This window comes from Lycium barbarum, chromosome 9, assembly GCF_019175385.1.
Source record: "Lycium barbarum isolate Lr01 chromosome 9, ASM1917538v2, whole genome shotgun sequence".
Classification (NCBI taxonomy): domain Eukaryota; kingdom Viridiplantae; phylum Streptophyta; class Magnoliopsida; order Solanales; family Solanaceae; genus Lycium; species Lycium barbarum.
The window spans coordinates 25,030,564-25,102,652 of NC_083345.1; the positions used below are offsets into that span (position 1 = coordinate 25,030,564).

At 36.3% G+C, this 72,089-nt stretch overlaps 6 protein-coding genes and 1 pseudogene across 6 annotated transcripts in view; 3 read left to right on the forward strand and 4 right to left on the reverse strand.

Annotated features, from left to right (window-relative positions):
• LOC132610544 (TOM1-like protein 2) overlaps positions 1-6,771 on the forward strand; it is a 7,970-nt gene extending 1,199 nt beyond the window's left edge. Inside the window, exons 2-3 of the mRNA XM_060324862.1 lie at positions 3,572-3,796; positions 6,149-6,771. Of these exons, the coding sequence (XP_060180845.1) occupies positions 3,572-3,796; positions 6,149-6,580 (657 nt within the window). The 3' untranslated portion in view covers positions 6,581-6,771. The remainder of the gene's footprint in view (positions 1-3,571; positions 3,797-6,148) is intronic.
• Positions 6,772-8,428: 1,657 nt separating this feature from the next.
• LOC132610546 (patellin-4-like) lies at positions 8,429-11,525 on the forward strand. Its single transcript, XM_060324865.1, has 4 exons — positions 8,429-9,431; positions 10,064-10,188; positions 10,276-10,417; positions 11,108-11,525. The coding sequence occupies exons 1-4, from the start codon at positions 8,613-8,615 to the stop codon at positions 11,369-11,371; spliced, it is 1,350 nt and encodes a 449-aa protein (XP_060180848.1). The 5' UTR covers positions 8,429-8,612; the 3' UTR covers positions 11,372-11,525.
• A 1,332-nt stretch (positions 11,526-12,857) lies between these two features.
• On the forward strand, positions 12,858-14,830 carry LOC132610545 (11S globulin seed storage protein 2-like). The gene is made up of 3 exons (XM_060324863.1): positions 12,858-13,521; positions 13,742-14,209; positions 14,315-14,830. The coding sequence occupies exons 1-3, from the start codon at positions 12,913-12,915 to the stop codon at positions 14,693-14,695; spliced, it is 1,458 nt and encodes a 485-aa protein (XP_060180846.1). The 5' UTR covers positions 12,858-12,912; the 3' UTR covers positions 14,696-14,830.
• A 17,261-nt stretch (positions 14,831-32,091) lies between these two features.
• On the reverse strand, positions 32,092-34,874 carry LOC132610548 (11S globulin seed storage protein Jug r 4-like). Its single transcript, XM_060324866.1, has 4 exons — positions 34,508-34,874; positions 33,773-34,032; positions 33,012-33,482; positions 32,092-32,680 (listed from the first exon to the last, which is right to left on the reverse strand). Exons 1-4 carry the CDS (start codon positions 34,794-34,796, stop codon positions 32,279-32,281), a joined length of 1,422 nt encoding a protein of 473 aa, XP_060180849.1. The 5' UTR covers positions 34,797-34,874; the 3' UTR covers positions 32,092-32,278.
• A 3,888-nt stretch (positions 34,875-38,762) lies between these two features.
• LOC132610550 (11S globulin seed storage protein Jug r 4-like) lies at positions 38,763-41,689 on the reverse strand. The gene is made up of 4 exons (XM_060324868.1): positions 41,314-41,689; positions 40,564-40,823; positions 39,800-40,270; positions 38,763-39,355 (listed from the first exon to the last, which is right to left on the reverse strand). Exons 1-4 carry the CDS (start codon positions 41,600-41,602, stop codon positions 38,954-38,956), a joined length of 1,422 nt encoding a protein of 473 aa, XP_060180851.1. The 5' UTR covers positions 41,603-41,689; the 3' UTR covers positions 38,763-38,953.
• A 4,921-nt stretch (positions 41,690-46,610) lies between these two features.
• LOC132610551 (11S globulin seed storage protein 2-like) lies at positions 46,611-49,348 on the reverse strand. Its single transcript, XM_060324869.1, has 3 exons — positions 48,700-49,348; positions 47,476-47,940; positions 46,611-47,125 (listed from the first exon to the last, which is right to left on the reverse strand). Exons 1-3 carry the CDS (start codon positions 49,297-49,299, stop codon positions 46,745-46,747), a joined length of 1,446 nt encoding a protein of 481 aa, XP_060180852.1. The 5' UTR covers positions 49,300-49,348; the 3' UTR covers positions 46,611-46,744.
• Positions 49,349-69,637: 20,289 nt separating this feature from the next.
• LOC132610556 (pre-mRNA-splicing factor SLU7-like) overlaps positions 69,638-72,089 on the reverse strand; it is a 24,829-nt pseudogene continuing 22,377 nt past the window's right edge.

The following is a 72,089-nucleotide window of genomic DNA, read 5'->3' on the forward strand; positions in this document are numbered from 1 at the left end:
GGTTGATTAATGTGTGCTATTAATATAATTTGTGACTCATAAAGGTTAAATTACTTGGATAAGTTTTATCTTTCTTTCTTTTGTGTACCTTTGTGTATGTACCCTATCGTTTTCATGCCAGTGGAAAGGGCAAGTATTATTTGTGGATCATGGTTTTTTCCCTCTTATTTTATGATGCTTGTTTAGTATGTTTGAAATATCTTGTAGCAGCACTTGTGAACATTCAAATAAATCAATTGAGCATCAGTTCCAACAAAGTTAGAGTTGGCTATATGATTTCTTTGTAACATTTCTCCCTGTTTGGGTCCAAATCATTTCAATACTAGTTTGCTATAATTAATCCCCTTTAAGGCAAATTAGGGATTTTTTAAAACTAGAGGTACAGGTATGTGCTTTTTTTGATCAGGTAAGTATTTTATTAACAAATGGGGAAGTCCCCATATACAAGCCGTATACGAAAAGAAGAGAATCTACACCAAAATATGATTCTCAACAAAAGATATCCAATCCTTGATACAAATAGGGACCTCATAAGTACACCAAAAGGAAACTACACACTTCTTTGCAACTTTACAAAATCTTGCTCCACCCATTCAAATGCCCTCCTATTTCTCTCTTTCCAAATGACCCACATGATTGCTTAATGGGTGACACTCTATGCTCTTCTCTGCCCCCTTCTCTGATTCCATCTATGCATAGCCTCTTTCACTGTGCCCGGCATCACCCATTGCGTCCTAAACAAATTTAGGTCCTCTCTCCACGAATGACTAGCCACCTTGCAATGTAATAAAAAATTATCAACATTTTCGGCTGTACTCTTACCCATAAAGCACCAACTGACATGAGTAATCCTCCTCTTCCTCAGATTTTCCGCTGTCAAAATCGCACCTCTAGCTACCAACCATACGAAGAAGCACACCTTCCTCGGTGCTCTAGGGATCCAAATAGAGTCATGGGGGAAATACACTCCTCTCTCACTAGTAACCTCTTATAGTACGAACTAACTGAAAATAATCCATCTCCACTCTCCTGCCATTTCCGCACGTCCGAAGGAATGTTAGGCGAGGCTAGCCCATATTGTGATATTACAAAAGCTCAATTAGATTGTGATATTACAAAAGCTCAATTAGATTGTGATATTCTCTCATCTCCCAATCTTGCAGGTTCCTTCTAATCTTAAATCCCAGTAAATATTCCCCTCATGAGACCCGCACATTTGTTGGACTGTCATCTCTCTTTGACTGGAGACCCAATATATGTTAGGGAAGACTCCCCTCAACTCGTTCTCCCCACACCACTTATGTGCCCAAAAACTGATCCTGCTTCCGTAGCCAACCTTAAAGGAAATATTTCCACAAAAATCTTCCCATCCCTTCATCACGCTCCTCCACAAACCACACCCAAACGGAGTTGTAATATTTCTAGTCCTCCATCCCCCTTCCATAACCCCATACTTATCAGCTACCACCCCCCTCCAAAAAGCATTCTCCTCCACCCCAAATCTCCATATCCATTTCCCTAACAGATCTTTGTTGAACACCTTGAGGTCTTTCACACCAAGTCCTCCCCATTCCTTTGGAGAAGTGACAACTTTCCGATTCACAAGATGATGCTTCCTCATGCCTTCTGCTGAGTCCCATAAAAAATTACGCTGAAGACTTCCCAATTTTACTGTCACTTTGCCAGGGGCCTGCAAGAGGGACATGAAATATGTAGAATACGTAGGCATGTTTTAAACATTTGCTTAATATGTTTATATCGGCCTTACATAGGGGGGTTCATTTGGGCTGAGTTTAGCACCAGATGCAAAAGAGATAGTGGTGAAATTTATATGGCAGGACTGTGCAAATATTAATGAACTAGAACATGGGCATCTGAAGGCAATATTTCAAGCTGGCTTTTTGCTTGTGCAACTAAAGAATTCTGTTATTGTTTCATTTATTTACCTTGGTTAAATTTTTTTCTGAGGTGGGAAAGGGGAAGACGCGGGACAGAAGGTGTTGTTTAGGGATAAAAATATCAAGTCCTTGGAAATGTTTTGTCGGACTCCAGCAAGATGGTGAATCTGGAGTATTCTCTCTCTTCCATTAATCTTTATTATTGTGGATGGGGTGAGGTTGATAATGATCGAAAGGGTGAAAAGTCTGTTTCCTCTATTTCATGTAGATGTCAGGGACTAGACGACATGTTAGTTAACAGTGGAGAACGTATGGTCGTAACGACGTCTCCGCAAAGGCTAAGGAGCATGAATGTTGTGATTGTTGATTATGCTCATTGTAGATGCTATCAAAATTCTCGTATCACATTGTCTTGTTTATTGCTTGATTCTTTTGAATGGTGGAAGGGGTGCTTACATATCTTTATATGCATGTTCTTGGATTTATCTTTCTGATTGACTAATCATGCTAAAGGGAATAACTTATCCAAAACAAAGAAAGAAAGCTAAATGGAGTTTGTCAGAAAATATTCAGTTTTTGAGATTTGCCTTTTTCTTTGACTTGTTTGCATTGAGGCCTACTCATTTCCCTTTTACTGTTCACCTGATGAAAGCAGTCCTGTGTGGTGGAATGGATTGGACCTTTGGAGGAGGGGGCCCCAATGATAGGATTCCTAAAGGGGAAACTCTAGGGGATCACAAACATAAGTAGAAACGCGGAATTAAAGATAGAAGAAATTGGGGATGAGAAGAGAAGATAAAAGCAAGACCCAAATTAGAATGAACAGAAAGACAAACTTGGAAATAAGTTTCCAAATCCTCCTTTCCAACTCTAACAATTTGAACCTATACTAATTGAAATCAAGGCAAGAGAAATTTAATTGACATCCACAAATGAACAACTCTTCATGAATTTCAAGGACAAGGGTTCATTAACAACAATGTAATTACACTCCATCAACTAAGTCTAAAACTAGGGCTAGTAAGCCAAACAAACTATGATAATCATATCAACTCTCAATTCATCATAAACTAAGTAATAAAAATGACCAAGTATGGTATTTATACTAACAAGCTGAAGAAGACTAAACTAGTTATTACAAAAATATCCTTAATGAAGTAAGGGCCTTGTTTGGTCTTCTTCATGGATGATGGCTTGGCTTTAAAGAATAGCCTCTTGTCATAAATAGCCGCCTTCCGGCCTTTAACTAGCCAAGCTTGCAATTGTAGCCACACGCAAGCTTTGGGCCTTGGGCTCTTGATCTCTTCTTCCATAGCTTGAAGGCTCTCCAATGGCTATCTTCAAGTGCTTCCATTGCTTCATTCTCCGTGACCATGGCTTCTAAAGCTTGAAAGTCCTTGTCTCGGCTTCTAGTACGATTCCTTGGAGAAGTTTGAGCAATTGACCCCCCTTGATATCGTATCAGTGGGGCTGCACATGGTAGACCATTTAGGTGCGTCTTATGTCAATGTATGCTAACTTCTAACACCAGACTAGATGGACTTTGATGCTTGATGGTAAACTAGCAAGTGATCTACGAATGGATCATGCTTTAATTTATATTTTGCATATTGCATGCTTTGTTTATTTAAAGGATAAAGGCGCTTAACTTTCTTTCATTTTGATTTTGATAGAACTTGAAGAGGCAATATCCCCTGGACTCGCATATGAATGAGCAGCTACTCTCACCACCTGAAAGCTACCCTATTCCTGATACAGGGTCACGGAATCATCAGCATACCACTTACATTGGTGATGAACCCATTGAAGGGAAGAAGGAATATCTTGTAGTAACACGGAACAGTCTCGAGATCCTTTCCAGCATATTGAATTCTGAAGTTGAACCAAAGCCCATCAAGGTTACTCTCTTATCTCCTTCATTTTGGTGGCAATACTTCACTAAGTTGTAGATTCAGTTCAGTGTCATCCTCTGCCCTTTGTTTATTCCGCTTCTTCTATTTCAGTTATTCTGACACTATTAGTTTTATTACAATAATCTTGCTTTATTTACCGCTGTTAAAATTTTCAATCATCTTTTATCTTTTACTATATAGTAGGAGGAGTTAGGTCTCTTAGGTTTTAGCTCGTCCACCTATGAAATTCCTGCCGACCAAGTTGAAAATTGAAGAAACTCTTGTCATAGTAACTTAACATGAGGGCTACATCTACTTGTCAAAAATAAAATAAAATAGGGCCACATCTTAACCTTCTGAACTACCATGTTCTTGAATTTGCTGCATGATATTCTAAAACAATTGAAGTTACAACTTTTTTTTATTTTTATTTTTGACAATGATGACATTATTGAAGTTACAACTTTAAATCAAGTTAGCTTCCTATGAGCAAGAAGTTTGTTCAATGCTGGTTTAATAAAGAACCAATGGTTTTTTTTTCTTGATAAAGTCAACAAATTTTCAATAATAAACAATAAAAAAGTATGTAGTAGATATGTATATGACTCTTTTTGAATTTACTGCGTGAATTTTGAATAAAATGAAGTTACAACTCTAAAGCAAGTTTAACTTCCAATTAGCAACACCTTTATTCATTGCTGGTTCGGTGGTTCCTATAGGAACCAATGGGGTATCTTTTTCCTTTTTGGGTGAGAAGTTAACAGATTTCATTATTGAAAACCAAGTCAGTGTAGAAAAGTAGTACAAGATGTGTATATGGTCTACTTGATTCTAATCAACATCACTACTGAGTCGTGTTGCCCTCAAATGCACATGCAAGTATACGCGATCAACAAGTAATAAAGGAGGAATTAAGTGTCGTTTCTATGATGACTTTTAATTAACTTTTTACTAAATTTAACTAATTCTTATTATCTAATCAAGAAAATTAGAATGTAATTTGTTGATTGTTTCAAAACTAAGAATTTTAAATAATGATGAATTAAATAAATGAATACTTGAAGGTTGATAACTATAATGAATGAATGCTTCTAGTTATGGTATTCACTTGCCAATCCTGCTAAAGTCTTCAAATTAATCTTTAATGTTTCTGGGTTATTAGCCTACAAGATTAATTTTACTCATAGGGTGTGTTTGGTTATCAAGGAAAATGTTTTCCTCCATACTAAACTCACCCATAGAAGTCTTCCGTTTTCTACTATGTCTTTTCAAGTTATTCCAAATCCTATATTTCTATGGGGTAGAGAAAAAAATAATGCATCAATTATCTTGCGTAACAAATGGACGAGCGAGGTAAATAGGTATATTCTATCCTTATTTTCAGATCACTTCCCTAATGCCTAGGGCTATGAACTTGTCATATTGAATCTGTATGCAATCAAAAATCTCTTTTTCAAGTTCAAATTAAGATTCTTAGATAGAGTTGGTGATCAAGCTATCAGACAATTACGCTAAAGATTGAAGAAAACCCGAATAGATTAACTAATTCATCAAAACAATATCAACTTCAGTGTTTATGCCAAGATACCATAACCGTAGAAATAAGGAAATTAGTCAAGCATGGCCATAATGGTCTCACAAATCATCCAAAACAACATAGAAATCAAGAGATGAAAGGAAATAGAGAGGATTCTATAACCGATTCCAAGCTCCAACTTGTCTCCTTGCTTCTTCTCCTCCCTACGTTTTGGCGTTCCTCCAAGGGTAGAAGCTCATTAAAAACGGGTTAGGAAGCTTTTATGTTGGGTAAAATTTCCGTTTGGATCAAAATACTCCTCAGAATTTCTGCCCAAAATTTAACCTTTGTGCTATATTCTGTGCTTTTCTGCTGAAATGTGCTCTTGCATTTCTCTTCCAGGCTCAGGAAAGTTACACACTCCACTATTCTTGTATAGCACAGCTTCTTGGTTTTCCAATTTTTGCTTCTTTTCAGTGATGCTCCTATTCAGTTCTTTAGCTTTCTAAACAAACAAAAATAAATACTTAGGCTTAGTCGGGCATATTACTACTAAGAACACCCAAAGGACGATAAAAGTAAGGGCCAATTGATACTAAACCAATAGGATATATATGCTCAACATCAAGTTGATCAAGTCATGTTGCTAAATTTTCACAGAAGTTCTGTTGTTAAAACTTTCATTTTGCGTGTGATTTGACATAGTTTATGTTTTATTGAAGAAATTGAAATTCCTCTGCTCCCCCTCTCTGTATTGTCTTTATCAAAAATTTTTGGGGGCCTTCTGAGGGGCGGGTGACCTTTCGAGACATGAATGAGCTGATAAATTTGTGTTACTGAAGGATGATCTGGCAATGAGCATGTTAGAGAACTGCAAGAAGTCTTTGTTAGTTATACAAAGTATTGTGGAATCAACCTCAGGGGATGAGGGGTTGATGTTTGAAGCTTTAAATCTTCATGATGAGCTTCAACAAGTCATTTCCCGGTACGAGGAGATGGAAGCAGCTCTAGATTTGGGAGAGAGGCTGCCTAAAACACCTGAAAATGTAAGTGGTCTGCCCAATACAGCTCTAGAGTCGGGAGAAAGACTGCCTAAAACACCTGAAAATGGAAGTGGCCTGCCTAATGCTGCTGATGCGAGCAAAGTCAATTTAGAGAAGCTGTCTTTAAATGCAAGTGAAAGTCACGCTGTATCTCCTACAAAAGGAGAAAGTGATCATTCACACCACGAGGTTGTAAAGCCGGGTATCTCAGGGGAAGAGAGGCTTGATTAGAATATGCAGACCAGGTGTGGTACTGTTTCTTGTTTTCCCCTTCTAATATATGTAAGTTAATGTACTTTTGCAGTTTGTTTTAGTAGCGAGTACATGCTTTTGTGTATATGATTACTGGGGCATACTTTCAAACATCAGCTTGTAATAACTACTAGTTCATGGCATTTCAAGTTTTCATTCCTGAAGTGGTATTTTGTTGATCACTTCTATAAATTATATCTTATTCCTATTTTTCTTAATGAGTTGCACCCTAGTCCGCAAAAAAATTAAAATACTCCTTAAATTATACATGAGGACAAGAAATGCTACGTTACATGTTGGGCAGGAAACAACATTTGGAGTCTCGGAGACTAACATATACAGTAAATCAAGACATCTAGAGGTCCCATAATTCTTGGGCTGCATTTGTTTCATAGATTGATGCTTAATGATTTTTTTTTCGAATAAAAAGACATACAGTATTAAATACCCAGCAAGCTAATGCAATTCAACTTTGAAGAGGAAACAACATTTACTGTAACAATACGAATGTTCTCTATTCTGCTTTTTTTTTTTTGCTCCCCCCCCCCCCCCCCCCCCCTCCCCCCACTACTTATTATGCACATTCTGCTGAATTGGTGTTTGTTAATGTAACATTCCTTTGCACAGCATGGAACCCTTTTGAGCTATAGCAACCGCACCTTGCAGAGAAACAATTTTAACACTTACATTATTCAATTGCATAGGGGTTTATCAATTTACACAAGTTCATAAAAATATGGGCATTGAAGTAGAAAATACAGCAATTGCAAAGGGGGTTCTCTTCAATTGCAAATTTTCAAAATATATTTATAACTCCTCCAATTTCCAGAATGTTACTAATCACTCCGTTACAATTTATGTGACACAGTTTGGATTTTGAGATTCAAACCTGGTTAGTTTGACCGTAAATTCAGACATAGAATCTTTTAAGTTTTTAAAAATAAAATTTACATATTTGGAAACGATGTAAAAAGTAACAAGTCACAATAATTGTCAATTTAAAATATTTAAACGATATATAAAAAAATTACGGTAAGAAAAATTTGTTTCAATTTCAAAATCCGAAAGGTACCATATAAATTGGGACGGAGGGAGTATTTGCTAATTTGATATTGAAGCGAAACATAAGGGATTTTTAAAAAAATATATGATATGACCTTTCCCAATCGTTTAATTTCTATTCTATACTAAGTTCATTAATAATTCTAAATAGCATATTACTTTACGTGCTTGCACACGTATATAGTGACTAGTCTTTAGAAAGACACGTACACTCATAAAAACTAATAAAAATCCAAACTCCCCCCACCCCCCCCCAAAAAAAAATAATAATAATAAGATGGTCCTCAAACATTTAACGAAAAAGGCTTAAATATACTATCAAATTGTTGGAAATGACTCATTTATGCCATTTGTTATCACCGTTATCAAAATGACTCATTCATGCCACTTTTCATTAATACCGATTTTATAATAACAAATATGACACTTGACCTCCAATTATAGGTCCACGCAGATTAATTAAACCAACACAAATTTATGGGTCGAGTTTTAATTTAATGTAGGATTTAATTTGTGCTGGTTTAATTAAACGGCGTGGACCTCTAATTGACGAGGTCACGTGTCATATCTGGTATTGTAAAACCCGCGTTAATGAAAAATGGTATGAATGAACCATTTTGGTAACGAGAATGTCATAAATAAACAGTTTGACGAGTGACATAAATGAGTCATTTCCGATAGTTTGATGATATATTTGAGCCTTTTCGGAACATTTAATATGTGGATGGATGGTGCTCTCAGCCCCAATAATACCAACGGTTTAAATAATATTATTTCAGATAACCCTTTTGAACACGACAATTAACATAATCACATCCTCTGGTTTTGATTTCCATAAACCAGAGGAACAAAAAGATTTTTTTGTTTTTGTTTTTTGGTTATGGCATGATCTTTTTGTTCCTTAGGTATATCAAAATCCAAAATACTAATAAATAAAGAATCCTGAAGAATGCGGGAGGAAGCAGTTGTCCCTGTATCTGAAGATATAATTGATGACATTATGAGTAGTGATAATGATTCAGATGATCATCTTGATCATGATGAAAATGAACAAAATATTTCTGATGATCATCAACCTGGCCAATTATTAGCTTTTCCTCTTGACATTCTTGACCTGAAATCTTCAAGAAAAAATGCTTTGCTTAGATTACGTTGTAGGGTGGAAGATGCAATTCTTGGTGGATACATTTATGGTAAAAATAAAAACAAGTTGTTATCTGTTAAGAGTATTACTGAGGATTTGACAGGTATTTCATTATGGGGTGTTCCTTTATTGCCTATTAAAGGGAATGGGAACACGAACACGGATATTGTTTTGATGAATTTCTTGAAAGCTAAGGATTATGGTGTGTATGATTCGTTTAAAATGTTGCGAAAAACGTTGAGATGGAGGAGGGAATTTAGAGTTAATGAGATTGTTGATGAGAAATTTAGTCCTGAGCTTGATAATTTGTGGTATACAGATAATGGTAAGGATAAGGAAGGAAGGATATTGTGTTATAATGTATTTAGGAATATCAAGAACAAAGAATTGGAAGAGGAAATCTGGGGTAGGCATAATCATCATCATGAGTGTCTTAGGTGGAGAGTACATATTATTGAGAAGGCAATTCAACAACTTGAATTTAAACAAGGTGGGGTTAATTCTGTTTTGATGATTACAGATTTGGGAAATTCACCAGGAAATTCTTGGAGAGAGGTTCGTTGGATTAATAGAAAGATGATGAGCTTGGTTCATGATCATTATCCTGGAATCATCTACAAGAATGTAAGTGAAATTCTCTTCATCTTCTTTATTTCTTTGAATCAATTGAATTAAATTAAATTTGGCAGAATACTAAAGAGACCGCTCTAAATTTGGCGCGTTTTATTTAGATCCCCTTAAACCATACTTGATCCTAATTACCTCCTGTACTTGACTTTTTTATAATCGTTACCCCCGTAAACAATAACTGGTCCTGATTACCTCTCTGTACTTGGCTTTTCTATAATCGTTACCCCCTCAAAAGAAAAATGAGAAAAGAAGGAAAAATTGGTAGCTGTATTTTAACAGAGGAATGGAGAAGATATATGGAAGGAGATAATGAAATACTCGTTGGAATGGCTTAATATAAAAGTAAATGGTATTTTAGATTTCTTTACACATAGATTAATATGACGTGACTGTTATTTTACACTCTCACGTGCCAAACGTCATTTGAGATCACTTAGTTATTTTTTGAGGGGGTAGCGATTACAAAAAAAAAAAAAAAAAAAAACCAAGTACATGGGGGTAATTAGGACCAAATATAGTTTAAGGGGATCTGAATAAAACACGCCTAGTTTAGGGGGTTCTTTAGGTATTCTGCCTTTATATTTTTGAAACAATGTCAATCTGGATGTTTTATGATGATATTGCAGATATTGATTAATGTTCCTGTTTGGTTTTCGACGGTCCATGCACTTAACCTGCGAATGATCACGCAAAAAAGCAAGAACACCTTCATATTTGTTAAGCCATCGAAAGTTACAGAGACTCTTCTCAAGTAATTAGTGAAATTTCTTTTAATTTGCACCAAGATTTGTGTTTTCATACACTGCCTTGGATTAATTTTCTTGTATCATAAATGTAGGTACATTAGCCCAGAAAACTTATTGGCTGAATATGGTGGACTCAAAAAAGAGAAGGATGTTGAGTTTTCAACTGATGATAAAGTTCTAGATATAAGCATCAAACCATGTTCAGTTGGCCTCATTAAAATGCCTGTCAAAGAGGTAGTATTTGCTCCAGTGCCTAGTTTTCATTATGTGATTCCATTTCATTTCAAGTGCATGTCAAGTAGAGGCAGATGGTTCCAACTTAACTTAATAATGGAGCATGGAATACACATATATTAGTAAATTTCAACAAAATGCTGAATTTTGAAATCTATAATTTCAAAAATACAATGAATTGAGTGCTAAGAATCTTAGAGGTCATCTGGTTTATGGTTTAGTTATGGTGGATTATGGTGCAGAAATTGTCTATTCAGTAATAATAATGCAGGAATCATTAAACATGAACGGTTATGTAAGGATTGTTTAATTAAGACATTTTTGTCTTTAGATACTCTTATTCACGCATAAGTTATACCAGAGTTAGTAAGCTTACGTTTGATCTTCGGTATTAAACTCTGCATAAGTTAATGTCTGGTTTCAACGATGTATTAGTTATATGAGATTGTATTAGTTATGAAGGATGCTATACGTGAAACTAGGTGTTGTATAAGTAATTCAGAATTTTATACGGAGATTAAATTTCTTATATTTCAAACCAAATGACAGCCCTTAAAGGATCCTCTGTCTCAAAAACTGAAGAGTGATATCAACCAGTCCATGAATTGTTAAATCTTCCATAGAAGCTAGACTAAGCAATAGCGTACCTTATTTGTTCTCTGTTCCCATTATGTCTTATGATTATTGTAGGTTGAGGTGACCATAACTTGGGATTTGATAGTGGTGGGCAATGAAGTGACTTACAAAGAAGAATTTATACCAGATGATGATTGCTCATACAGAGTGTTGCTTCAAGAAGATAAGAAAATGGTGGAGAGTGTAAGGAATTCCTTTCATATTAGAGAAGAAGGGAAAATTGTGATCACTATTGATAATCCTACTTACAAGAAGAAAACTGCCTTCTACAGATACAAGACTAAGCCTAGTGTACCTATGTATATGTACCTAAAGTAACTTTACTCTTTTCCTATACTTCTTTCTTCTCATTTTCCTTGTTTTAACTTTTGTATACTACGACGATTTTCTTATGTTAATATGGATTTCAATCAATTTGTCAAGAGAGTGAAAGAAAAAAAATCTCTAAGCAAAGTAAAAACTTGTTTACATATATCTAATCTTGTACAGTGTTTTTTTTCTCCAGTGTCTTGTGTACTAGTCAATGCAGTACTAATAGTTTTTTCTCCTTTTTGGGTATGTTAAAACACATTTTAGTTTGGTAATAATATGTTTGGGCATTTTGCTATGTGGATATTTCAGTTGTTTCTCACATATGAAGTAAATGCAGTTTTCTACATGAACAGTAGTAATACAAGCTTACCAAGTGTAAAGTTCAAAATCTTAAGACAATTGAGTGCAGTAGATTAGGATCTAAATAAACTTTTGATTGCTTATGCATATCCAATATAGTGGAACAATGTATAACTATAGAGACATTTCACAACTATTAAAAGGCGTTTCACAATCCTAATATCCTAAAACAACCATGTAGTGAGCACAAAGTAACTGCTATTTGCTAAAGATTGCAGTGTGCTGTTACAATCATTCAGAGAAATTTGTCAGATGCTTTCAAAATAGAAAGATCAAGTAGAGCTTGAATTAACATAAGATGAAAATCCTTTGTCATTAGCCGGTAAACTGACCTAGGTAAATACATGAAAATCCTTTATGCTCATAAGTTCTCAATTTTTCTTTCACATGTTATTGTACACATCAGAGAGTTGGATACCATACCTTGTTATTGTGGAGCAGTATATTCTTGAACAATTAGCCATTAGGTCTTCAATCTTTATAGTTGCAAAAATAGGCCCCTTAGAAGTAACAATAATGCACAGTTAGAGATCATAACTGACGCCTTTAAATTGAATTTGAACAGAAATATAGCACCTTTAATGGATCTTTGTTGTAATATTTTTTTTTTTGGAGTTTGAACACTATTAGGTTAAATTAACCTACAACAACATGTAATTCTCATAGAAAATTTGATATAATAATAAAATAAAAATAAAAATTTAACTTGCTATAACGAGTTATATTAAAATAAATGGTATTATAAAAATTCAACTGGGTATGTTGTTGTTGTATAAAAATTCATATACTTTATGTTTAGTATAATTTAAATAAATTTTCAGTCCAATAACAAACAGACAAACAGACAAGAGAAAAGTTTCACAATTGTACTACTAGTAAGCAATTGAAATCGGGAAGGATCATGTCTTCCTTATCTGTCTTTTTCCTCAGGAAGGCAAATTGAAGCATTTAAAAACAGGTTAATTGCCACTCGGCCATTTGCATGGAGTGACTGTCTTTTCGAACAACCATTACAAGGTGTCCTTCACTAGCTGAAATGAAGATAACTTCACCATGCAAAAGAAAACAATGTTAATTGCCACACGGCCATCCTACTTCTTCCACTCCAACACTATAAGAATGATGCTTCTCTCTCTCCATATCTCATCCCATCTTCGTATTTTAATTAACACTAAAAATCCTTAGCCATGGTGGTCACTACTAGGCTCTTGCTAGCTATACTCTTCTCTGCTTTTCTCTTATCTGCAGCAAATGCAGTTAGAGATTATCAGGGTCAGAAAGGTCAGTACGGTCAGCGAGGCACTCGTTTGACTCAAGCTCAACAATGCCGTTTACAAAGGCTCACTGCTAGCCATCCCACCGACCGCATAGAGTCAGAGGGCGGCGTCACTGAGTTGTGGGACGAGAACGAGGAGCAATTCCAGTGCGCTGGAGTTGCTCCTATGAGGCTTGTTGTTCGCTGTAATTCTCTTTCTCTGCCTAACTTTCATCCCATGCCACGCTTGGTTTACGTCGAGCGTGGCCAGGGAATACTTGGTATTACCCACCCGGGCTGTGCTGAGACTTTCCAGTCTCAGCCACAGACCTTCCAGGCTGGCAGAGAGCCAAGGGGAGAGAGGGGCCAAGGCCGCAGAGGCGACCAGCACCAGAAAGTCCACCGCATTCGCCAAGGTGATATCGTGGCAATTCCAGCTGGCGCTGCTCATTGGGCCTTTAACGATGGTGAGGAAGAGTTTGTCGCCATCATGGTTAACGACCTCAACCATCGGTCCAACCAGCTCGACCAGAACATGAGGGTAAAATTCATCCCTCTTATTTCTACAATTAGACGATTTTTTTTGTTCATGGAACTTCATAATGAGTTTAACTTATATACGCGCTACACTATCAAGTCACCTTTATTGATTGCAACAATCTCACTTCTTATGAAAGATTACCTTATTACTAGCATATATGATAAGTTAAGCACTTCCATAATTTGTGTATATTTTGGTTTGGCTGTGTTTTGGACTATAGGCATTTTACTTGGCTGGTGGAGTACCAGAAAGTGGGAGGCAAAGAACTCAAGCTGGTCTAAGACGACAGCAAAGCACGCAGAGGTTCCAGAACATTTTCCGTGCTTTTGATACAGAATTGATGGCTGAGGCCTTCAACATTCCACAAGAGCTTGTGAGGAGGATGCAAGAACAGAGCGAACGTGGATTAATTGTCAATGTCAGGGAAGGAATGAGCATGATTAGGTCCGATGAAGAAGAAGAAGAATTTGAAGAGCGTCCACGACGAGGACAACAGTGGTGGGAGGAAGTAAGTGGAAATGGATTGGAAGAAAACATTTGCACAATGAAAATCCACACCAACATTGAAACCCAAAGACAAGCTGACGGCTACTCAAGGCAAGCCGGGAAAGTTAACCATGTCGGTCGCATAAAACTTCCCGTCCTTAAGTACATAGACATGAGTGCTTCAAAAGTGAACCTATATCCGGTAATTAAATCAATAAATAGTTCTTCCCATGTTCATTAAAAACAAAAAATTCTGCTAGTACTACGACTAAAATATATTAAAATTATACTCAATTGGATGATGCAGAATGCACTGTTTAGCCCACATTGGACACTGACCGGCCACAGCGTGCTATACGTGCAAAGAGGAGATGCGCAAGTGCAAGTAGTAGATCACAGCGGGCAACAAGTGATGAACGACAGAGTGAATCAAGGAGAGATGTTTGTAGTTCCTCAGTACTTCCCCGCAACTCTGAGAGCCGGGCAGAATGGATTTGAATTTGTGGTGTTTAGGACAAGCAGTCAACCAATGAACAACCAACTTGCAGGTTACACATCAGTGATTAGAGCAATGCCTGTTGAGGTCCTTACACACGCCTACCAGATTTCTCCGAATCAAGCTCAGCGTTTGAAGACGAACCGGGGTGGAGAGAGTTTGCTGCTATCTCCCCAGAGAAGGTTCTCTTAAAATTGGCTTCAATGTCTATATGTCTATTAGTACCAAGTGTTTCTTGTTTCTGTTTCTAAGCAAGGAAAATCCTGAGCAACTTGTACGAGAGCTTTGATAAGAGCAAATAATAATAAAATTAATAAAGTTCCTGCATGCCTATTTGTTACTGAGGTCCAAGACTTCTCTAATCTGTGTGCAAAATGTCCGATCAAAGTTTACATAGCATGAAATAATCAATCAACTCATGTGGGAAGTGAGAAGAAATGGCAAACTGATGGTATTCGTGGTTTTTTCCATTTAATAAAGGACTTCAAAATAAATTTGCTCTATTCACTTGCAAATATCTGAAAAGCTCTCACATAGTTTTCCTGAGAAAACTTCTTTATAAGGGAGGCCTTAACAATGGTGTACAGAGTACCACCTAAATGGTAGGAGTAGTTATATATGCAACATTTTAAAACTTTCAGGGTGTTATGAACTATGTTACAAGATATTTGGATGTATTATTAAGTGTAAATTATACCACTTGCACATTAAGTGATAAAATACAACTTGCACTTGCAAGACGTATCTTAGTTGTAGCAAGTTATATCTTAGTTGTACTTTTTAGTTATAGATTAGTTATAGCTTAGTTGAAGCAAATTGTAAATCAATTTGCACAAGTTGTATGTTGAAGATTGAGGGGCAAAACTCTTCTATAAATAGAGACCTTTGCCCTCTCATTTAGGACACCATCAACAAGTGATAATACAATATCTCCTTTCTCTCTACAAAGTTATTTTAGTTTGCTTCTTTTGTTTATTTCCAATTATATAGTTTTATAACACGTTATCAGCATGAGACTCTGCCGCCTCAAGAATTTTTTTGAAAGCCAAGGTATTATTTTTATTCTCTCTATTTATGGCTAACCTTACAAAACTTGAGTTTGTTGCCCTTGATATTTCGGGCAAGAATTATCTATCATGGGTGCTAGATGCTGAAATCCATCTGGATGCTATGGTCTTCCAGACACCATTAAAGAAAAAAATAAAGCATCCAACCAAGAAAATGCCAAGGCTATGATATTCTTGCGTCATCACCTTGATGAGGACCTAAAGATTGAATATCTTACTATTAAGGATCCACTCATTTTATGGAAAAACTTGAAAGAAAGGTATGACCATCTGAAGATGGTCTTCCTCCCAAAAGCACGACATGAATAGATCAATCTAAGGCTACAAGATTTCAAATCAGTTATGAAGTATAACTCTGAGATGTTCAGAATTACTTCTATATTGACACTATGTGGAGAAACGATTAGTGATTCTGATAAGCTGGAAAAGACGTTCTCCACTTTTCATGCCTCGAATGTGCTCCTGCAGCAGCAATATCGAGAGAAAGGTTTCACAAAGCATTGTAATTTGATTGCTCATTTTCTTGTGGCTGAACAAAATAATGATTTGCTGATGAAAATCACGAGAATCGACCTACTGGCGCTGCACCATTCCCTGAAGTGAATGAGGTGTATGCCCACTACTCTAGGCGTGGAAAAGGTCGTGGCCCCGGTCGTGGTCATGGTCATGGTCGTGGTCGTGGTCGTAGTCGTGATAATGGTCAAGGAAGAAATAATTTCCCTGGCGTTAATCATTCTTCGAAGAAAAATTACTACCAAAAGGGGAAAAAGAAGGATGAGGGGCATGGAGTGCCAGAAGCACGTGACTCAGAAAATAAATGCTATCGTTGTGGTGGAAGTGGACATTGGTCATGTACATGTAGGACGCCAAAGCACTTGGTTGAGCTTTATCAAGCATCAATGAAAAGGAAAGAGAAAAATCCTGAAGCTAATTTTATCTCTAAAGATCAAGTTGATATTACTCACTTGGATGTTGCCGATTTTTTCGAGCACCCTGAAGGAAAAATAGATCACTTGATTGGTGATGGATCTATTGTTAAGAATGATTGATTTGCTTAATTTTGGTTTTTGCTAATTCGTAGTAGTAAGCAAACAAAGATCATGTAATCGTAGTACTAGTCTATTTCCATTTTCATGCTTATTTCTGATTTTATCATAGTAGTAATAGATCATGTAATCGAAGTACTAGTCTATTCCCGTTTTTATATGTTAAACATTTTGGTTTTTAAATGATAGTAGTAATATTTACTATTACTTTTATTTATGTATGTCATTTGAAGATATGGATATCTCTCAAAATGAGTTTGAATTAAAATTCAATTGTGAAGGCATTTGTTTGATTGATTCTGCTACAACGCACACGATATTCAAAGACAAGAAATATTTTTCTCATTTACTCATGGGCAAGATAAATGTTACTACGATTTCTGGTAGTACTAATTTGATTGAAGGCTCCGGAAGAGCCATCGTAAATTTGCCTAAGGGAACAAAACTCATTATAAACGATGCCATGTTCTCTCCTAAGTCTCAAAGGAATTTATTGAGTTTTAAAGATATCCGCCAAAATGGATATCATATTAAGACAATGGATGGGATGAATCTTGAATATCTTGGTATCACCAAGAATGTCTCGGGCCAGAAATATGTTATAGAAAAGTTCCCTGCTTTATCTTCTGGCTTATATTGGACAAAAATGTTATATCCCATATTTTCATACATTGGGACGTTTTAAAATAAACGCGACAAGTTAGAGACAAACTATCTTAAGATACGAAGTAGAAATTTTAACTTTTGGTTTCGTTTCGAATCACAAGTTGTCTACAATTTTCGTTTGGCATGGAAGTTTTAATGGAAATTTGGGATTAAACTAATCACACTTGGATTAATAAGTGGGATTGGGAAGACAAAAAAAAAAAAAAAAAAAAAAAACAGCCCACTTTTAGGCCATGTTTGGCCGTGCATTACAATGCTTTGGTCAAGGAATCTTGACCCAAAATTAGTGTGATCCACATGTCCAAATCAAGGAGGGGAACATATAGACACAAAAATCTGCTCACTCCACATTTTCACAAAGTCATTTCAACATTCAAAGTTAGAGAAAGTAGAGTGTAGAGAGAGGAGCTCTCGGCTAAGAGCTAGCCGAGAGTGAGGTTCAAGAATTTCTTCAAAAATTTCAGTTTTCTCCACCAATTTAACTCCTCATCTAGTGTATAAGGATGTGTAGTAGTTGTTGAAAAGAAACAAGGAAGTGTAGCACCTCAATAGAGTTGAAGTTTCGGCCAAGGTGAAGAACAAGATTGAAAGGTAAGAATGCTTATTGTTCTTGTGTTGTATGATGATTTGAATGTATAGTTCATGAATGTTGTTGTTGGATTGTTGTTGTAGTTGAAGTAGAGAGTGATCCGTGAGTGAGGTGAATTCATGATTGATTTCATTTTGTATGTATTGTTGATGAATTGAATATGTATCAACATAGGTAAATGAACAAAGATTGTAGAAGTTTGGTCGTGATGTTGCATGTTGGATATTGGACTGTTTTTCTTGAAATGAAAATGAGCCGTGTGTTGAAGGTTCTAATGAAGTCATGCTTTATCTTCTTGAACATGTATTGGAAATGGATTGAATGTGTTGTAGTTGGATAAACGGATAAAAATCATGAAATTTTGGGAAGGGTGTTGTAGCCGTGAAAAAGGGACTGTTTTAGGGGAGATTTAGGGACTGTTTTGTGTCACATTTGGATTGTTATTGTTATGGACATTATGGTGTATTGTATGCATGTTGAATATGTGAATTGAGGTGTTAAAGAAATGAATTATGATGAAGTGTATAGGCAGTCCAAAACCATGGACAGTTTTGATGTTAGAAGTGAATTTGTGTGTGTTGAATGTTGATTCTTGTTGCAAACGTTTAGTGAAAGTAAAGTGCATTGATTCAAGTTGAAATTGAGATGAATTGTGGGATGTTGTAAGAATGGAAATGATGCTAAAACAGTTCCAAAAATCATGAAATTAATGTCATTAAACATGTTGTTGTCGTTGTGAGGTTTTAGTGTCGACAATGTAGCTATTTGCGTACGAATTTGGTGATATATTTATCGTGTGACTGCTGGTCGTATTTTACTGAAATTATATGTGGTTTGCTTGGTATGTTCGTAATCGTTTGCAAGAATTCCGGGCACCTTTATGTTGTTGGTTAGGGACTGTTTTGGGCGTGTTGATTGGTTAGGGACTGTTTTGGGCGTGTTGTTGTTAGGAACTGTTTTGGACATGTTGTTTTCTTTAAATTGGAAAGACTAATGATAGTTAAGAATATATATTGCATTTACGTTGTTTGGGTTGTTGTAAAGTTGTTACACGAAAACGTTAAGGCTACGGATTATTAGGAGTAACTTGAGAATGTAGTAGCCGTATGTGAATCGTTATGGAATGTTGTGAATGTGGGATATTTGGAATGTTATGTGGGCTGTCCGGATTGGTATTGAACATATGATTATTGATGTTGGATTGGTTGTATGTAGTTGGTTTGAATGCGAACGAAACGTCGTTTAAACGTTAGAAAGGGATTGTGAGCGTCAAAATACGTATTAAATTCCTTTGTAGACTAATTGTAGCTCTTGATATCTTGATATAGGATAAGTGTTATTGGGCAGAAAGTACAAGTATAATACGACTAAACGCTAAAGGTATGTAAAGCCTATTCCTTCTTTCTTTTGGCATGTCCTAGACGTAAGTATGAAACGATATGAACCTTGGGGTAAATTCTACTCTCTAGTTCCATGCATGACTTATGATTCTATATTTCCTTAATGCTATTGTCACAAGCCTACTATATGATTGACTAATGAATGATGTATAGAAGTTTCTACTCTTAAAGAATTGCACAAATAGAGGCATACTTGACTTTCAAAAGCTACACCATGTTAAGTTGATACATGTACACGAAATCTGAAACGTTTCTTGTTATAGTTTGTTATGAGACTTAAAAAGAATTGAATATGAATATTATTTTGACACTTTAGAGCTGGTTAGTGCTTGTCCATTGAGTCTCAAAAGATGAATTGCATATATGTGGTTGCTATTTATTCTACTCGTGCTTACCGCTATATCCTTCACTGAGTCCCGGGCCAGGACACGTTCTCGTGCGCATATTTACTATATTAATCACCGAGTCCCTCACTAGAGGGCCGGGACACGTTATATATATATATATATATATATATATATATATATATGATATGATGATATGATGATATGATGATGTGATGATATGATGACATGATGATATGGAGATGGTGGCCAGGAGAGCATATTCCCTATTACTGAGTCCCTTATTAAAGGGTCGGGACACGTCTATGTTTATGTTTATGATGCTATGATTTTAATTACCGAGTCCCTTATTAAAGGGCCGGGACACGTTATATATGTTATATACAGAATGATTATGCAGCTTTGATTACAAAACTCTATAACGATATTGATATGAGATTTATACAGATGAAATATGTCCAAAGGCAAGTTTTATGAATTTCTGATTGTTGCATTGGGTCCTACATACTTTGTCTCCTTATGAGTCTATTACTACATTTCATGCTTTACATGCTCAGTACATATTCCGTACTGACCCCCTTTCTTCGGGGGGCTGCGTTCATGCCCGCAGGTACAGATGCTTATGTTGGTAACCCGCCAGCTTAGGAGTCCTATCCAACTATCTTGGAGTGCTCCCTTGTCCTGGAGCCTAGCTTTTTGGTACAGATTCACCTGTGGTATATATGTGGCTATTCAGGGGTACGGCGGGGCCCTGTCCCGTCATATGATACTGTTGTTATTCTTAGAGGTCTGTAGACATATGTGTGGGTTGTGTATCAATGTTGTTCAGTTGTGTCTATATTATGACTTATGTTTGGGGCGTACCCATTCGTGATGGCAGCCTTGTCGGCTTGCATATATATGTATGTTTGGTATGTTGCATATCGTGGCAGCCTTGTCGGCTTGCGTAGAAATATATATGTTGTTGTTTAAAAATTGTAACTCCTCAGGAGACAGGTGCCTACGACATACAAAATTTTGACAACTTTAAAACAACACCCTACCTTTTTATACAAATAAGTTCATGACATGCTAGTTATAAATGATTACAGTTAACAGGCAATATGAGTGTCCAACTCGGGCACTAGTCACGGCCTACGGGGTTGGGTCGTGACAAAAAATTAGTGCAATTGAGGCACATTCTATTGTAAACCAGAAGTTTACTAATTCCAATACTTTCGTACTTTGGCATGATCGACTAGGACATCCCGGATCTATAACGATGAGGCGAATTATAGAAAATTCAAATGGGTATCCATTAAAGAACCTGAAGATTCTTTCAAATGATGAATTTTCTTGTACTGCTTGCTATCAAGGCAAGTTGATTATTAGGCCATCACAAACAAAAGTTGGGATTGAGTCCCTAGCATTTTTGGAACGTATACATGGGGATATTTGTGGACCTATTCACCCACCTAGTGGGTCGTTTAGATATTTTATGGTCTTAATAGATGCTTCTTCTAGATGGTCTCATGTGTGCCTACTGTCATCTCGCAACCTGGTGTTTGCAAAATTATTGGCACAAATAATTCGATTACGGGCACAGTTTCCTGATAATCAGATCAAGTCTATTCGCCTTGACAATGCTGCTGAGTTTTCATCCCAAGAATTTAATGATTATTGTTTATCAATTGAGATAAAAGTTGAACATCCTGTAGCTCATGTTCACACTCAAAATGGTCTTGCAGAATCATTAATTAAACGTCTGCAGTTGATAGCAAGACCATTACTTATGAAAACAAGGTTGCCCACTTCTGTTTGGGGTCATGCAATTTTGCATGCAGCAACACTTGTTCGTCTCAGACCGACAAATTATCATAAATTCTCACCATTGCAATTAGTTTTGGGTCAAGAACCTAATATATCCCATCTAAGAATTTTTGGATGCGCTGTATATGTGCTTGTAGCACCACCACATCGTACTAAGATGGGTCCCCAAAGAAGGTTAGGAATATATGTTGGGTTTGAATCAACCTCCATTATTCGCTACCTTGAACCATTGACGGGAGATTTGTTCACTGCTCGATTTGCAGATTGTCGATTTGATGCGACACTTTTCCAAAATTAGGGGGAGAAAATAGTGAAATCAGAAGAGAAATTTTGTGGAATAATCCATCATTGTCCCATCTTTATCCACGTGCTTCTATTTGTGAGCAAGAGGTTCAAAAGATTATTCACTTGCAGAAAATAGCAAATCAAATGTCAGACGCATTTACAGATTTGAAAAGAATTACCAAATAACATATCCCTGCAGAGATTGTCCCAGTTCGGATTAATGTCCCTGTAGGATCATCTACTAGTATCGTAGCTAATGAGTCCAAAGCACGCCTGAAGCGTGGTAGACCATTGGGTTCTAAGGATCGAAATCTCAAAAAACGAAAAACCAATGAACAAGATGACACTACGAAAGAATCTCATAAAGGAATTCAAGATTTGAGTAATCCTATGATCCTTGAAGAGATCAATGAGCCTGAGACTCAAGAAAATGAGGAACTATCAATAAATCTAATTGATGATGGAAACAATTTGAATCGATCAGAAATAGTGGTGGATTATGTCTTTGCATATAATGTTGCAACAAGAATTATGCAAGATAGTGAGGATCTTGAACCTCAATCTATTGGAGAATGTCGAAAAAGATGCGATTGGCCAAAGTGGAAAGAAACAATTAAATCAGAGTTGAATTCACTTGCCAAACGCGAAGTTTTTGGACCTGTAGTCCAAACACTTAAGGGTATTAAACCTGTTGGTTATAAATGGGTTTTTGTGCGTAAAAGAAATGAGAAAAATGAAATACAAAGATACAAGGCACGCCTTGTTGCACAAGGTTTTTCACAAAGACCTGGTGTTGATTATGAAGAGACATACTCACCGGTTATGGATGCTATAACATTACGTTATCTTATTAGTTTCGTTGTCTATGAGAAAGTTAAGATGCATTTGATGGATGTGATTACAACCTATCTTTATGGGTCACTTTATAGTGAGATATATATGAAAATCCCTGAAGTATTTAAGATGCCTGAAGCATATAGTTCAAAGTCTCGGGAAATAAACTCAATCAGATTACAAAGATCATTGTATGGTTTGAAGCAATCAGGACGCGTGTGGTATAACCGCCTTAATGAGTATTTATTGAAGGAAGATTATATAAATGATGCCGTTTGCCCATGTGTTTTTATAAAGAAAACAACGGGGTTCGTTGTACTTGCTGTTTATGTTGACGACATAAACCTTATTTGAACTCCAGCAGAGCTTCAAAAGGCAATCGATTATTTAAAGAAAGAATTTGAGATGAAAGATCTTGGAAAGACAAAATTATGTCTTGGTTTGCAAATTGAACATTTGACAAACAATATCTTTGTCCATCAATCTGCCTATACAGAAAAGGTGTTGAAATGATTCTACATGAATGAAGCACATCCATTAAGTACTCCGATGGTTGTCCGATCACTTGATGTGAATAAGGATCCGTTCCGACCTTAAGAAAAGAATGAAGAGATTCTTGGTCCTGAAGTACTATATCTTAGTGCGATTGGTGCACTAATGTATCTTGCTAATACTACAAGGCCTGACATAGAATTTTCAGTCAACCTGTTAGCAAGATATAGCTTTGCTCCAACCAAGAGACACTGGAACGGAATCAAACACATAATGCAGTATCTAAAAGGGACTACTGATATGGGCTTGTTTTATTCCAACAATTGCAGTCCCGATCTTGTTGGTTATGCCGATACAGGGTATTTATCTGACCCACACAAAACTCGATCTCAAACAGGCTATGTGTTCACATGTGGGAGCACTGCCATAGCTTGGCGATCTACAAAACAATCTATTGTGGCTACTTCATCAAATCATTCCGAAATAATAGCTATTCATGAAGCAAGCCGAAAATGTGTGTGGTTGAGGTCAATGATACATCTCATTCAAGAAAAATGTGATTTAAAATGTGACAAAGTACCCACGATCTTATATGAAGATAATGCAGCGTGCATAGCCCAATTAAGGGGAGGATTCATAAAAGGAGATAGAACGAAACATTTTTCAACCAAAGTTATTCTTCACACATGATCTCCAGAAGAATGGTGATATCAACGTACAACAGATTCGGTCAAGTGATAATTTAGCAGATTTGTTCACTAAGGCATTGCCAACCTCAACATTTAAGAAGTTGATATACAAGATTGGAATGCGTCATCTCCGAGACATTACTTGATGTTTCCATCAGGGGGAGTGAAATACGTGCTGTACTCTTTTTTCCTTAACCAAGGTTTTATCCCATTGGGTTTTCCTGGTAAGGTTTTTAACGAGACAGCTAGCAATGCGTATTACTAGATATGTGTACTCTTTTTCCTTCACTAGAATTTTTCCCACAGGGTTTTTTTTAGTAAGGTTTTAACGAGGCACATTATGTATTAATAAAACATCCAAGGGGGAGTGTTATGAACTATGTTACAAGATATTTGGATGTATTATTAAGTGTAAATTATACCACTTGCACATTAAGTGATAAAATACAACTTGCACTAGCAAGATGTATCTTAGTTGTAGCAAGTTATATCTTAGTTGTACTTTTTAGTTGTAGATTAGTTGTATCTTAGTTGTAGCAAATTGTAAATCAATTTGCACAAGTTGTATGTTGAAGATTGAGGGGCAAAACTCTTCTATAAATAGAGACCTTTGCCCTCTCATTTAGGACACCATCAACAAGTGATAATACAATATCTCCCTTCTCTCTACAAAGTTATTTTAGTTTGCTTCTCTTGTTTATTCCAATTATATAGTTTTATAACACAGGGAATTTTTATTTTTTTTATTTTGGGGCAAATAATTGTATTATACCAAAAGTGAACGTTTAAGTACAGGGGTGAAACATGCTACTGGACACCGTCCCACTAGTCACCACAGAAACACTACCGGTACATGCTATAAATTGTTTACACAGGATAAAAATTTAAACTCTCCAGCCATTTTGCAAATCTTGTTCTGGGACTAGCTTTGAAGTGAATCTCCTGGATACCCTCATATTTCTCTATTTCCGAATGTGATAAACAGCTCCAACTAACGTCATTCTGTATATCTGAGCTTGTTGACTCCTTCCTCTAGCCATCTTTTCTGCCCAAACTAACTCTTCACTCCATGACTTTGGATTTCTATGTATACTGAGCCAGTGCAGTAGCTTCCCCCATACATAAGCTGATACCTCACAGTAAAAGAACAGATGATTATTTTTTTTTGTTTAGATATGAAATAAATCAATGAATGAACTAGTTTGAAGACCACAACTTGAATTATTGCTCGACAGAAATTCTCATAAAGTGGATTAATCCTTTATTTCTGCAAATCAGTAGAGTTTAAACTTTTATCAATTCAAACTCCAAAAAAAAATTCATGGAGTTTGAACTGTCTCATTTTGGGTCCATCCCATAATTTGAGGAAGGAAACATCTCTCTCATTTTAAGGAAGAAAACAAGGAAGAAAACATTTCCCTTGTTTTGAGGAAAAAAACATATTCCTTGTTTTAAGGAAGAAAACATCTTCCTTGTATTTGGCAAATTGTCAAGTGCTTGCTTGAGTCACAAATGACATCAATAGGTTCATTTCATCCCTATAAATAGGGAAACCTTCTATCATTTGTAGCAATCACCAAGAGCAAGAGAGAAAAACAGTAAGGAAAACACTTGAGTGAGATATATGTATTCAGTTTAGGATTGTTTTTTTGTAATAGTTGAGTGTGAGAGTTGCTCCTCTTATTGCAATTCTGTTCCGGTTATGAATAGAAGACTTTTCCAATCCTAACAAGGGGTATCAAGAGCTTGGTTAATCTTCCAGGCTAATCTTTTAAAGTTTCGTAAAATTTCCAGTCAAATATTTTTTGTCCCAAAATTGTGCTCTGAGTATACCATTAGAAAGATCTCGTTCCGAGGATTCCGAATATATATTTTTTCGGAATTGTTCGACCACCGGAAGGCCTCCAAAAGTCCAGTCAAAGTTTCTCTGTCCACCATCGCCGCCGCCGCTCCGCCACCTTCCGGCCACCAGCTCGCCGGAGAAGACGACCGGAGAAACCCGATACGACCAACCCGTTTTGTCCAGACCAACCCGTTTGACCAGAACCAGATCTGGTCAAAGTCCAATTGCCACATCATCCTTTTGTTGACTTTTTCAACCAGCCAGTGGTTAAACCGGCCCGGTTCGGTTTGAATTAGTGCAACCCGGTTCACTCTGTTTTTGTCCGGTTTTCAGATTGGTCAGACCGGTTCCCTAGGTTTTCGACCATTCCAGATTCAACCGTGAGTCCCGTTTTGCCTGATTCTGCCTCCACAGTCCAGTACAAGCAGATTAGGTGCACTTTATCATGGAGAAATCATCACCGGTTACCATGATTCCGCTAACATCCTCAAATTATAACATGTGGAAACCTCGTATGGAGGACTTGTTAAATTTGAAGGATTTAGCCGAGCCGCTTGAAAATAAAGGTGCCAAACCCGACAAGAAGACAGACGAAGAATGGGCAAGAATGAATAGGAAAACGGTCGCACAAATTCGACAGTGGATTGACCATAGTGTATTCCATCATGTCGCGCAGGAAACGAGTGCTTACAAACTTTGAGAAAAGCTTGGGAGCATGTACCAAGCAAAAACGGCTCGAAATAAAACATTGTTGATGAGGCGATTGGTAAATCACAAGCTACGTAGCGGTACCTCTGTCACAGAACACACAAGTCAGTTCCAAGATCTCATGAACCAGCTAAGTGCAGCCGAATGGGTTCTCAAAGATGAGGAGCAAGCAATCTTGCTCCTAAGTTCTCTACCTGATAGCTGGGAGACTCTTGTCGTCACTTTTAGTAATTCCGCCCCCAATGGTAAGGTGACCATGCAGATGGTCACGGACGCCTTAATAAACGACGAATCGCGAATAAAAAAAGCCGGGGTAGATCAATCATATGCCCTTATTTATGAAAATAGTGGACGCAACGGGGGTAGAAACGGAGGTAGAGGAAGAGGCCGAGGCAAAGGTAGAGGTCGAGGTCAAAGTAGAGGAAGATCTCAAGTTCGAGGGAGATCACAAGAGCGGGGAAAGTCCGTCGATACCAACACTTGGTTCGAGGGCTATTGTAACTATTGTGGCAACTATGACCACAAGAAGGTGGAGTGTCGAAAGCTTAAACGGGAGCAGCCTTAAACTAACCAGAGTTCGAGCAAGGAAGATGGTGAGACCATGGTCACCGTGTCACCAGACATTGCACTTGTTACATGCGGAGAGGAAGCATGCCTACACGTGGGCACAAATGATATTGAGTGGGTGATTGATACTGCTGCATCATTCCATGCCACTCCACACCGGGATTTGTTCAGTACTTATAAATCTGGAGACCACGGCGTTGTGAAGATGGGCAACACCAGTTTCTCGAGCATTGTTGGCATTGGTGATGTGCACATAAAAACCAACAATGGAAGCTCACTTGTGTTAAAAGAGGTTCGTCATGTTCCGGATCTGAGATTGAATCTGATCTCAGGAGTAGCTCTGGATCCACAGGGGTATGGAAATCTGTTCAAGGATGGTACGTGGAAGCTGTCCAAAGGCTCTATGGTTATTGCTAGAGGACATATTTGTGGTACTCTTTACAAAACCAATGTAAATTTGTATCAACCGAGTCTCAATGCAGTTGAAGAAGAGACATCGCCAAACTTGTGGCATAGACGATTGGGCCACATGAGTCTGAAGGGATTGACGACTCTTGCAAAGAAAGAAGCCATCTCAATAGGTAAAGACGTAACTTTAGATCACTGTTTATTCGGGAAACAACATAGAGTTTCTTTCAGTTCCACCAGAAAGAATCGTTCCGAGTTGCTGAGCCTTGTCCACTCTGACGTGTGTGGACCCATTGAAGAAGAATCTCTTGGTGGTAGCAAATACTTCGTGACATTCATCGACGATGCATCACGAAAGGTTTGGGTTTATTGTCTCAAATCGAAGGATCAAGTATTCGATCGTTTCAAGACATTCCATGCTATGGTAGAAAGGGAGACTGGAAAGAAGCTGAAATGCCTCCGATCTGACAATGGAGGCGAGTACACTTCCCGGGAGTTTTTGGCATATTGTGCTGAACATGGGATCAGACATGAGAAAACGGTGCCACGAACACCACAACATAACGGTGTAGCTGAAAGAATGAACCGCGCTATTGTTGAGAAAGTCCGATGCATGCTCAGTATGGCTAAACTCCCAAAGCCATTCTGGGGCGAAGCTGTTCTGACAGCTTGTTATCTTATAAACAGGTCACCTTCAGTCCCATTGAACTTTGAAGTTCCAGAAAAGATATGGTCTGGGAAAGATATTTCATATTCTCACTTGAAAGTGTTCGGGTGCAAGGCATTTGTGCATGTATCCAAGGAGTTGAGGCAGAAGCTTGATCTCAGATCAACTCCGTGTTTCTTTATCGGCTATGGAGATCAAGAGTTCGGATACAGGCTGTGGGATCCCGAAATGAAGAAAGTGATTCGAAGTAGAGACGTCGTGTTCCATGAAAACCAGTTTCATGAGTGTGCTCCAACAGTCAACAAGCAACGAAGTTATCATGCTCCAGATGATGTCCCTGAATCACCACACATTCCTCTCAACAACGAGGAACTTCATGATAATGTCCATGATGAACAAGAAAACATTGATCCGGCAGATGTTGATGATGATCAAAACGAAGAAATTCTTGAGCAGGGGGAGCCTTCACCCCAAGACGCAGCTGGAAATAATCAAGTTCGACGTTCTGCACGAGGGTTAATCCCTCAAAGGTCATACTCGCCAACAGAATGGATCCTTCTTACCAGCGAGGGGGAGCCAGAGAGCTTTCAAGAAGCTCAATCTCATCGTGCAAAATCCAATTGGCGACAGGCCATGGAGGAAGAAATGAATTCTTTACAAAAGAATCAAACATATGAGTTGGTGAAACTTCCTCCGGGAAAGAAGGCCTTGAAGAACAAATGGGTTTTCAAGCTCAAGAAAGATGCTAGCGGAAATATCGTGAAGTACAAGGCAAGGCTCGTAGTCAAAGGTTTCCAACAGAAGGAAGGAATCGACTTTGATGAGATTTTTTCGCCGGTTGTGAAGATGATGTCTATCAGAGTGGTTCTCGGATTGGTGGCTAGTATGGATCTTGAACTTGAGCAGATGGACGTGAAAACAGCTTTTCTGCATGGTGATTTGGAGGAAGAAATATACATGGAGCAGCCCGATGGTTTCCGAATCCCAAAGAAAGAGCATCTCGTTTGCAAGTTAAGGAAGAGTCTCTACGGTCTCAAACAAGCCCCAAGGCAATGGTACAAAAAGTTCGACTCATTCATGCTGAAACATCAATACAAAAGAACAACTACAGATCATTGTGTGTACTTGAAGAAGTTCCCCGATGGAAAATTTATCATCCTTCTGCTCTATGTGGATGATATGCTGATAGTAGGCCAGGATGCAACTATGATCAACAACTTGAAGAAAGATTTGTCTAAGTTCTTTGATATGAAAGACTTAGGCCCTGCACAACATATCTTGGGCATGAAAATCATTCGTGATCGAAAGGCAAAGAAGCTGTTCTTGTCACAAGAGGAATACGTTGAACGCGTGATCAAAAGGTTCAACATGAAAAATACCAAGCCTGTTGGTACTCCACTAGCAAATCACTTCAAGTTGAGCAAGGAAAGTTGTCCTTCTTCCGAAGAAGAAAAGAAGAAGATGAAAGCAGTGCCCTACTCTTCAGCAGTTGGAAGTTTGATGTATGCAATAGTGTGCACAAGGCCAGACATTGCTCATGCTGTCGATGTTGTGAGCAGATACTTATCAAATCCAGGAAGAAAACATTGGGAAGCTGTCAAGTGGATACTACGGTACCTGAAGGGTACATCCAGACTATGTTTGTGCTATGGGGGAGCTAAGCCGATTTTGGAAGGTTACACTGATGCTGACATGGCAGGAGATTATGATAGCAGGAAATCAACTTCGAGTTATATATTCACATTTGCAGGGGGAGCTGTGTCATGGAAATCCAAGTTACAAAAGTGTGTAGCACTATCAACCACAAAAGCCGAATACATTGCCGCAGTTGAAGCTGGGAAGGAGCTTATGTGGCTGAAACGTTTCCTTCAAGAACTGGGTTTCCGACAAGAAGAATACACAATTCATTGTGATAGTCAAAGCGCTATGGATCTCAGCAAAAACTCGAGGTACCACTCACGCACAAAACATATTGACGTTCGATATCACTGGCTCAGAGAAGCAGTCGAGCAACATGAACTGAAGCTCTCCAAGATCAACACAAACGACAATCCTGCAGACATGCTGACCAAGGTGGTACCGAGAGACAAGTTCGAATTGTGCAAAGAACTTGTCGGCATACACTCAAACTAAAAGCCAGTGTACCCTCCTTCAGGTGTATGGGACTGGAGGGGGAGATTTTTTGGGTCCATCCCATAATTTAAGGAAGGAAACATCTCTCTCATTTTAAGGAAGAAAACAAGGAAGAAAACATTTCCCTTGTTTTGAGGAAGAAAACATATTCCTTGTTTTAAGGAAGAAAACATCTTCCTTGTATTTGACAAATTGTCAAGTGCTTGCTTGAGTCACAAATGACATCAATAGGTTCATTTCATCCCTATAAATAGGGAACCCTTCTATCATTTGTAGCATCACCAAGAGCAAGACAGAAAAACAGTAAGGAAAACACTTGAGTGATATATAAGTATTAAGTTTAGGTTTGGTTTTTTGTAATAGTTGAGTGTGAGAGTTGCTCCTCCTATTGTAATTCTGTTCCGGTTATGAATAGAAGACTTTTCCAATCCTAACATCTCATTCTAGAATTCCAGGGAAGTGTCATGACTATTGACGTGTATAAGTTTGAATTTTATAAGATTTTCATGGAGTTTCACTTTGGTAAGCTTAAGACACTGTGCTGGAATTTCTCATATGATTGGACATTAGTATTGATTAAATCTAAAGAGGGTTTTGACATTGGTTTATCAAATTTTCTGGGTATACATGTACAATATAGAGATGGCCTTATTGCCTAGAAAATGTATTTCCTTGAATTCATGAAAAGAGTCTTTGAGTTCATGGTTTTATAACTGAGAGCTCAACGAAAGAGTTTTGGGGTTCGTGGTTCTACATCTCAGAACTCAAGAGTTCTGTTATGGGATATGTGATTCTACACCTAAGAACACAAAAAAAGAGTTCTGAGTTAGTCACTCTATGACTAAGAACTCAAGGATTTCGTTCTTGAATTTGAAAATTCTTTGTTCTTGAACTTGAAACTCCACCACAGTATGTCGGAGTTTCGCATGTAAAGGTTTTCAAACTCCATCGCAAATATTGCTGAAGTTTTACCGTGATTTAGCTAGGAATATCTTTATCTAAATTTTATTATTGTATAAAAAACGGCTATTTTCCAATAACATTAAATGCCTAAAATTAGAAGAAAAATAAAGCAGATCACTAGATAACATAATAAAATTAAATCTGACCTCCTTAACAGAATAAAAGAACAACGGCTATAATCATCACTTAAGAATAACATTGTAATCAGTACTGTTGGTGTTACTATCAACTTAAGCTTAGGTAACTAGATAAAGGGACGGTTGTATGTGTACATAATTAGATATAGCTAAAAGCTTAGTAACACTGTAGAATAATTATAAAATAACAAAAAATAAATTCTAGCATTTAAAGACTGAAGAGGGGAAGTAGAAGTGACTGGGATTTATCTTTTGATCCGGATGCCCCTTTGAAATTGTGAACACGCTTCAAAAAAACAATTTGATTTTATAAATGTCAATTGAGCAAAAAGTAAGATTGTATTGGAGATTAAAAGATACGGAGTGAGGTTTAGATAAAATCTACTTCTCCAAATATTTTCTCATGTCAAATTTCAAAGATAATAAAAGTTAATATTATGGAACATTGATCACATTTGCATTGTTATACTCGGGTGGAGACAAAGGGGTGCAAGGGCGACTTTGTTTGGTCTTCCTCATTCCTTCTGCCCATCTTTTAAAGCAAGCAAAAAGTTCATCTTTTAAAGCTACTTCCTCATTCCTTCTGCCCATCTTTTAAAGCAAGCAAAAAGTTCATCTTTTAAAGCTAGCAAAAAGTTCAGAGCTAGCGACCCGAGGCGCCGATCAAGAAAGTAATAAAGAGAAGTTAAACGTATTTCTAGAAGGACTTTCCCGCAAAAAAACCCAAGTCTTGGCAGTTCTTGGGAAAGTTTTTTAGACTAGTCTCCCTTCGTTGAAAAATTAGTATGTAAATTGGGTAAAAATAGACTTTTATATACGTATTAGTTTTGTGTAATCCCTTGGCATTAAAGCCACTGGTTATACTTGTACGGTCCCAAACCTATTAAAGGAAAATTAAGGCACTCGAAAAAATGAAGGCCGACCAAATTATCGCAGCATAGTTAGCTCAAAAAGGCAAAATCTACGTAGTTCTCCTTTTATTTCCAAAGTACAAGAACTTGCCGCTTTTACATTTACATAACAGTTGCCATTACATCATAGTAAGATGACCCCATAAGGTCCTCTGTTTTATTAAAGACGCTTTTTAGCTTAGCTTAGTACATACATAAAAAAAGCAAAACATTCGAATTAAGCAGCAGCAATTCTCTCTGATGAGCGAGACCTTCCTGAAGCACGGAAAATTAGAGTTTCCTCCCTGTTGAACTTCAGCCTCCTTGCCTCGTCCCTCGAAATCTGGTAAGAATTAGCGATCACATCGACAGGCAATCCTCGAATAGCTGAAGTGCGTCCACTCAATGTGTTGATCATGGCATTGGAGTTGGTGTTGAATTCTACCCACTCAACACCTTCGTTTTCGGCGTGTTTCACCACGGCGTAGTTCTGTGGTACTACCACAACCTGCCCCTGTCGAACTCTGTCATCTAGCACTGTTTGTCCTCTGTGATCAACTATCTGGATCCTTGCTTCTCCCCTTGTTATGTAGATTACGCTGTGTGCGTTCGTCACCCAGTGTGGCGCCATGATTGAGTTCTGCCCATTAAACAGTAATCAGTCTACATATATAATGCCGTAGTATCTAAATTGGAGTCATGATAACAAGGCCACTATGCCACTTACCTATGGCGTATCATATTAGTATTTAATTTTAAAAGTCAACTTTGTCTCATAGGAGAGGACCCCCGATTTTCAAAATTGATTTGTTAAGTGCTTAGTAGCAGTTTGTGGTTAGATTTCACAGTTAATCAACTATAGTTATTATATTAGAAAGTAACATTTTTTCGTGATTCAAATTTAAGTGACTTTCTGAGATAATAGCTACTCCTATTAGTTGAGAAATCAACTCTAACAATCTGTGACTTACTCTGTAGAGAACTCCTCTAGCGGCGCTGAGTCTGAGGAAGTTGAGAATGGGAAGAGTGAGGCTGTTGGCAGTGGTGAAGCGTCCAGCCTGTGGGTTGTAGATATCAGCACGAGCGGGGTTGTCGATGTTCTGCCTGACTTTAGCGGAACAGATGGTTTCCTCAATTCCGTTCATGCGAGGACCATACTGTCCTTGTTCCTGTCTCTCCTCGCGCTCCTCTTGTTCTTGTGAGAATGGTGGCCTCACAACTCTAAGACCTTGTTCAATGTTAACAATGTGGCCTCTCTGGTCATCCTGTCCCTTAAGCTTCCTTGCTGTTTCCCTGTCTACGCCGAATGCCTCAGCCAGCAATTCATCTTCAAAGCCACTGAAGACATTTCCAGATTGGAATTGTTGCCTGCGCAAGCTGCGACCACCTTGTTGTCCCTGTTGCTGTTCTCCTTGTTGTGGGTTTCCAGCTATGAAGAATCTCTGCAAATAATGTAAACCAAATATATTTAGCTCCCGTTTGGCCATAACTTCTTTTCAAAAATATTTTTCAAATTTCAAAAAGTGGTTTAGACTAGTTATTCTAAGTTTTTCTACTCGAAAATCTTTTTCTTGCATATCGAAACACAATTTCGACTTCCAAAAATCATTTTTCATCTCATTTTCAATTTTGCTTTTCAAGTTTCTACCAAATCTATGTCCAAACTCTAGCTTATTAACCTACACTAAAATAGGAATTTTTTTTAGTATGTTGTGAACTTTATGTAACGTACCCTTGAAGTTTGATCGAGCTGGTTGGCATTGTTACCGCTGTCCTCGAAAACAACAAGAACAAGCTCCTCATTTCCTTCATTATAAGCCCAGTGAGCAGCTCCAGCAGGGAAGGCAACAATGTCACCCTGTCTGAACTGTCCAATCCTCTGGTGTCGATCTTGGAATCTTGAACCTGCACCCCTTTCACCTTGCTGAAATTGCTGTGATGACTGGAATGTTTCAGGGCATCCAGAATTCAAGATACCATAAAATCCCCTACCTGAAATATCAATTAATCACCCACAAAAATGTTACAATAAAAAATTAACATACCCAGTGTCATCCCACAAGTGAGGTTTGGGAGAGGGTAGGATGTACGCAAACCTTACCTTTACCTAGAAGAGAGGTTGTTTCTGAAAGCTCGGGCCATAGATTTTGAAGTTGAAACTTGAAATGAGTTTTTGAAATTGTGATTTTGGAACTTAAAGTTGTGTTTGTACATTCATTTTACTTGAAAAGAATTTGAAATAAAATATGTGAGTCAAAGTGAAATTTCTCTAAGAAACTGGTTGAGCGAGTTCCAACCAGTTTTTGAAACTTTAAAATTTTTGAAGATAAATTTTTAAAATCTAATCAAATTTCATGATCAAACAGATATTTGAAGATTTTGAATCAAAATCTAATTCAAAAAATCTATGGCCAAACGCTAGCTAAATGAATGAGAAATTGAAAACAAAAAATAAAAATGTATATACCTCGTTCAACATAGGCAAGCAGAGGAGTGTTAAGGTAAGAAGGCAACAGCATGCCTCTAGACTGGATGACGTGGCGAATAAGGGATACGCCAGCACATTGGAACTGCTGGCTATTTGGGTCGAATATCTCAGTTACACCAGCTTCAGCTTGAATGCGAACATTGGGTTCTTGAGGGTTAAGTCTATTGAGTTGACACTGGCCTTGCTGTTGTTGGTATCTTTGCTGAGCAAAGGTACCATGCAAAACCAGAAGCAAACTCAAAGAGAAACAAAGCCAACTAGAACCCATGATTTTGATTATTTTTTACTATAAGAAGGAAGAAAAAGAGGAGATATATAATTAAACTTGTTGCTGCTGATGGGAAGTGGCGAGTAGGAATTGATGGTATTTATAGGAAGGAAAGGTAAGCAAGAGATTGACACATAGCAAGAAAGGCTATGCCATCTTGCGCTTTGCATGGCTACCAAAGCAAGCTGAGTTACACCTAATAAGTACTATTGCTCATGCATAGAGAGTTTAGGTGGCTTCATACTTTTGAGAATAATACAAAAGGGGTTTTGTTCTAATCTGATCAGAGTTTTCCATTTACGAGGTATTCTTGATTTTTTTCACCTTGTGAGTTGTGACCTCTGTGCTTGCTAGTGTACCATGCACATTGTTTCCAGCTGGATTTTCTTTTCTGTTTCTCATTTTTTGACTTTTATTCATAGGACAAGGATAGAAGTGATTTAACCAGCTAATACTTAACCTTTGTACATTGAATAGAACTGAATTTTGGGATGCATACAGTTCCTAAACCATACGTTTAGATATGGAATCTATTCTAAAATAATTTACGGTTAAAGTGATAAAGTTTGCTAGTATTCCGAGTTCATAAATTGAAACGAGGGTCCTACTTTATAACTTTGACATAAATTTTTCAAGTTTGTAAAAATAAAATTTATACTATATTTAGAAACTAAATATAAAGTATTATAAGTCATGATAATTTATAATTCAAAATATTAGAAAAATGTAAGGAAAACACGGTCAAAGAATCACCTCGTAGACTCCTCAAATAGTAATAGGTTCACATAAATTGAAACAGAGGGAATAATTTTTTTTATTAAAAATAGATCATTATTGTTTGTATTGGATGTCCCGTTATATAGTAGATGATTTAATAGATAGAGTATAATTTATACACAAAAGATTATATCATTAGTTCTTATAAATTATAAAGTTTGAATTCACAGTCTATGGTGAAGGTCGGGGCACTTTATCGGTGTGATTATAACACAAGATTAAATATGATTTATCTTGATTATGAAAATAGTATAATGTATTGAATAAGATCAAAGGGAGAGAAGTGTTTTAATCCTAACCATATAAACTAGAGAACTTGCCCGCACGTCGCGCGGTTTAATAAATATATTAAATTTAATCTTATTATAAATCTATCCAGATAGAAAAATATTTTAATAAAATTTACATACATATAGGAAATAGTTCAATATGTTTAATCAAGTCACAAATTCATAAATATATAATTTTATTAGAATTTGAGCTCAATGAATTTTGTTAGTTGCCAAAATATAATTGTAAGAAGAAACAAAATTAAGGAATTTTGTACTTTTGTGTGGTGGAGGGTGCATTTGTGATTTTAATATGTGATTCTTAGTTTTAATTATGCGTTTGATTTTTATCCTTTCTCTAAACAGTAACAACACTTTTAATTTTCTGAATTCTTAAATAAGTAAATATGAGTGAAAACAAAGAAACTACACAACAACCATTGAATTACGTACTTTTTTCCTGTTATTTTTCCTTTAAAATTATTTCTTTTACTTGTCATATTTTCCTTGCCTTTTCAATTCCCTAATCTCTCTTATATATTCCGTTCCTTTTTCTTCATATACATACCTTATAGTTCCTCTATAATTTTCTTGTTTCTTTCCTTTTTCTTTCCTGCTATTGCTCTTTCAATTTTCCTTAGTATTTTTAATTTTTTACAATTATTATGAGGAAAAAATTAAAGAGTCATTTGATCTAATTATCATTGTTGCTATGTATTCACCATAATCAGAAGCGTATCTAGTCATGTCGGCAGGGGTGTAATTGAACCCCTAACTTTCGACGCGGAGCATAAATTTATGTGCAAAATTATTAAATTATAATAAATAATAGATATGAACCCATAACTTTAAAAATATAACGGGTTCAATTTTGAAAGCAAACAAAATAATGGAGTACAAATGGGTGTTTAATTTTTTTCATTTAACAGTGATTTTGAGAGGTTTTATAATATGTTGAAAGCAAGAGAATGAGAGAAGAAAAAAAAAACAAAAAAAAGGAGAAAAAAAAGATAAATACCTTTCTTGGCCTATGAGATGTGCCACATCACTATTTTAATGCCTAGTTTTATATTATGTATAATGTATTTCTATAGTTTTTGTGTTTATATGATACTTTATAATTTCAAGAAGACGAAATATAGTAAAGTCCAAACAATCAATGCAAAAAACATTAGAAAATAGGCTATTCATTCATAAGTCATAAATCATTTTAACACCAAAGAAAGAATCACATGTTACTCAAATTTACAGTACTACATAATTATCACGACATATTTTTAAAATTATTTATTCGACATCTAAAGATACAACAGTTAGAAAAACATATAATCTTAATATCAATTGACAAATTACCTTTTCCATTCCAATTTCTAAATGCTCATATTACCTACAAGTCATTTTGTACTTTGACTACATGACACAACCTGCAGAGTGGATAGCTAAAAAAAAAAATCATAAGATATTTGTTTCAATCATAGTGTGGCAACATCAACTTTAATTTACAAAACTTGTTCGGAAGCCTTACAAACTATCTCACGTGTCTAGTAGTAGATGCTCAATCACTGATAGGCACCTCTCGAACCCGCGACTTTTTTAGTATGAAAAAAAAACCCAAACTAACAAAAAAAAAAATACTAACTAGGTTTCACGCACAGAATCCGTGCGTGAAAGGACCAAACTGTAACTTTTTTAATTTGGTCCATTCACGCACATATTCTGTGCGTGAAAGGCTACTTTTAAAAAAAAACCCTATCAAAATCACGTTTTTTCCATACTTTGAGCAAAGATTAGTCATGTTTCAAAACCCCGAAATATCAATATTTTATATAGGACTTAATATCTTTTTTTTGCGTACAATAATGTCGGCTCATTACATCAAGTATCACTAAACGTTTGGATCGTCGTTTTAGGGGTTCTAAAGTGCCCCGAAGTAAGTTTTTTTGTTTGGAAACTTGTCTTCCTTAAGTTTAAGTGTCATATTTTATAGGGTTTTGATCTAAGTATTTTATTATTTAGTCAAATCGAATGTACAAATAAAAATATTTTATTTAATAATAATTCATCTAATACGAGAGGTTGATACTTATTCAAAAATAATTCATTCCATTAAATTACAATACTAATTCAAAGCAATACAATACTAAATTACAGTAACAATACAATCTTCAAGTTCTAGAGGCATGATTACTTCGAGACGTGCTTGTACCACCACGACCTTTTTGCCCGCACGAACACTTGTTATTGCTTACATGTAGAGCACTTGCGAGAGTAAGTTCTTTCACTAACATCCATTTAATTGGGTCTACGACTCTGTGAGTTAATGCTTAATTTCCTGATGTAATCCTTGTTAGCAACCATAAAAAACGGCTCGTTCGGCCAATAAGCTTCATTACCAAGTGGGTGGAATTGGCCTCAATATGCTCTCCTCAATATGCTCTAAGGTAACTGTGGACCTTATATTCCCACGCCACATAATTTGTTACCGTCTTTTTCATTCTCTCAAAGCACTTTATAGCATGAGAACACGGCATGTGATATGTTTGCCACTTACCACAAGTGTATATTCTTGTTGCCTCATAAACGGTATGCACGTTTCCACCTTTACCGTTGTAATAACCTGTCTTAACTTCATACACACGTTGAATGAGATCATACTCGGTCATTTGATGAAACTCGCATTTTTTTCTAACAAGAGATTTTCATTTTTTACACATAAGAGATCTGAAAAAAACAAATAAAAGATATGAAAAAATCATTTTCTTTTATTTAAATTGTAAGAGGACGAGAGATCTAATTTCCTCAATCTTTGTCTTGAATCCCCTTATTTGAATTTCTGTAATTATAGTGTCCCAAACCTATTAAAGCAAAACAAAGTAAGGCACTCGAAAAAAGAAAGGCAGTCCAAATTATCGCAGCATAGTTGGTTCAAAAAAGGCAAAAGCTACGTAGTTCTCCTTTTATTTCCAAAGTACAAGAACTTGCCGCTTTTACATTTACATAACAGTTGCCATTACATCATAGTAAGTCAGATGACCCCATAAGGTCCTCTGTTTTATTAAAGATGCACTTAGCTTAGCTTAGTACATACATAAAAAAACCAAAACATTCTAATTAAGCCACAGCAACTCTCTCTGATGAGCGAGACCTTCCTGAAGCACGGAAAATTAGAGTTTCCTCCCTGTTGAACTTCAGCCTCCTTGCCTCGTCCCTCGAAATCTGGTAAGAATTAGCGATCACATCGACAGGCAATCCTCGAATAGCTGAAGTGCGTCCACTCAATGTGTTGATCATGGCATTGGAGTTGGTGCTGAATTCTACCCACTCAACACCTTCGTTTTCGGCGTGTTTCACCACGGCGTAGTTCTGTGGTACTACCACAACCTGCCCCTGTCGAACTCTGTCATCTAGCACTGCTTGTCCTCTGTGATCAACTATCTGGATCCTTGCTTCTCCCCTTGTTATGTAGATTACGCTGTGTGCGTTCGTCACCCAGTGTGGTGCCATGATTGAGTTCTGCCCATTAAACAGTAATCAGTCTACATGTATACTACTGTAGTACTTAAATTGGAGTGACAAAGGGCTGCATCTAAGTTAGTCATGAGAGCAAGGCCACTATGCCACTTACCCGTTGCGTAGTAGTATTTAATTTTAAAAGTTAACTTTGTCTCATAGGAGAGGACCCCCAATTTTCTAAATTGATTTGTTAAATGCTTAGTAGCGTTAACTTTGTCTCATAGGAGAGGACCCCCAATTTTCTAAATTGATTTGTTAAATGCTTAGTAGCAGTTTGGGGTTAGATTTCTCAGTCACTCAACTAATTGTTAATAGTTATTATATTAGAAAATCACATTTTTTCGTGATTCCAATTTAAGGGACTTTCTGAGATTATAACTACATCTATTAGTTGAATGACCATATGAGAAATCAACTCTAGCAATCTAGCAATATGTGACTTACTCTATAGAGAACTCCTTTGGCGGCGCTGAGTCGGAGGAAGTTGAGAATGGGAAGAGTGAGGCTGTTGGCAGTGGTGAAGCGTCCAGCCTGTGGGTTGTAGATATCAGCACGAGCGGGGTTGTCGATGTTCTGCCTGACTTTAGCGGAACAGATGGTTTCCTCAATTCCGTTCATGCGAGGACCATACTGTCCTTGTTCCTGTCTCTCCTCGCGCTCCTCTTGTTCTTGTGAGAATGGTGGCCTCACAACTCTAAGACCTTGTTCAATGTTAACAATGTGACCTCTCTGGTCATCCTGTCCCTTAAGCTTCCTTGCTGTTTCCCTGTCTACGCCGAATGCCTCAGCCAGCAATTCATCTTCAAAGCCACTGTAGACATTTCCAGATTGGAATTGTTGCCTGCGCAAGCTGCGACCACCTTGTTGTCCCTGTTGCTGTTCTCCTTGTTGTGGGTTTCCAGCTATGAAGAATCTCTGCAAATAATGTAAACCAAATATACTTAGCTCCCGTTGGGCCATAACTTCTTTTCAAAAATATTTTTCAAATTTCAAAAAGTGGTTTAGACTAGTTATTCTAAGTTTATCTACTCAAAAATCTTTTTCTTGCATATCAAAACACAATTTCGACTTCCAAAAATCATTTTTCATCTCATTTTCAATTTTTCTTTTCAAGTTTCTACCAAATCTATGTCCAAACTCTAGCTTATTAACCAACACTAAAATAGGAATTTTTCTTTAGTATGTTGTGAACTTTTTATGTAACGTACCCTTGAAGTTTGATCGAGCTGGTTGGCATTGTTACCGCTGTCCTCGAAAACAACAAGAACCAGCTCCGCATTTCCTTCATTATAAGCCCAGTGAGCAGCTCCAGCAGGGAAGGCAATAATGTCACCCTGTCTGAACTGTCCAATTCTTTGGTGGCGATCTTGGAATCTTGAACCTGCACCCCTTTCACCTTGCTGAAATTGCTGTGATGACTGGAATGTTTCCGGGCATCCAGAATTCAAGATACCATAAAATCCCCTACCTGAAACATCAATTAATCATTAATCACCCACAAAAATGTTACAATCAACAATTAACATACCCAATATAATCCCAGGGTATAATCCCACAAGTGAGGTTCGAAGAGGATAGGATGTATGCAGACCTTACCTTTACCTACAAGAGAGGTTGTTTCTAAAAGCTTTGGCCATAGATTTTGAAGACTTAGAAATGAGTTTTTGAGGTTGTGATTTTGGAACTTAAAATTGTGTTTGTACATTCATTTTACTTGAAAAGAATTTGAAATAAAATCTGTGAGTCAAAATGAAATTTCTCTAAGAACCTGGTTGAGCGAGTTCCAACCCCTTTTTGGAACTTGAAAATTTTTGAAGATAAATTTTTAAAATCTAATCAAATTTCATGATCAAATAGATATTTGAAGATTTTGAATCAAAATCTAATTCAAAAAATCTATGGCCAAACGCTAGCTAAATGAATGAGAAATTGAAAATAAAAAATAAAAATGTATATACCTCGTTCAACATAGGCAAGCAGAGGAGTGTTAAGGTAAGAAGGCAACAGCATGCCTCTAGACTGGATGACGTGGCGAATAAGGGATACGCCAGCACATTGGAACTGCTGGCTATTTGGGTTGAATATCTCAGTTACACCAGCTTCAGCTTGAATGCGAACATTGGGTTCTTGAGGGTTAAGTCTATTGAGTTGACACTGGCCTTGCTGTTGTTGGTATCTTTGCTGAGCAAAGGTACCATGCAAAACCAGAAGCAAACTCAAAGAGAAACAAAGCCAACTAGAACCCATGATTTTGATTATTTTTTGCTATAAGAAGGAAGAAAAAGAGGAGATATATAATTAAACTTGTTGCTGCTGATGGGAAGTGGCGAGTAGGAATTGATGGTATTTATAGCAAGGAGAGGTAAGCAAGAGATTGACACATAGCAAGAATGGTTGTGCCATCTTGCGCTTTGCATGGCTACCAAAGCATGCAGAGTTTAAGTGGCTCCACACTTCTGAGAATACAAAAGGGGTTTTGTTTTAATCTGAGAGTTTTCCAATTAACGAGGTAACTTTGTGTTTGATAGTGTACCATGCACATTGTTTCCAGCTGGATTTTCTTTTCTGTTTCTCTTTTTTGGTCTTTTAGACAAGGATAGAAGTGATTTAACCAGCTAATACTTTAACCTTTGTAAATTGAATAGAACTGAATTGTGGGATGTGTTCAGTTCCGAAACCATACGCTTAGCTATAGAATCTATTTAAAAATAATTTACGGTTAAAGTTATAAAGTTTATTTTTACTCCGAAAAGGTTCATAAATTGAAACGAGGGTCCTATTTTATAATTTTGATATAAAAATAATTTAAGTTTGTAAAAATAAAATTTATATATATTTAGAAACTACATAAAAAATATTATAAGTCGTGATAATTTATAATTCAAAAGATTAGAAAAATATAACGAAAACGTGATCAAAGAATCACCTCGTAGATACCTCAAATAGTAATAGGTTCATATAAATTGAAACGGGGGAATAAAATTTTGTATTAAAAATAGATCATTATTGTTTGTATTAGATGTCCCGTTATATAGTAGATGATTTAATATATAGAGTATAACTTATACACAAAAGGTTATATCATCAGTTCTTATAAATTATAAAGTTTGAATTCACAGTCTATGATGAAGGTCTGACACTTTATCGGTGTGATTATAACACAAGATTAAATATGATTTATCTTGATTATGAAAATAGTATAATGTATTGAATAAGATCAAAGGCAGAGAAGTGTTTCAATACTAACTATATGAAATAATTTCTCTAGTTATTAAACATACTCTTAATCTAATATAATTATGAAAAATGTATATTGTTCATTGTTTCCATTTATTATGGGTGAGGGTCATTATGGATTAATAAGTCTAATATATTGGATGACAACAATCTGCATTTGTAAATAATAAGTTATTGACGGAATCAACGTCTTTTGGTTTAGAGATTAATGGGATTGAGCTCCTCTCCATTTCCCTTCTCTCCATTCTCACCAAGTTCTACCTTGGATTAGAGACACATGGCATGGGTTAGAATTAATGGCTAAGATTTAATTGATTAAAACAAGGCCCTAACCATGATTTACATAATTAATAACTTACTCATAAATATATTAAAAATATTTTCTTTCTCTTCCTATTTTAATATTCTATTTTTTCAATTACGACAACTCTTTAATGATGATATTTTTCGAATATAGACAACTCTTTCAGAAATATACAATTACCAATTGAACAATGAGGTCTATATTATGTGAATTACTAAGCATCATAATTGGAAAAAAATGAAAAATATCACCAATTTAATAATGGGGTCTATTTCTGCGTAGGGAAAAAAATTTAAGTGGGAAAATTAATCGGGTAAAGAAAATATATTTTACTGCGTAGGAGAAGTAAAATAGGAAGAGAGAGAAAATATTTTAATATAATTATGGATAAGTTATTAATTATGTAAATCATATTTAGGATCTTACTTTAATTAATTAAATTTTAGCCATTAATTCTAACCCATGCCATGTGTATCTAATCCAAGGAAGAACTTGTAGAAAATAGGGAGAAGGAAAATGAAGAGGAGCTCAATCCAGATGGGATACCCTTTTAGAGAAGCTCATAAAATTTCATTGCGTAGAACCTGCAAGCGAATTTATATATGATACATGAAATAAGTTTGATACATGAAATAAGTTTGATACATGAATTAAGTTAAGTGAAAGTCTAAAGAATTTTATTGATTAATTAATTAGATTATCATTAGTTTAATTTGGAACTGGCTCCCCCTTCAGTGCACTTCCCCTAAAGTTCCTCCGGTCCCCTCCTTGATTTGTGACATGTGTCATTTAATACATTTAATGGCTCAGATTTTATTGCAGTATACAATATATCGCAGAACACAGAATCTATTTCTCTTCTTCTGAGAGTTTTCTTCATTTTTTGTTCTACTTTCGTAGAGTGCTAACTACTCTGTTTAATTCCATTTGAAATTTAGTACTCCTATATGTATTTATTCTGACATTCAACTACTGCCATGGCTTCTGAATGTTAGGGCTTAATAATTAATATCTGACACATAAAAAATAAATAAAAACTATACCATATTTATTTGAAGTTTTAAAGTATTGCGCCAAGATTTGACACATTAATAATAAATAAAAACTACGCCGAATTTGTTTGAAGTTTTAAATATTACAACAAGATTTGACACATCAATAATAAAAAAATACACCGAGTTATATCTAAAATTTTAAATGACACCGAGAAGCAGAAGACAAATTTAAGAATGATCCATGATCTTTTAGTGTTGGGCATATTATTGTAAATTTTACCATAAACTAGCATTGCGTGGGACTATAGGTGTATGGAGGAAGAGAGATGCGGGTGGATTTAATTCTCTGAAAGGTGTGCTTAGAATTAAAATTTGGGAGAAAGAATTTGGGTCATTAAATGTATTAAATGACACATGTCACAAATCGAAAAGGGGACGGGAGGAAATGTACTCGAGGGGAGCCGGTTCTGTTTAATTTAATCAGTATTTGTCACCTTCACATGGAAAATTAATATGTATTCAATGTTTAAATTCGAAATTTATGGAGGAGTTCAGTTACGAAATTAGTGAAATAATTCATAATTTATTGTGAAAGAAATAATTTAGTTTGAAAGGTTCCGTAGTAGAGAAATTCTTTTTATAATTATGTGGTGCATGTTGTGACCAAATAAAAATAAGTACTTAGGAAATCTGTTTCTTGATGGAAAAGAAAAGAAGTTAACCTAAATAATTCACAATAGAATTGGGATGAATTAGGTTGAAACATCAAATTGTTAAAGTTTAGGGAAGTGTAGTCAGTCTTATCTATATTTGTCCTACCTGTTCTGTAGCCAACATTACAGCCTTGATAAAATTATATTTAATTTTATACTAAGTAGGCTTACAAGTTGTCGAGATTTACATAATGGGTGAGCCAGCTAGTGGTACTATGTGCATGCATGAGAACTTTTTTGTGAGAAATAAACAATTATTTTGATGTTTGAGTCCTTAAATTGCATTCAAATTCTTTTACTCAAATGTGTGGGCTATCTTCTCTTTTAGTGCCATATCTTCCAAAACGGATAGGTGAAGTTATTTGTTTCTTTGACATAGTAACTTTGAGGGGCGAGCTAAGTCGTAGTAGAGTCGGTATTTGAGGTTAGCATATTGTAAACAAGTTGTTTGGACATTCTGAACTGTTTAATTGTGCTCTGCATTATGAACATTGAGAAATGTGTGAAAGAATGCATATCCAAAGGTTAATTGTTGTTATCAACCATAGTCACATGTATTATTGTGCTTAATTGATAAATGTTCAACTAAAGCTTGCAATCTTTAGATATCGATGCTGGTTAGAGTACATTTGGGTTGGTCACGTTTAAGTGCGGGGTGGTGATATTTGATTAAAAGTATGCATATCGCCAATTGCCTGTATTTTTAGTAGGGTAGGGATCCCATTTTAGTATGTTATCATTGATTATAACATTTAATATGATATTTTGGGCTTAATTGTGTTTACATATGTGTAGGAAGCTGTAAAAAGTGAAAAGGAGTGAAAGTGCGCGAAAAGAGCAAAAACATGAAGAAGATCGAAAAGCAGCGAAATTTACTGACCAAACTACTGCGATGCGGTGCCTATGGCGTTGGAAACAACGGACAAATGTTTGGCGCGATGCAATGCCTAGCGCTCTACATCCAACGGCTAATCCTTCATGGCATTAGGGGTGCGTCATGGTGGCCCGGGCACTCAAATTTCGAATTCCAATTTTTGTGAGACGAGCATTATTGTCCAAGAATTTTTTACCGCATATAAAATGTTTTGAACCTAATTTTTCAATGAGAGTTCGGATTTTTGGAGCAACTAACGCATCTAAGGAGCAATATTCATCGAGTCTTTCTTCCCTTCATCTTTTCTTTGTAATTTATAATTACGAGTGACTAATTTTTTTAGTTCTAGGTTATGGGAGTTTGTTGAACGTTGTAATTTAGGATAGGAATATGCCAAACCATCTTGTTTAGTCATAATATAGAAATTATTAATGCATTCTTGTTAATTCTAATTCCTTAGGAATATAGACGTTAAATTATGTTGAATGGGTGAGTATGTACTCTGAAGATTCCTACGAGTTAAACTAATCCTGTCGATTAGTAACAGATAAGTCAATTAGTCAATTCAAGTGAATAATAATAGGATTTTCTAATAGGATTTTCAGCTGACCCATAGCGCGATCTCTTGTTCTCATAACACATTTTACAATTTTAGCAATAGCTATATAAATCACAATCACTTTTGAAAAAACTGCTTGAATAAATAAATCATAAAAATTTAATTTATTCAATAGTTGATAATACGTGTCTGTGAGAACTGGGAACGATATTCTACTAGTATATTTTTTTGTCCATCACGTATAGTTACGTGTGTTTGCATGTGCGTTTGGCCCAACACCATGGTTATTTAAATTAAAACTCTTGGAATTTTGACACTTCTAGGCCATGCACATCTCCGTATCTTTTGGCATGCAATTATTCAATCACTATTTGTACTAATCACTTAGTACCTTGTGATGTAATTGACATGTCATTAATTGCTTCAAGTCACAGTACATACGATGTCTCATTAACTGAACTCAAGTCTTGATGATGTACCATTGTTAATTGATTTGATTTATATGTTTAATGTATCCGTCCCTTTCCCTCAGAAACTTTGCACACAGACTAGGAAATTAAATCTTGGATCAGATTTAGGAAACAAAAAGGCAGGAGCCTTATTAGTTAACATTATTTGCTCCTAATTACAAGTCGCTCTTGCTTGTCTTTGTCTAAAAACAAAGACTATAAGAAACGAGGTATTACTACACATATTCAAACCATTTTTTAAGAGGACCCTCGCTGGGGAGATAGCAGGAAACTCTCTCCACCCCTATTCACCTTCAATCGTTGTGCTTCATTTGGAGATATCTGGTAAGCATTTGTGAGGACCTCAACAGGCATTGCTCTAATCACTGATGTGTAACCTGCAAGTTGGTTGTTCATTGGTTCACCACTTGTCCTAAACACCACAAATTCAAATCCATTCTGCCCTGCTCTCAATGTCGACGCAAAGAACTGAGGAACCACAAACATCTCTCCTTGATTCACCCTGTCGCTCATCACTTGTTGCCCGCTGTGGTCTACTACCTGCACTTGCGCATCTCCTCTTTGCACATATACCACGCAGTGGCCGTTTACTGACCAGTGAGGGGTTATCAGTGCATTCTGCATCAACCAATTTAGTACAATCTTATGTCGTAGTACTAGCAGAATTTATTGTGTTTTAAGAGATAATAGTCAAAAACACATCTAAACTATTACTTTTTTTACCAGTTTCACACCCTCAACTATCAGTTTTTTTTTTTTTCTATCTGAACTATCACCATCTATAAATAGACCTAATTGAGTATGGTGATAGTTCAAGTAGATAAAAGGAATAAGGAATAGCTGATAATTGGCCTAGTCAGCTTCGAGGTGTGTTTTAATACCGTGAAACTCGCGAAAAAGGGAAAGTTCAGGTGTGTTTTTGGCCATTAACTCCTTTTTTAATTAACTTGGGAGGGTGAATTAATTACCGGATAGAGGGTTCCTTTTGAAGCACTCATGTCCATGTATTTAAGGATGGGAAGTTTTTGGCGATTGACATGGTTAATTTTGCCGGCTTGCCTTGAGAAGAGGTCAGCTTGTCTTCGGTGTTGCATGTTGGTGCGGATTTTCATTGTGCAAATGTTTTCTTCCAATCCATTTCCAGTTGCTTCCTCCCACCATTGTTGTCCTCGTCGTGGACGCTCTTTAAATTCTTCTTCTTCATCGGGCCTAACCATGCGCATTCCTTCCTTGACATTGACAATTAATCCGCGTTCGCTCTGTTCTTCTTGCATCCTCCTCACAAGCTCTTGTGGAACGTTGAAGGCCTCTGCCATCAATTCTGTGTCAAAAGCACGGAAAATGTTTTGGAACCTCTGTGTGCTTTGCCTTCTTAGACCAATTTGAACTCTTTGCCTCCCACTTTCTGGTACTCCACCAGCCAAGTAAAATGCCTATAATCCAAAACACATCCAACCAACATATAAACAAATTGTGTAAGTGTGTCACTTATCATATATGCTAATAATGTAAGAAATTTACCGGTAATCTTTTATAAAAGTGAGATAGAAATCATTTCGCCCTTCTTCTAATTTAATTTTATTTAATCACATGTCGTAGACCTGTACAACAAGAATTATAGATAAAAATTCTTATATTCAAATTGTTTTATTAGAGTTTCCGCGCCAGAGTTACTACCGCTGGGTCGCTTACACTACCCTAAAGGGCATTTTCTATTACTTTATTAGTAACTCTTTTCGACTTTTTGAATCAAATTCTTTTCCTTTTAATTTAATAATTTTAATTCACAATTAGAATTATAGTCTTGTCTCTATAGGGTGGGAGTGAAATTTATCCTTTAAGTTGTAATCAATAAAAGCGACGTGATACTTTAGTGTGTATATGAGTCTGTTTGAATTGACTTATAAGTGGTCAAACCAGCTGTTTGTTGATTGTTTAGGTGTTTGGCAAACCAGCTTATAAGTTAAAAAGTGCTTAGAATAAGCAAAAAAAAAAAAAAAAAAAAAATATTGAGTAGTTCAATTTTTTTTTTTTTTAACTTATAAGCTGTTTTTTGGTCAAACCAGCTTATAAACCACTTTTTTTTTTTAAGTTAAGCCAAATGGGCTCTATAAGTTAAACTCATTATGAAGTTGCATGTACAAAAAATTCATTAAATTGTCGAAATTAGTGGGAATAATTATAAATTTTACCCTCAAGTTCTGATCTAACTGGTTGGATCGATGGTTGAGGTCGTTAATGGAGACAGCCACAAGCTCTTCCTCACCGTCATTATAGCACCAATGAGCAGCGCCAGCTGGAATTGCCACGACATCACCTTGGCGAATACGGTGGACTTTCTGGTGCTGGTCACCTCTGCGGCCTTGGCCTCTCTCTTCCCTTGGCTCTCTGCCAGCCTGGAAGGACTGCGGCTGAGACTGGAAAGTCTCAGCACAGCCAGGGTGAGTAATTCCAAGTATACCCTGGCCACGCTCGATGTAAACCAAGCGAGGCATGGGATGGAAATTAGGTAAAGAGAGAGAATTGCGTCGAATAACATTCCTCATGGGAGCAACTCCAGCGCACTGGAATTGCTCCTCGTTCTCGTCCCACACCTCAGTGAAGCCACCCTCTGACTCAATGCGATCAGAGGGCTGGCTTCCAGTGAGCCTCTGTAAGCGGCATTGTTGAGCTTGAGTCAGACGAGTGCCTTGCTGACCTTGCTGGCCCTGATAGTCTCTAACTGCATTTGCTGCAGATACAAGAAAAGCCGAGAGAAGTATAGCTAACAAGAGCTTAGTAGTGACCGCCATGGCTAAGGATTTTTATTTGTTAATTAACTACAAAGATGGGATGAGATTTGGAGAAAATGAGGCCTTGTTCTTATAGTGTTGGAGTGGAACAATTAGGATGTCCGTGTGGCAATTAACATTGTTTTCTTTTGCATGGTGAAGCTGTCTTCATTTTAGCTAGTGAAGGACACCTTGCAATGGTTGTTTCAGAGGAATCAAAGATGTGTTGGTTTGTTTGCATGAAACTATATACGTGTGGAAGTGTGCAGCTGCTTTGCTTACACCTTTTGCCTTTGCACCTACCACTTGTCTAAGCTCTTCTGTTTGCTTAATTCATTGTTTTTTGACACTCTCACTGATCAGGTTGTTTGATTTGAACTCAAAATACGAAGAAATTGCACGGTTTAGCCTTCAAATGGGTTGGTCTTCAATTTTTGTCCTTCAAATGGGCTGGTCTTTAAGTTTTACCCTCAGCAATTGAACTTATGCCTAGTAGGGCATAAGCTTTTTTAGGGCGCGAAACATAACTTATACATATTATGATGCAAAATATAAACCGTGAAAAAATTGTTTGCTTTTACGGACAAAAATGAAAGACCAGCACAAAAGAGAGGCCTAAGTGCAAATGACCCTTAAAATATTGGCGAAGTAGCAACATTTGGGTTGGGCTTCAATGTCTACAAGCAAACTTACAAATTTGGGCTTGTTCACTGTGGGCTTTAACGATAATAAACAAGAATAGGAAAGAAGCACATTGCATGGAATTATTTAGGGAAATCTACATGGTGTAGCTAATATTAGACCTTATTTTTATCTAGTAGATATACTTTAATTAATTTACACCTCATAGCTAAAAGGTGTATATCAATTACACTCCATAACTAAAACATACAAAATAGGTTAAAATAAAAAAGCAACCCTTGTATCCACATTTTTCTCTCTCCTCCCTCCCTTCTCCCTCCATTCTGCTGCTCTCTTCCATGAAAAACATTCAATGTTCTTCAAGTCCACTACTTCTTCCTCCCTTCTGCTCTCTCTTCCATTTTCTCTCTCCTTACCGGCATTCCACTGCCATTCCGCCACCACCATGGCCGACGTCACCACCATCCTCAGCTCTTTCCCCCTCTAATCGATCTCTATCCATTCACATTCTCCACTACCATTCCGCCACCACCATGGCCGACGTCACCACCATCCTCAGCTCCTTCCCCTTCTTATCGATCTCCATCCATTCACCTTCTCCACACCACCTCATTTTTCCTCCAGATCTGTCGCCACCATCGGCACTGCTCCTTCCCCTTCTTTGCTCGGTCATCATCTTCTCCTTCCTCCAGATCTGTTGAATTTTATTTTTTGTATTCAGTATTTGAGTGTATTCATTAATTTTTTTGGGAAAATTCAACACAGTTGTGCAAGTTGAATACAATTTTTTTTTGTATTTATGTTGTTTGAATACCACTGATTTTTAAATACAATAAAGTGAATACAATGTAAAAGTAGCTATAGATGAATACAACTGAGTTGAATACATTTGACATGAATACAGATGAGTTGAATACATTTGACATGAATACAGATGAGTTGAATACATATGGCTTGAATACAGTGAAAAGAATTTTTGAATTTTTTTTATTCGCTGTATTCATGAATACAGCTAGGCCGTTTTTTGAATACAACGAGCCATTTTTTGAATACAGCGATGAAACTGTAGCTACGACTGTAGCTACGCAATGTAAATATTGAAACTGTAGCTATGACAAATTTTAAACCCCCAAAGTGTAGTCATTTATGTAAAATTCCCAATTATTTATGGGCAAATTATATAAATGACCAAGATTCGGGCTTAACTCAAGCCACATAGCATATGTTTCACTAATTACATTTTGTAGGAACAACCCAGCTACCAATGGTTGTATACGTTTTTTTAACTGTATTCATTTTTTATTTTCATTGTATTCGTGAATACAACCAAAAAAAAAATCCTATTTTTCACTGTAGTCATAAAAATGACTATCTGTATACATAAATTGGCTTGCTGTATTCATAGATACAGCAAGTAAAAATGAATACATAAAACACATGAACACCAAAAATTAACAAACAACATATTTTTCGATATGTATACAACAAATACAGGTGTATACAACATAGATATACAAAAAATATTAATAAAAACAGGCGAAAAACACTGTATACAACTTATGTACACCAAAAAAAAAAACGAATACACTCAAAATATTGAATACAAAAAATAAAATTGATTGTATTCATTTGTATATAAAAAGATCTTCTTTGAAAAACGCAAAATATTATATACCGTGTATGTATACACCGTATGTATACACAGATCTAAAAAAACTATACATATACACAGATCTGGAGAAAAACTTCCGGTCAAAAATTCCGATCGGATCTGTGTACACCTTCTTCTCCTTCGCCTTCTTTTCTCTGTCATCATCACCGTCGCCTTTAGATCTGAAAAATTCCGGTCAAAAACTTCGTCTTCGATCGGAATTTTTCAGATCTGTTGCGCCGTTGCTTTCCTTTCTGGCTGTGCTGCCATGGCGGCGTCAAACTTCCGGTCAAAATAGAGCAGCCATGACGGCGTCAAACTGAAAATCCGAGGCTACAGCAGTTACACGACATCCTTCTATCAAACCATGAAATATAAAGCAGCCATGGCAGCGTCAAAGTTCCGGTCAAAAATGAACTTTTGTCAATTTCGCCGGAGCTCCGGCGGTGATGGCCGGCGGCGGAACAGTGTGGAAGAGGGGAGAGAGATGGGAGGGTTGGGTTGGAAGTGAATAATGTGATGAGTATTTTACTTTGTGTGTATAGTCCATGACTTGACATCGGTAGAATGCTACCCTACGGGCTAAGTAGCGCCTCAATGGGAGTCTTTTTTTCCTACTAAATGTCATTAATATACAAATGTTTGCTATGAGAAGTAATTAAGTTAAACTAGAGCTACTAAATGTCAATACCCACTATATATTTGTTATGTCATGTAGTTTTTCCATTATTTATTATTATTATTATTATTATTATTATTATTATTATTTTGATACAGAGAACAAATATATAAGAATTTAGCCGTTTTAATTTATTTTTTGAGGGGTAAATAAAATTTGACCATATCATCACTAAGAATGGAGTGTTACTTTAGTTTTAGCTTCATTAATGATCATCTATTGATCTAAGTCCAAACAAAAAAAAAAAACTTAAGGCCTGGTCACTTTTGAACATAATAATAGTAATATTAAACTGAAAAGTGAAAATAATACTTACTGGAACGTAAGTGACTTATAGTCACGACATCACTTTTGAGTGCAGAATTTTAATAGGCCTCATTTGTTTTCATTAAGATTAAATCGTCTGAATCTGATGCACATCTGAATGATCAAAATGTTGTTTCTAAATCTGTACACTGGATGATCAAGACTGTTTGTTTTCAAACATCTTAATTTGCATAATGTATTTATTTAAACATAATAAATATACAATTTAAATAAAAAGTAACTAATTATTAGAAGATAAATATAAGGTTAAACATAAAAATATTATTTGACAAAAAATAAAATATTTATGTTCGCTCGTGATGGTAGAGATGCTTTAGAGCAATGGTGTTGGTGATGGTTGGAGCTAATGGCTAGTAATGGCGGTGGTAATAGCTGTGATTGTGGAGGCGGTTGGTGTTGTAATTAGGGGTGCTTATCGGTCGGTCGGTTTTGTGAAATATCGGTTCGGTTTGTAAATATGCTAAACCAAAACCAAACCGATAAGATAATCGTTATCGATTTTTGGTCCCTAACAGTTCGATTTTCAGTTTAACCAATAACAAAATGCTCCGCTTTTTTTATTTTTTTTATTTTTTTGGGGCTTTCTCTTGTTTCATTAGCCTTCATGCATAAAGTCTACATAAATTACAAGACAAAAACTACAAAATGTACTGTGGCAATCTTTCAAAAATAAAATAAGGCAAATTCACAGTTCATTTGTTCATAAAATAGGTCAACCCCAACTTCTCTGGAAAGAAAACACCAGCAACGAGACAAAAACTATAAAATGCAAACTACAGTAAGCAGCAGCACCACCACCAAGCCAGCAACTTCAAAGATCCAAAAGGTTTATTTTTAAAATTAAATTTTAAGTCATTAATATATAATTAGGGATAAAAAGATAATTTTAATATAAACTTATTGGGTTATCTTTTAACCATTAACTAATTCATAAAATTGGAAATCGAACTGATAACCCAATAAAAAAAATTAAAAAATCATTTCCAATTCGTTAACCCAATAACTCGATATCGATAAACCAATAGCGTTTTTATTAGTTCGGTTTATCGGTTAAATCGATTTTGGCACAACCTTAGTTATAATGACTGAAGCGATGGTTGAGGTTGGTAGTGGTGGTGCTAGTTGTGATGGTGGAGTTGGTTGATGTTAGTACTTGATGGTGTTGGTGGTGGTGGCGGCAGAAGAATATGTGGTGGCGGTGGCGTACGCAGGATTTTTCGTAAGGGGTTTTGACATTTAAAGAGAAAAAAATACCAACAAATTGGAGAAAAGAATGAATAATTTTTTCACCCCTAGGGTTATAATCCATTTAAGAAACTTAATGAGTAATTACTAAGCTAGCTAGGGACTTAGCCTGTGAGCCACGACATCCCTATTTTTCAGAATATATACATACATATATTTATCAAAAAAATTCGACGAAGCGGTGTCGGATGACACCCCTTAGCCTAAGGTGTGTCCGCCCTTGTGTGGTGGTTGATGATGATGTTGGTGATAGTTGGCGATAGTGCTAGTTATGATGGATGATGTGGTTAGTAGTAAGGATTGACCCTACTGGTGGTAGTGGCGGCGACAGTGGCGATGACGATGACGATAGTGGCTGTTGGGAGGATGGGAATTGAATGGTAATGGTTGATAGTGATAGTGGTGGTGGTTGTGATGACAGAGGTGGTTAATAGTAGTGGGGTGGAGGTGGGGTATTGGATGTGGAGAGTGGGTAGGGGTGGGTGGGTGACTGGTGGTAAGGTGGGGGTTGGAGGGGTGGGTGTGGGGGTAGAGCTGATGGTTGTGGATAGAGTGGTGGTAAAAATATTTCTTACAAAAATACCTCTTCATGATATTAAGGCCCCGTTTGTCCATAGAAACCAAAAAAAAAAAAACATTTTTTTTGGAATTTTGGAGTTGGAGTTGTGTTTGGCCATAGTTTTTCAAATTGTAGTTTTTGGTGAAATGTATGTAAAAGAGTGAAAAATTTTAAAAAATATTTTTTTTGAGTTTTTGGTATTCCGGAATAAAGTGAATAATTCTTATGGCCAAACGCCTACTAAGACTTTGTTCAAGATTTTTATAATTAAGACCTATTCAGATCAAATAAGTTTTTAGATCTTAATGTAAATAAATGCACTTAATGGCCTAAGGTCAACATTCAGACGCAGGCCTCCATTAAGTGCAAACAAAAGAAGCCTAAACTCCCGCTATCCCATTATTCAAATGCTTACGTCACCATACATAATTTCCAATGACATGGATTCAACTTGATCTCTTAGCAACCAAGAATCTTGCTAGTTGCTACCGGATAAAGGCAAACCACAAAGAGATACGAAATAGATGGTGCAGGGGAGAGAAGAATAAAAAGTAGAAACAGAAGGTGTAGAAACAGATGAATCTTGTAAAGTGGGAAAATGAAATGAAGATGCAAATTCCCTGTATCCATACACGGTTAGAATCATTGCATAATTACTCTTAATATTCACTCTCAGTAGGAATTGAGATCTCTTGCCCATTTACTTACAATTGAATAGGAGAAAATAACTTTGTCAGATCTCTTGTGTGATATATTTCAGAACTTTATGTGTAAAAATGAAGATCTTTTGTAAAATGGACATAAAACTAAAAACAAATTTGTAATGGATTACAAAACCATTTGAATGGAAGGGAACCTTCCCTTGGCCAAAAATTATATTGTGTACGTGAGTAAAAAATCTTTTATAATGTGTATCTATAAATTGTTACTAGTGTCATTTGGCCCGGGCTCCAAACCGAAGTCAAAAATTCAATTTGTAGATATTTTTTATTTTCTTTTTTGCTCTTGCTTCTTTGTTTTTTTTTAACATCAGTTTGAGATTTTAGAAAGACTTTCAAAATATTAAAATACCAAAACGTATCTGAAAGTTAAAGAAAATTATTTTTCTTAGTTTATATATTAGATTTCTTTAATTAAAAAAAACAAAGCAAACAATTGAAAGCTCTTTTAATTTCTATTTTATTTAAATTTTTGAGATTAAAGTCTCCAATGATCCAAATCGAGCTTCTCATATGTTAAATTAATTTCAAAAATCGAGCTTCTCATATGTTAAATTAATTTCATTTGTTTCTCTGAATTGAACCCATATTAGCCAAATTATTCAAAAATAGTTTTTAATTAATGTAAAAAATATTTAAGGCAAAAATATTATTTTATGATGAAACCAATAAAGATAACCAATAAATAATTAAATATCTTGATATTACAAGATAATTTTGTAGATGTTCTCTCAAATTAAATCACACAAAAAAAATACTGAAAAGTCAATTAAATTAAATTTTTCTTACTTTAAGCTTTTTTTCCTTCCCAAAGATGCATGTTAAAAAATAACAAATTTTACTTTTTCTTAATTTAATGAACCATTTTATGAAATCTACACTGTAATAAAAAATTTTATGTTCAACTTAATAATTTATCCTAAATTATGTAAAATATTTAATGCAAAATACTTTAATTAATGCAAAATACTTTAATATTAAAAAAAGTAAAAATATTTTTTGCAATTGTCTATTACTATTACTGTTTGGAGCTCAAATGGTATTTTCTTTAAAGTGTTTTTTCAAACATTTTCAAAATATACATAAAATTAATACTTTATAGTTCCTCTTTTAATATAGTAATTTATTAGATAAATTTTATGCTAAAAGTGTATGCACTTAAAATTTTAATTAACCATCGTACTTCGGAATTCATTTTAGATTGAGGCGGGAGGACTATAATTTATATTTCAGATACATTTTCAAAATTATTTAATAATGATATAATTAATTTTGTTTTATTCTTTTAATTTAAAACTTAATCCTACTTTAGTGAAATCCTTATGAATCACTTAAGTTTGCCAACATGCACAAAATCACAGGAGAAAAAAACTTTACGTTTAATCGGACTAATAAAATTAAAATAGCAAATGATAAATTGTAAATAATATCAATAAATAATAAATTGTATAATAAGAATAATTTTTGAATAATTAAGCCTTTTAAGATAGAATTCGAATGACTTGATAGTTCTTTATGTGTCTATAATATTCTTAAGGAAAAATATAATTTGAAATAAGTTTGATAATATTTCCACATAAAGATTCAAATATGTATGAATATGCTATGTGGGGGCCACTATACTCTTTTTCACAACATCACCATTTTTATGCCATGAAAAAAGTTCATAAAGTTGTCAAAATTTACCAAAATATATGAGGATTTACAAAGTCATAAAAACTTCAATTAGGGATAAAATGAGATAAAAAAAAAAAAAATCCATGTGAGGACTACAAAAAATGCACATTCTCTCATATATATAGTAGCAATATCCGTTAGATACAAAAGAAAGTAACTTGGTACTCGTTACCACAAAAATGTATCAAGTGCAATAAATTAATTTTTTAGATCCTAACTCTAATCTTACATGCAAAGAAAAGAATAATATGTTATGCAAGAAGATGGCTTTACAACCTGGAAGCATCAGATTAGAATAAGTAGTTAGACTGTTAATTAGTAGAAATATAAAGAAAAATGAACATATAAGTTGGAGAAGTCTGCGGAAAATAAACGCATGCCTACCACTACTTGCCTTTTTGTCCTCTCATCCTTTTGTGATCTAACTATAGCGTAAATATTAAGCTGTGAATTATTTTGACAACTTTATTATTACTACCACTACTACTATATATATCTTACCATCTCATCCTTTGTTATATTTCTCCCCCTCCTCACAGCTCAATTAATTTGTGTGCTTCAAATTAAACAAACCATGTCTTGCTTGAACTTGCGTAGACTCTTACCAACTCGCAAAATATGGAAGCTCTTTTCCACCAAGTTACAAACCAATTTCCACAAAGTACTCAATAGATCCAAAGTCATCAAAAAATCCAAGAATCCACATTCTTTATTCAGCAAAGATAGCAAGAAACTAGCCCTGTCCCCTATCTTTCGAGTTCAATTCAAAACTAAACGTTCAAACACTAAGTTCAAATACAAGTCAAAGTCCAAACCTACTTTTAAATACAAGAAGAAATCAGCACCAATATATATTGATCAACTTTTCATTGAGAATATATCTGTGGTGAAGGACAACTTTGTCACAGCAAAAAAGAAGGACGAAAAACAAGTTTGCATAATGGAAACAAAGCAAGATGAGATGCATCAAGGGGAAAGTAGTGGCACAAATGGTGAAAATTGCTCTAATGATGAGATGTGGGAATCATTGACATTAGCATCTCCACAGTTGCATTGTATTAATGAGAGAGCTGAGGAGTTTATAGCTAGATTTCGTGCAGACATGCGACGTCAAGAGAATATGTTGGCTCAACGTTTGTAGCATTAATTCTTCTTTGCGATTTTCTCTTTTGTAATTGTCAGCATTAAATAAGAATGTATTGTGATAATCTAGTTTGTTCATACATTGACCGCAACAGAGACACTTTTTGCTTCTTGAGATTCAAATTATATGAACTTTAATCAATATTTTAAAAGTACTTTTTCATCACATGAGATGAATTACAACTTATAATACTTTTTCACATAGTTTTTGCTATTTAAAATTAGTCAAATTGACTTTAAAAAAATGAAAAATGCCCCATAAATTAGGAAAAAAAAATAATTCTTTGTGTTGGATGTTTTGGGGGTGGAGCCGTGAAGGGCTCTCGATCTGTCATATTCTCTTGAGAACAAGTACAGGAAAACATTCTTATTTACTTTTTCCAACTTGGCTAAAATAAAATAGTACACTTCCTCGGTCCTTATTTATTTTGAAGTTAGACCAGAGGCGGAAACGGTGTTTAAGTTTGGCGTTAGGACATGTGATTTCTAAATCATCCAAAAAGATATAATTTGAGATTTCAAATCATGATTTTAAATTTTTTTAAATATAAAAGGACCAAAGTTTATATTTTATAAAAATAGATCCATAAGTTGGTATGTATATGTATATATATATATTTACCAATTATGTTTACCAACCATTTATATCAAATATTAAAAGATTTACAAGTTGGTAGTATATTGATAACAAATTTACTCTTACTAACCATGTGGAATAATTATATTGAAGAGTAGTTACAGTACAACTCATGTTAAATTTTCCATTTATTGAACTAAAGTTTGATCAATTGATGTTGTAATTTTTAAAAAGGCCTTCTAGTACCGTATTAATTTTGTTATGAACTATGACTTGTTCATTGGGAAAGTTTTGATGGTTTTCACAACTTGTGAATTTTTTATGTCTATAAGAAAAAATACAACTTAAGAAATCCAAATTGCATGTCCAAAACAAAACTTTAACTTCAAATCATCATGATTTCATCTCATGATTTTAAATCATGTCCAAACGGCTCCTAAGAGAAAATGGGAAACTATGATTTAAAATAAGTTTTAAAAAAAATTGTGGCTAAAAATCATCCTTTTATTAAGGGTAAGGGTAAAATCGAAAGTTTAAAGTTAAATTATTACTGAATATAGAAAAATGTCATTCTTTTTTTAACGGACTAAAAAGGAAAGAGTGTCACGTAAGGACGGAAGGATTACCCATGTTTATTGGAATTCTTTTAATTGCATGTACCTGGTGTTATTATAATTTAATTATAGACCTCAATTTCTCTTTTCTGTAGTTCATGAACGAAATAATGCTTACATCCTTCATTAAACATGAACTAGGGAAATTCATGTAGTACTTAGGATGAATTTAGTCTATTTATCATTGAAAATTTAATTATCGATGATATATGTGGTACATAAACTACCAAACTTAAAAGCAACATAGTAACTGAACTCAACTTAGCACGCTTCCCACCCCCCCCCCCCCCCCCCCCCCCCCCCTCTCTCTCTCTCTCTTTTTTTTAATACTATCTAAAAGAAAAGGAGGATTAAGATCACAACTAGGGGTGTACAAAGTAAACCGACAAACCGCATCAAACCGAGTTAAATTGAAAAAAAAACCCGATTAGTGGTTTGGTTTGACTTGGTTTGGTGTTGAAAAAAAAATCCGATCATAATTGGTTTGGTTTGGTTTTAGCTAAAAGAAGTCAAACCGAACCAAACCGACCCGACATTACATGTATTCAATTTTAAAAATACTTTATACATAAAAATATTTATTTGTAATGTAATTTATAAATATTTCTTAAATATTTTCGTAGTTTTTTTAATCTATTATCATATTGTTCAAGCTTGAACTTAGAATTTTGAATGTGAATAAGTTTTATATCCTATGGATGTTAGTAACTCATATAAAGTCCAAACAAAAATCAACTCAACACTAATACTAACAAAAGAAATTTAATTTACCACTATGAATGACAATAATGTTGGATATCTATTCTTTAGTTTTGTATAATTAGTTTAGCGAGTGAAAATACATAACTTAAGTTTTTTTTTTTGTTGTCATGTAATTAATACTTATTATCCGTACTTATTTTAGCATGACTTAGTATTTTTAGATTATGGTCATTTTCTTTATGGCTTATTAATTAGCAATATTTATTTTAACTGATTTTATTATCTTTTGTTGAATATTTTAATATAATGTCATCACTCTTCTCACATTTTGTGTTATTTTCTTATGAAACACCTTAATTACATAATTATATCTTACTAGGACTAAAGAAATATTTGACGTAAAAATTATATGTTTTGTATCAAGACTATTCCAAAAAAACACCCGAATAACCCGAGAAAACCGAATAACCTGATAAAATCCGAGGTTGAAAAACTCAAATTTTATTGGTTTGGTTTGGTGTATAAATTTAAAAACCCGACACAATTGGTTTGGTTTGGTGTTTAAAAAATCCGAACCAACCCGGTCCATGTACACCCCTAATCACAACCTCTAATACAGAATTGGCGACTCTGATTCCCATATTTTAAACCGTTGCGGTATAATAGGGACCAGCTAGGAGGATAAAGAATTGAAGAATCGAACATCGTACCCAACTCTGGTCAATTGAAAGTTTCTCAGGTCCGGGTCCTGAACCAAAATGCCCCCAAAAAAACCATTTTGAACCAAAATACCCAACAAAAAAAATGTTACAAAAGTATCTTTAGCGTAGTAAAATACTGCGCTATAGCACTTCACAGAGACGGAGCCGTTAAGTGCTATAGCGCAGTATTTTACTGCGCTATACAAATATTTCTCTCACATATAGCGCAGTAAAATACTGCGCTATAGGACTCCGCCATTTTTCAAAACATTACATTTTCACTCCTTTTTACGTAGTTTATCTTTTTTACGTAGTTTAGCCGTATATTAATCATGCTTTGAGATTCCGGAAATTCAATATTTTATATAGAACTCTAGTTATATTTGTACAATTAATAAAATAGGCACAACACATCAAGAATACGCAACACTTTGGATTGTCGTTTTAGTGGTTGAAAAGTGCTCGAAGTCCTTTTTTGTTTGAAGACTTGTAGTCATTAACTTTAAGTTATTTATCTTTTAGGATTTCGTCTTATTTTTAAATTAATGCTTAACTTTATGTTGAATGTGTCACATTTTTTTTTTATTATCAATTTAGGATGTGAAACTATAAACAATAATAAAGACTAAGATAATATTTATAAATATGCAAAAAATATATAATATTTACGATAAATTGTACAACACTAATGTATATACACTATCGAGGATGGGTCCCACATGTAGTATGCCGGAGACTATCCCTAGGCCTAAGGCTCATACCATCCCCACCGCCCTCCCCATCGTCTCCATCGCCCTTTTTCCTCTTAATAATCGGGCGCTCTAAGTCATGATCATCTCCTCTTCCCCTAGCCCTTACGCCCTTAACTAGAATGTGTTTCTTCTTGGGATCTAGTCCCGCTGGCACGCTCAGAACCTCAGGCTGAGCTAGGTATGGAAACTCGACCTCTTCCTCGTCAGTAGTTGCCACCACGGGCGCCGAAGGATGAACCTAAAAAATATATAATAATTAGTACAATTTCTTATTTATATTGAATACATTAACGTTATTTATTTAATCAAACCTATGTGTCAACGGGCGCCTGAGTAGGCTCCCGAGATAGGTCTGTAGGCTCCTGAGATGGGTGTGGTGGTGAATATGAGGTAGTCTCCTGGACGAGATGCTGTTCGAAGTCCAAGTAAAGGTTATAAAAATTAAATTAAATAAATATTTACCTTATATTGAATAAAATTAGTTTTAAGTAAAAAACTTACATGCGCCTCGGTAGTCTCATGAGAAGACACCTCTGCCTCGGCAGGCTGATGAGAAATGCTCCTGAATGGGTAGCTCCTGTGGACCCACTGGCGCCGAATCCTAAAATATGAAAAAAATGAAATAATAAGTAACATACATATTTAAAATAAGTACTTTAAATAATCAAATATGTATATTAAATATTGACCTTATATTGAATAAAACAATTTTTAATAAAAAGCTTACCTGTGGCTCGGTAGTCATATGGGAAGACACCGCTGGCTCGGCAGACCCATGAGAAAACGCCTAAGTGGGTGGCTCTGGTGGACCCGCTGGCGCCGAATCCTAAAATATAAAATATTACTAAATAATGAGTAACATATATATATATATATATATATATATATATTTAAAATAAATAATTTTAAAGGAACAAATAAGTATTTTAAATACTAACCGGGATCAAAAACTCATCGAAGTCAAGAATCCTGGCTCCCTCTAAATTCCTCACAGGCCGCTCATCAGCTAATGAAGCGCGTAACGCCTCCCAATAAACTTTATCACGCTCCTCCATGTATGCATTCTAGCTCGGCTGTGATGAAGACCCGGGTATCTCAGCAAGTAAGAGCACCGGCGTAAACGTAGGTAAGTCCCCAGGTGAGCTGCCACCGGCCTGGAACGGTTGCGGATGGACTAGACCGTGAACGCCCTCTGGAATAGGATCGGCCTCATCCGCCTCATCTACCAGATGGTGTCCTCCACCACCAGGTCCTCTAGCATACGCGCACGGCGTCCTCTACGCGCACGGCGTCCTCTGCCAGCACAACCTCCTCCTCTGGGAACACCCGGTCCTCCTCCCGGTGCTGCCTGATACTCAGCCTCCGGAACAGGCTCCTCCCTGCGCCTAATCTCGCCTGCCTGCCAGATACCATCCTCGGATATCCGTACCATCTCCGCGGCAAGCCCCGCAAGCCCAGGGTAAGGCATATGCTCTAACCCCAAGATGCGTAAACGTTGTACGGCCACCAGCTGCATTTGTGTTAAATAGAAAAAAAAAGTTTATTTTTAAAACGTAACAATTAATGCAATTAAATAAATCTAAATACGATAAACATACCAATGCCTCATACTGCCCCGTAAGTGCTGAGTATCCTACATCCCTAGGGGGACGCAAAACTGGATTGCCGATCAATCAGCGTGTGATCTGATGATACCAGCGCATGTAATGCTCAATGGGAGTCAAATGGCCGACCACCACTAAAGTACCCGACCTGTTCTCCCAACGGTGGATCTGGACATCCATGAAAGCCAGAAAATCATCATCAATGGCAGCCCGATCGTCCCGCTGGTAGTGTCGGAGCTCATGACGGACATCAGGGGGTATACTCTGTGTATGCCCAAATTGTCGTAAGACACGCTCGGGCGTGTGATCCTCTACGATGTCCAGGTGTATCAATGGACACCGCGACCTCCAAACCCCTTGACCTGCCCTACAGAAGGGCGACAAACCATCTAATATAGCAGCGTACGGCGTCCATATAAATAGCTGCATAACATATAAATACAAATCAGTGATCACCAAGTAGAAAAGACGTTTAATTAAATTATTAATGTAAATTTAAATAGTTTTACCGCATCGTCCGTTATGTGATCAAGCTGGTCCCGGAATGGAAGACTACTGTGGTGCGTATCCACATCCCGGTCAAAACCCGTTGTCCACCTCCTCGCATAAGGCATGTCAATCTCGAGGTGATGCCTAGGTACGGGCTGAAAAGGCAGCATCCTCTCCCACGCCCATAACGGTAAGCGATATTAGAAAATACGATTTTTTAGTCGTCCTTTCAAGAGGTTTGTTTACATTAAAGGAATGCACACTTAAAATATTACGTGGAGAAGAGCAAAAAATCCACACACATCTCTGACAGCACCAATAGACGCTCGACACAGGCATCTGTAAAGATACGCCAAAACAGCACCGCCCCAGCTGTAGTCTCCCAAGCGGTCCAGATGCTCCAAGAAAACCAAATAACGTAAACTGACAAAGGCACCCGATGAGTTCGGGAACAAAATGCCCCCGAATATAATAACCAGGTACAAACGGGCATGACGATCAACATCGTCCTGCGGGGTGCCGTCCACAACCGGATCCAAACCCTCCAAATAAGTGCAGAGTGCACTAAGCTAAACCCGACTCTGTCCCGATGTCACGACCCAGCCCCGTGGGCCGCGACTGGTACCCTACTTGGACACCAAAACAGACTTACATACCGGATCGACATATCAAAGACTTAATCAAACTTAACATACATTAATTTGAGCAAATACTGGAAGCAAATATCGCCTTAAGCGGTCGCCCGTACGGAAACATCATATCTAAATCCGATAAATTGGCGGAATACACATCGCCAGATATATACACATATACAGACAAATGGGCCGTTTTGGCCATAATAGCAAACGGGACCGCATTAAGACGCAGATCATAATCACAAACGAACAAACATGACCCATGACCCACATATATGACTACAGGCCTCTACAAACCATAACAGATACATATGACGGGACAGGGCCCCGTCGTACCCAAATAGTCACATATATACAGAATATGCATAACAGAAGATATGTACCAAAATATGAGCTACGGATCAAAAAGGAGTACTCCAAGTGGCAGAATATGTATCATATACCGGAGGATCGCCAAAACGAACGTCTGTACCTGCGGGCATGAAACGCAGCCCCCGAAGAAAGGGGGTCAGTACGAAATATGTACTGAGTATATAAAGCATGAAGTACAGTATTCCAAATCAGAACGGAAATATGGAGTATGGAAAGCGGTTACAGAATCAGTATATCAAACCTGTTTTAAAAACATAAATAATGCAAATAAAATCATGCATAAGGCTCAGGAACGTGGTCGCCACTCCGACACTGGCGCCACAGCACATCATACTCCAGAAGGTTTCAAATCTCCGTACAATCCCTGAACATATCATATCATCATATCATATCAAAACATCAGAACATATCATATGCCATATCACATCATAACGCCGTATATATATAAGCAGTACCCGGCCCTATGGCGAGGTCTCGGGAACCGCAACACATCATACTGCCAAATATACATAATGCGCACGATCACAAAACCGGCCCGGGATCCGACGAATGATATCATAGTAGTAGGCACGAGCAGAGTAGTGCGGAAACCATATGCATATAAATAAATAAATAAATTTCTTTCAAACTCGATAGCCAAATATTTTTTTACAAACATCAAAAGGCTCAAAACAAAATTCGGGTCAATTGGAATTAGTATGAGAGAGTTACAAACTTTCGAAGTACGAAACTTTCTGAAAATATTTCATAAGTCATACTTAGAAATTCGAGTACCATTTATATTAAGAAGCTTTCAAATAACATTATGAAGCACTTCAAACGGAGCTTTAGAATCGTATGCACATATCCAAAATATACATATCCCAACTTTGGCCATATCAAATATTTTTCGGACATCACTGTGGATCACATATTCATACTAGGAAACTTGCAGAAAACATTATGGATCAAATCAAATGGGGACTTTAAGGCCATATTTTCATACCGAAATATTCATCAAAGGCTTTAGTCTTCTCGTTTTTCTTTCGAACAATATTCGGAACGTAACAAATAGAATCTTTGAACATCATAGAATATGTATCCAGCCATGTGGAATAGCTTATGGAGGTCAAATATGTTAGCTAACCTAGTGGCTCTAAGAATAGGATTTTCTTTATAAGCATACATATATATTTTGTTTCTTCCAAAAATAATCATGCTAAAAAGAAGGAACGATAGGCTTTACATACCTCAATCGCTTGCTAACAAATCCCGATCACTCGCTAGACAAATCTCAACTCAAGTTTCAGGTTCTCCAAGATCTACAATAATATTATCAATTTCCAAAAATTAGCTACTAGTACTTAGAATTTTTAATTCTAATTAGTATTTGTCTACCGAAATTTCGGCAACATCTCCCTTGTAAATTCAACATCCCCGAGAATTTAACTCGACCAAATTCATCAACAATCATACCAACAATACCAACAACCAAACCAATAACATCAAAAATCAATTAAAACGCATTTCGCATTAGTAACCTTCCTTTCCAACATAATTCATCAACATTCAATTCAATCACGAATTTTCAAGCCGATATCGATTCTTACATATCCACTACCAATTCAAGATCATTCAAGTGCAATTCAAACGCATTTCATACCATTTTACAAAGTATACAAAAAAAATCCTCCAAGACTAGAATTCATCCGAAATCTCCAACCTTCGACACAACATTCACAACACATTTTTCATCTTCCCATTTCATCAACAACAACCACAATTTACACCTTAACAATTCCATTTCCATAATTACATAAATCTACAATAAAATCACAAAATTTCCTAGAACAACTTAACAACCAATTTTTCATGCCAACTTGAACTAATATTCTTCCATTTACATCACAAGGCCACCACAACACAATTTAACAAAATAAATAAAATTCTGATCATTGCTCTCCATCAACAACCATTTTCGACCACACACACACACATCCATAACACAAAATTTTCTTACTTTACACTCATTCCCACATACTACAACATATATATATAATTCTTCCAAGATAAAAAGAAGTAGAATTCTTATCTTTTCCAAATTCTCCACTTGGTAAAAAAAATACTTTCTTGCCTCAAAGCTTATACCACGTTGAAGAGGGTTCCGAGCTTAGTAGGAATTCAAAAGAGATAAGTTTTGAACCAAAGATTTGAGCTCCACTATAAAAAAAAATTTCTCTTACTCGGCCGAATGGCCTTTCCCTCACTTGCTCTCTTCTTTGATTTGTTTCTTGAGTGTTCTAGAATGAGCAAATGGTGGCCCTCATCTATTTTTCTTACATGGATTAATTAGTCACATGGGCTTGGGCCTATTTTTTCCTCTCATGGCCGGCCACCTTCTAATTATGGGCCTTATTGTTTTTTTTTTCATCTAAGCCCAATTTGTTACGGGTCTTATTTGAAATTCCCGAAACTAATTTCTAAAATTTCCCATTTCGCCCTTGACCTTCCTCCATGTTTCCACATCAACATTTCATGAACAACACCCATATTTTAAATAAAAATCAACTTATGGCCTTATTTCTTACAAGTCAAAATTATTTCGAATTTTCCGAACACGCAAAAATGCGGGATATAACACCCGATATCTGGGCCGCGGCATCAGGCACGAAGTGGGTGAGCCTAGTCAACTCTGTCACCCACGTCTGACCAGGAGGAGTCTCATACCGAGTGTATAGTGGCTCTCTATCTACCCGCAATCCAAAAAGGACCTCCACATCCTGAAGTGTAATCGTGGCCTCACCAGTGCGAAGATGGAAGGTATGTGTCTCTGGCCTCCACCGCTCAACCATGACCGTGATGAGCGCTCAATCATGCTGTACCCGACCAACGGACACGCAACGGTAGATGTCGCCCCGAAACAATATCTCCAACACGCGAGGGTGTGGGGGGTGCTCGCGTAAAAGAGCCCACGCTCTCTGCAGCCTACGGGGACGGAGCCTAGTAGATATCCCTATAGTACCGGCCCATAATAACCCTGATCTATGATTGTCTTGCAAAGACAATACTGATCGATTAGCGGGCCCCGGGTGAACAGCAGGCCCCGGGTGAGCATCGGGCCCCGAGTGAGCATCGGGCCCCGGGGGAACATCGGGCCCAGGGAGAACATTCGGATCGATGAAAGAGTCCGGTCTGTACAAACTAAATTAGTCATTATTCTTGAAATGAAAGATAAATTATATTAACGAACTAATAATTTGTAGGGAATATGTGAATTATGTAGTATTATATCTAATGAATAATTAACATGGGATATGCAGTAAATTTAATATGTGATAGTAAGGACACATATGTGATGACAAAGACTTTTAAGTTAATTACTTTTGAATTATGTGATGGCAAAGACTTGTTAAGTTAATTAGTTTGAGAATCGAAATTCAACAGTAATATTTGTTTGGAACTCTATTTTGAATATGTGATATATTTTTAGTTGACCAAATAGCCAACACAACTACGATAAAATTAAACTAAAAGAGTATATTCGTCGACCACATATTTTCCTACAAACTTTACATTTTTTTCGTTAGCTTATGTATTTATGAAAAGAAGAACTTTAACTATTCTTTTTAAGATAATCTTTTTTTATTTAACATATATATTCACGCTTTTAAAATTATATAGATTAACATTTCATAATCATTTACAACTTGTTTGGATGGTTGTTACCTATTGTATTATATTATGTTGTTAGTTTAAATAAAATGTTTGTTTTGATTGTTACTTTAATATTATTGTTATGTAACGACGAAAGGTCCTATTTTATGTAACCACTGATTTGGTCCTATACAATACAACACAATACGATAAATGTCAAAATAATACATAACAATCATCCAAACAAAGTGTTAACAACATAATAATTCATTACCAATCAACTTCTTTCAATTCATAAACAATATTTAACAACTAATAAATTCATAATCAATATTTAACAAATAATCAATTAACAAAATAATAATTCATTAACAATTCATAAATAATTAACAAATTAACAACTCATAAACATATAACAAATTAACAATTCATAAACATTTAACAAATTAACAATTCATAAACATTTAACAAATTAACAATTCACAAACATTTAACAAATAATGAATTAAACAAACAAAAAAAAAATTCGGAACAGTGGCAAAAGCCACTGCCCAGTCCGAACAAGAACAAAAAAAAATGATTTTCTTTTTTTTGGAAAATAGCAAGGATTAAATGTTAAGCATGCTTAGAATATAATGTATATAACAACATAATAACAAAAGTTCATAGTAGAAAACCTTAATCGAAGATTTTTTGTAGAGTTATTTTAATCGAGTTGTACGCCGCTTTTTCCCAAAAATCGAACTTAGAATCTTGCTCCTTGACTTGAATATACTGAGAATCTAAACTTTTCGGACGAAATTTGATAGAAAATGACGTTTTTGGATATGGGGACCACCTTGGTATCGCCTCCAATGGGGTTTTTCAATTTTTTTTTCCACTGGAAGGACCAGTGGTGGAACCCGACGGGGTTTTAGTTGGGTCATATAGCGCAGTATTTTACTGCGCTATAGGAGAGAGACACATTTGTATAGTACAATATTTTACTGCGCTATAGGTGAGAGAAACATTTGTATAGCGCAGTAAAATACTGTGCTATAGCACTTAACGGCTCCGTCTCCGTGAAGTGCTATAGCGCAGTACTTTACTGCGCTAAAGGTACTTTTGTAACATTTTTTTTTTGTTGGGATATTTTGGTTCAAATGATTTTTTTGGGGGCATTTTGGTTCCGGACTCCTCAGGTCCAACATTAAAGATACATTAATATCTTTTGGTACTCCCTGGCTGGATTACAAGGTGTAATTACAGAACGAAGAAAGTTGATAATTGGAAAATTAGAAATGTGCATGACTAGTAAGAGCATGAAGCGAGCATTCAGATAGTTAAATACAAGTCAATGCAATAGTAATCCGTGCACTCGCAAAGCTGAAATATCACACAAATGCAGAAAAAGAAGGCAAATATATATACAGTAATGGAGGTCCTGAGGACATACACATTAAGCTCTAAATAAATTCATCTATCCTCGAGTGGACCAACTATAGACATTAACGCTAACCCTTTGCCTATATTACAACCACAAACCAGTTGAGAATACTTGAGATACTGCATAACTACACGAACAGAGATACTTTCCAATTCTTGGGCATCTTCTTGTATATATGTTCTTATAACTGGGTGGTGAAGTAAGTATGTGTCATGCAGTGCTATACAACTTTAAGGTACTAAATCATTGAAGAAATAGACCTCAACCAACCCCAACATAGAGGCTCTTCCACAATTTTCGACTAGGGAACTATCGTAGACAATTAACACGGTCCAACTACTATTTTCTCTAAGAGGTTAACAATTTGGCCACATCTCAAAATCAGTGAAGAAAGTCCTTCATTGGATCATCTTGGTGAATCCGCGTCATCCTATATGCCTCCATTTCTTCAGGTGTAACCTGTACAGGCAAAAGTCGTTAGAAAGACCATGAAGAAGACTAACCACCGATAGAAAAATAAAAATGAAAACTTAAATGTACCTCATCATTATAATTGACATTAAATTTCCTCTTCCGTTCATCCTTCTCTTCTCGTCTCTTCTCCTCATCCTGTTCAAACAACAAAATAAATTTGATCAGAACATCAGGAAATCAGATGCTCTAGAGCAAACTAAAAATCCACATAGCTGTCAAAAGACGGATCCAGTCAGATTACCACATCTTCCCAACCCCAACCTCTGGCAGTCCTAAGAAACATTTCTCCCCTTTTTTCTTTTGGTGGGCTTCCGGGGAGGGGGTCGTTTGCAAGCATCAGCCCTCGAAAACTCCACCCCCACGAAAAACTCTTTTGTACCCCCTTGTTTCCCTGAAATTTTGGTAACAATTGAATTTATAAGTGAGATATAGGATATGTGGACTTTTGGTTGATATGAAATATGTATGGACTTGTTTGTTATAATATATATAGATACGTATGCCAATGCCTTGAATAAGTATGTTGATATTAGGGATTAAGCTATGATATTGGGGATTAAGCTAAATATATATATATATATATATATATATATATATATATATATATATATATATATATGGCAATTTATTGTATTGAATGGATGAATAAAGCCAAAGAATACTGCAGATCCGGACTAAAATCAGAGAGAGAGAGAGCTTCAATATATTTTCTATCACAATGATCTAGATCTGAAAAAAGCCAACCCCCAAAAGTAGGAAAATGTCCTCTATTTATAGGTTTGCCCTATGGGCCTTGAATACAATACAAAACCTTTTAGAATAAAGAAACCCTAAAAGGATAAGGTAGAACTGTACGGTCTGACATCTGTACGATTATCAGTACAAAATGACAGAACGGTCTTGACGCGTGGCAGCACCGCAACTGCTTAACCGGACCAATGATCACGTTCAGTTCAGTCATGGAGTAATTGGACTAACGGCCACGTGAGTTTGATTTGGAGAAACCGGACTAACGACCACGTTGAGTTTGGCTCGAAGACACCGGATCAACGGATACACTTCTCTTATCTCGGTCAGCCGCATTCAGTGCAATCCCCCCGGTCTGAAGAAAAAACCGAACATACTCGTGCTCATTTGAACTTGCCCTCGGACCCCAGTCTCACCGGTCTTACATTGATCCGGTTTTCACCGTATACAGATAGTCCCTACACTTTCCGGACCGTAGTTTTACCGGAGTGACGGGAAGTGGATAAGTCACAAAATCGGTGGTTCCATAAGCTCGTTCTTATCTTGTAATTTTGGTGGGAACAGTTATGTCACGTCCTTTTGACATCGGCCACATGTCACATCCTTCTGACATCGGCCACGTGTCCCGTCCCGAATGGCCGACCTCGGGAACTGCAGTAACGCACGTCACTTCACGTCTCATTAATTGTGGGACACGTGTCGCCGCCCGATTGGTTGCTTTCTGTAACCGCTACAGTTCCACGCCTATATAAGGCCCTTAGCCATTTCACTTTTCCATTTTCACTTCTTCACTTCTTCATTCCTTGCTCATTTGATTGTTCCACTTCTTCATTTCTTGCTCATTTGATCGTAAGAAACCAACTTGCCAACTTCTCCATTTGCTATTTTGATCGAAAGTGCACCTTTGCTACCTCTTTCATTTGTCATTTTGCATCCTTCAACTGCTTCTTCCATCCTTCCTACATTTCCTCCACTGTTTCGTTTTTGAGTTTTCCATCTGCCACTTCAAACTCTCAAATCTTCTCTTTCACACCTTCCAAATGTCTGCCAACACCGAAACTACTTCCCAGGACGTTCCCTCGGTTTTTCTCAAGGACCGAAGCTGGCCTCAAAACCCTAAGGGAAAAACATTTGTTGAACCGACTGCTTTGGACATAGTGCCGTCCAGACCCAACTACAGCTACGAATTTGACGTCGAGAAGCCATCTTCGATTGCAGATAGGGGTTTCGACGTAAGGCGATACCCTTCATCTATTACGGAGGATCTCCTCTCCTAGGTCCGGGCCGACTGCAGATTGGATAATAGTTCGGTGCAAGTGTTCGCCCCCGGGCCCGACAAGTCTATTACCGATCATAGAGAAGGTTTCCTATATGTTTACACTTATCCATTTACACTCAAACTCAACCCTCCAATTGACCCGGTTATTTTGGAGATGTGCCGGA

Coding starts and splice junctions, on each gene's coding strand:
- LOC132610546 (XM_060324865.1), top strand. CDS start 8,613: ATGCGGGAGGAAGCAGTTGTCCCTGTATCTGAAGATATAATTGATGAC. Junction 9,432..10,063: donor CTGGAATCATCTACAAGAAT/GTAAGTGAAATT, acceptor ATGATATTGCAG/ATATTGATTAATGTTCCTGT. Junction 10,418..11,107: donor TTAAAATGCCTGTCAAAGAG/GTAGTATTTGCT, acceptor TGATTATTGTAG/GTTGAGGTGACCATAACTTG.
- LOC132610545 (XM_060324863.1), top strand. CDS start 12,913: ATGGTGGTCACTACTAGGCTCTTGCTAGCTATACTCTTCTCTGCTTTT. Junction 13,522..13,741: donor AGCTCGACCAGAACATGAGG/GTAAAATTCATC, acceptor TTTGGACTATAG/GCATTTTACTTGGCTGGTGG. Junction 14,210..14,314: donor CAAAAGTGAACCTATATCCG/GTAATTAAATCA, acceptor TGGATGATGCAG/AATGCACTGTTTAGCCCACA.
- LOC132610548 (XM_060324866.1), bottom strand. CDS start 34,796: ATGGGTTCTAGTTGGCTTTGTTTCTCTTTGAGTTTGCTTCTGGTTTTG. Junction 34,033..34,507: donor GCTTGCCTATGTTGAACGAG/GTATATACATTT, acceptor TTGATATTTCAG/GTAGGGGATTTTATGGTATC. Junction 33,483..33,772: donor AGCTCGATCAAACTTCAAGG/GTACGTTACATA, acceptor CATTATTTGCAG/AGATTCTTCATAGCTGGAAA.
- LOC132610550 (XM_060324868.1), bottom strand. CDS start 41,602: ATGGGTTCTAGTTGGCTTTGTTTCTCTTTGAGTTTGCTTCTGGTTTTG. Junction 40,271..40,563: donor AGCTCGATCAAACTTCAAGG/GTACGTTACATA, acceptor CATTATTTGCAG/AGATTCTTCATAGCTGGAAA. Junction 39,356..39,799: donor CCAAAGGAGTTCTCTATAGA/GTAAGTCACATA, acceptor TTTAATGGGCAG/AACTCAATCATGGCACCACA.
- LOC132610551 (XM_060324869.1), bottom strand. CDS start 49,299: ATGGCGGTCACTACTAAGCTCTTGTTAGCTATACTTCTCTCGGCTTTT. Junction 47,941..48,699: donor AGTTAGATCAGAACTTGAGG/GTAAAATTTATA, acceptor TTTGGATTATAG/GCATTTTACTTGGCTGGTGG. Junction 47,126..47,475: donor CAAAAGGAACCCTCTATCCG/GTAATTAATTCA, acceptor TGGTTGATGCAG/AATGCACTGATAACCCCTCA.